This window comes from Ictidomys tridecemlineatus, chromosome 4 (genome assembly GCF_052094955.1).
Source record: "Ictidomys tridecemlineatus isolate mIctTri1 chromosome 4, mIctTri1.hap1, whole genome shotgun sequence".
NCBI lineage: Eukaryota > Metazoa > Chordata > Mammalia > Rodentia > Sciuridae > Ictidomys > Ictidomys tridecemlineatus.
Genome location: NC_135480.1, coordinates 4,128,206 through 4,194,141, shown reverse-complemented (window position 1 = coordinate 4,194,141; position 65,936 = coordinate 4,128,206). Strand labels below are relative to the sequence as shown.

General features: G+C 56.0%; 2 protein-coding genes across 5 annotated transcripts in view; one reads left to right on the top strand and one right to left on the bottom strand.

The window, feature by feature from the left end:
• The first annotated feature begins 9,823 nt into the window (after nt 1-9,823).
• Cttn (cortactin) lies at nt 9,824-35,537 on the top strand. Of its 4 annotated transcripts, none has more exons than XM_078045422.1 (17): nt 9,824-9,978; nt 12,942-13,020; nt 15,056-15,142; nt 15,234-15,307; nt 16,426-16,555; nt 19,507-19,617; nt 20,274-20,328; nt 20,876-20,986; nt 23,046-23,156; nt 23,559-23,669; nt 25,598-25,653; nt 28,057-28,126; nt 29,642-29,790; nt 31,705-31,794; nt 32,380-32,557; nt 33,330-33,401; nt 34,324-35,537. In XM_078045422.1, the coding sequence occupies exons 3-17, from the start codon at nt 15,056-15,058 to the stop codon at nt 34,458-34,460; spliced, it is 1,542 nt and encodes a 513-aa protein (XP_077901548.1). In that variant the 5' UTR covers nt 9,824-9,978; nt 12,942-13,020; the 3' UTR covers nt 34,461-35,537. The 4 variants fall into 4 exon arrangements, with proteins under 4 accessions (XP_077901548.1, XP_077901550.1, XP_077901549.1 ...); XM_078045423.1 differs by lacking the exon at nt 9,824-9,978 and adding an exon at nt 10,015-10,039; XM_021731695.3 differs by lacking the exon at nt 9,824-9,978 and adding an exon at nt 10,914-11,133.
• Nucleotides 35,538-53,072: 17,535 nt separating this feature from the next.
• The window catches only part of Shank2 (SH3 and multiple ankyrin repeat domains 2), a 380,130-nt gene continuing 367,266 nt past the window's right edge, over nt 53,073-65,936 (bottom strand). The window contains 1 exon segment of the mRNA XM_078045409.1: nt 53,073-58,340. Coding sequence (XP_077901535.1) covers nt 57,770-58,340 — 571 coding nt within the window. The 3' untranslated portion in view covers nt 53,073-57,769.

Sequence of the window (65,936 nt, the reverse complement as noted above, 5' to 3'; positions counted from 1 at the left end):
TGTACAGAATCAAAACTTGGGCTTGCTAAGTTCAAATGAAGCACACACAAGTCGGACACGTCCTGCTCGTTTCCGCCCTGACCATGGGGACTGTAACCTGCCGATGTGCTAGGTGCGGCCTCCCAACTCCTCCAGGAGGCCCTGACTTTGGCCTCTCTTTGTGGTTGATGAAACTTCCCTGTCCGTTTCCCAGCAGAAGTAAAGGTGGTGAGATCGCATGTGTACTACCAGGGATTGAACTCAGGGGGGCTCTACTACTGAGCTACGCCCCCAGCCCTTTTAATTTTATTTTGTGTCAGGGTCTCCCTGAGTCACCCAGGCTGGCCTCCAGCTTGTGGTCCTCCTGCCTCAGCCTACCAGACTGCTGGGATTACAGGCATGCACCACCACATGGTCCACTATTTCCATTCTTAAAACTAAATATCAGCTGGGCATGGTAGCACATACCGGTAATCCCAGTGGCTCCGGAGGCTGAGGCAGGAGGATCATAAATTCAAGGCCAGCCTCAGCAACTTAGCAAGACCCTGTCTCAAAAAAAAAAAAAAGAAAAAAAAAAAGGCTGGTGATGAGGTGATATGGCCTGGTGACTAACTGTCCTGGGTTCAATCTCTGGTAATAAAAAAAAAAAAAAGAAAGAAAGAAAGAAAAAGAAAACTCAATACTTATTGCTGAGCCATGTGAGGTGCTCTGGCAGGAGCAAAAAGGGGCTGGGTAGCCCATCATTGCATAGAGATAACATGGTGCCTGAGGTCAGCCGGGGACAGCTCAGGATGGGGATTGGACAACACTGACCACATGTGGATAATTTTGGAGGCTGGTCATGGGTTCATGGGTTTATGCCAACCCCCAGGCATGGTGGCCCTCGCTTATAACCCCAGCACCTGGGAGGCTGAGGCAGAAGGATAGCAAGTTCAAGGCCATCTGGGCAACTTAGACACCGTCTCAAAAAATAAAAAGGGCTGGAGGTGTACTGCCGCAGTCTGGCTGGGCACAAATCACGAGCCACTCAAGCAGGAACAAACTTAATTTCGGAACTCCCACAGCACTCCACGCACACTCCCCGGGAACTCTCCCGAAGGCCACCCACGCGGCTCCTCCAGGAACACACCACACAGCAACTGGAACTCCCCCCCCCCCCCCCCCCCCCCGCGCTCTCCCGGAACCCCTGGAGAGCTCAAGGGGAACTCCAAAGTAGGCAGACAGTAAAGGTCTAACATACCATTGAATACACAGCCTGTTTCAATCCAGCACCATCCAGTCACAGCACTTATAGACAGCTTAACTTAACATCCTCACCTTAATGGCTCCCCTCTCAACCATTACTTCTGGCAAAATGCCAGGGGCCACTCTGACTCGGCTGTGGCTCTCAGCATTTCCCCCCTTCTGTTTAATTAAACACCAAGCATGTGGCTTAGGGACCGTGCCTGCCTTAGGTTGTCCAATACTACATATGGTCCCTACCCATCATTGGATGAGCTGACCTCTAGGCATCAGCCTCCTGTCTTAGGTTGGTACCACTGCAATTGGATCTTACCCGTCACTGACTACCGGTACAGCATTCAGCCATACTTGTGGATAGGCCTTTGCACCAATGTGGGGGGTGGTGAGGTTCTTTGCCTCACCTCTGTTGGCCCCCAAATTTGGCCTTGGTGCCAGTAGGGGGTGAGGTTCTTGGCCTCACCTCTGTTGGCCCCCAAATTTTAGACTATCACTAGCAGAAGGGAGGAAGATGCAAAATGCCACGACACCAAGCCAAATGACGGCTCTTTTTGGAAAAATTGTACCACCCATGGCACCATCAGCAAAGATACCCCGGCACTACCACAATTCACTGCACCAACAGATAGTTTACAATGCATACAAGTGATACATAGTCCAGGAAAGTTCTGCAAGCAGTTCAAAGCGGAGGAATCCATTAATATGTCCATTTCCTCCCAAAGTAAATCAACTCCTTGATTGAGCATCACTTGTTGAGTTATTATTCACTGATGCATCAGTTATACAGTTTACTGTGATAGCTATCAAAGAAACTGTAGTTTGGTTTTATCTTTGTCTTCACCGGCTACTGGGATGAAGATAGGAATTCTGGCAAAGATGGCTTAAAAAAAAAATTATGTAACATTCCAGCAGAAAACAATTTTCTGAACAATTTACATTATCCTGAACAGAATTATTAAATATAATGAGAAGGAAAGGTGAAAGTAATCAAACAGATCTGTTAACCTCCTTATTTGTTCACATATTAAAACAATCCTCAACAGCTGTTTACCCAGTTTAAATTAAACCATTTAAATCACGTGAATAAAAAAAAATATTTGGATCCATTTTTTCATGAGGACTCCTCATATATGATATATGGACATACGTACATACAAACATACAACACAAAACACAAGTGTGCACACATAATATAATACATACAACACATAACATAATAGTAAAGGCCTTGTAGTGTTTCACAGGTGAAATCTCCATTGCAATGTTTAAAAACTCCACAGTCAAAAAATAGAACTGATCAGAAAAACATTAACCTAGGTCTGTATGAGCTCAAAAAATAAAATACATGGGCTGGGGATGTGGCTCAAGAGGTAGCATGCTCACCTGGCATGCGTGCGGCCCGGGTTCGATCCTCAGCACCAATACAAACAAAGTTGTTGTGTCTGCCGAAAACTAAAAAATAAATATTAAAAAATTATCTAAAAAAATAAAATAAAATAGAACTTCATGATGTGGGAAAAGGCAACAATAAAATAGATATTGGAAAAGGCATCCTGGTTACCACCTGGGTTTGACTCTTCTTTGGATATCCCATCCTTCTTCCTGTAACTTGCATATGAGTCTGAAGGTATTCCCACAAGCAAGCCCCAAGGTTTTTTACATTTGAAATAGGCCTTAATGGTGTTCATTATTTATAGCCTCCCCAGCTGTGGGAGAACCACTGTCGCAGATGTAAGGATAGCCAAACTGGAGCTCTGGATATCAGCTGTTATGAATTTGAGCCAAGTCATCTTCTTTTTGGTCTGTAGAAATCACTTTAGTTAGTCTCTCTGGAATCTAAATCGGCTGCTGTTCTCCCTGTGGAAACACACAAACAGACCCCCGACTCCAGACAATCACTGGGTCAGAGCCTTTCCATTGTCCTGTTAGAATATCCTTCCAAAGTACCTTGGGCTTATGTACATTTTTGGACACATATGCCTTTCCGAAGCACTAAGCCCTGATGAATCCAAATTTAAAAAGTTTAGAGTAAAAAGGGTTATTTTAAGTTTATCTTTGGGGGATATATACCCCTTCCCAATTCAATCTTTTTGCTTTAATAAGTACATTTTAATAGTTTGATGAGCTCTTTCAACTATGCCTTGTCCCTGTGGATTGTATGGGATTCCTGTTATATGAGTAATGCCAAATGATGAGCAAAATTGTTTAAAAGAGTTAGAAGTATAGCCAGGACCATTATCTGTTTTTAACTGTTTTGGAACGCCCACAGTGGCAAAATTTTGTAAGCAATGAGCTATAATATCTCTAGTTTTTTCTCTGGCATGAAGGGAGCCCATCAAAAATCCGGAAGAAGTATCAACTGTAACATGCAAATATTTTAATTTTCCAAATTCTGGCAAGTGTGTGACGTCCATCTGCCAAATATGGTTAGGTATCAGTCCTCTAGGATTGACTCCAAGATTAACTTGTGGTAAAAAGGTCACACAATTTTGACATTGTTTTATTATTTGTCTAGCTTGTTCCTTAGTTATTTTAAAACGCTTTTGTAAAGTATTAGCATTGACATGGAACCTTTTATGAAAATTTGTAGCTTCTTCTAGTGTAGAGAAAATAAGTTATGTCATGTGTAGATTTATCTGGTAAATCATTGCCCAAACTAAGAGCTCCAGGCAATCCTGTATGTGGCCTGATATGTCCTATAAAGAATGGATCTTTTTGGTCCCAGATTAGACTTTGTAGAGTGGAAATCAAAGAGAAAACAGTAGAGGAAGGGGAAATCCTACCAGCATCTTCAAGGGATACCATAGCATTAAGTATATACTGACTATCAGAAAGTAAATTAAATACAGAATCTTTAAACATTACAAAAGCTTGTAATACTGCATTAAGCTCTACCTTTTGAGCTGATTGTTTGGGTACTAAAAATGTAAAAGTTTGATCAGGGGTAACTACTGCTGCTGTACCATTATTTGACCCATCAGTGAATATATTTGGAGCATTCATGATAGGTGTTTTTCTTGTCATTTTTGGAAAAACTACAGGATGAGAAGACCAAAAAGACAACAAAGGATTAGATGGTAAGTGGTTATCAAATGAAACATTAGATTTACACGTGATTATTGCCCAAGTATTTAACTCATTAGCTAACTCATCAATTTGATCCATAGTATATGGAGTAATAATTTTATTGGGAGAAATCCCAAACACTCCCTTTGCTGCTTTTATTCCTTTGAGTATTAAGTGTCCTACAGCCTCAGGATACCGAGTAAGAATAGTGTTAGGAGGATAAGATAAATGTATCCATAATAATGGACCTTCTTGCCAAAATACTCCTGTAGGAATATTTCTTGTTGGTAGTACAATAAATAATAAAGGCAAACTTATATTAATTCTATCCAAATGCATATTTTCCATATATGTTTCAATGATTTTTAATGCCTTTCTAGCTTTAGGAGTTAACATTCGGGGTGAATTTGGATCTGATGACCTTTTAGGATATCAAATAAAGGTCCCAACTCTCCTGTTGGTTTGCTTCAATAAAGCCTTATCCAATTTATGTCTCCCAATAACTTTGGAAAGTCTTTAAGTGATTTGAGTTGATCTACTTGTATTTGAATTTTTGGTGGACAGACCATGGTTGAGGATAATAGAACTCCTAAATAATTAATTGGAAAATTTAATTGTACTTTATTTATTGCTATCTCTAGATTATAATTTTTTAATAAATTTGTAAGTGTGGCATAACATTCTAGCAATGTGTTTTTATCTTTGTGTGCTAACAATACATCATCCATATAGTGAAATATTTGTAGTTCAGGATTTTGAATTTCTAAGTGGCTGGATTGCTTTGTTAACATAAATTTGACACATAGTTGGGCTGTTAGCCATCCCTTGAGGGAGTACTTTCCATTCATAGCTCTGATCAGGATCTTCATGATTCAGTGCAGGGATAGTAAATGCAAAATGTGGACTATCCTCAGGATGAATTGGAATTGAAAAGAAACAATCCTTAATATCTATAGCTAAAACATACCAGGTTTTTGGCAAAGCAGACAATTAGGGAATCCCCGATTGAGCAGGTCCCATAATAACCATCTCATTATTAATGGCTCTTAAATCTTGCAATAATCTCCATTTACCAGATTTCTTTTTGATGACAAAAATGAGAGTATTATGGGGAGATATGGAAGGTTGTATATGTCCCTCCGCTAATTGTTGTTTGACCAGGTCATGGGCTGCTTGTATCTTTACTTTAGTCAGGGGCTACTGAGGAACCCATACTGGTCTTTCTGATGTCTAAGTAATTTTTACTGTCTCAGTGACCCCTCCTGAAAACCCAATCCATGTCTCTCTATTCCTTGATCTATTTGAATTGGCGCTGCTATACCTTGTTCTTGTTCTCCTAATCTTTTTCCTTTCCTAAAACCTTGTCTAGCCCTAATAGTGGGTGCATTTGAATTGATGTTGTTTGTTAATATCAGACCTAATTGATCTAGGACATCTCATCCTCATAAATTTATAGGAAGATGATCCAATACATATGGCTGTATAGTTCCTTTACAGCCTTCAGGATCCTTTCAATCTAATACCATTGCACTTCTATGGGGATTAGTCACCACTCCTAGGCCTCAAAGTGTTTGAGTGGCTTGTTGTAATGGCCAATGTTTTGGCCATTCTTGTCAAGATATGATACTAAGGTCAGCACCTGTGTCCAGTAGCTCATTAAATTCATGTCCTTGAATATTTAGTTTAGCATGGGGCAAGAATCTAAATTTAAAGACAGCATAGCCCAATCTACACCTGTGGAGCCTAATCCCCTGGAACCTCTTTCTATGGTACTACTGGAAAATTTATCATGCAGGCTGGGTATTATTAATAAATGTGATATTCTATCTCCTGGTGAAATTACTGATATACCCTTTGGAGAACTAGCTATAATTTTTATTTCACCTTCATAATCGGGATCAATTACCCCAGGACTTATCATAAGTCTTTTAGAGTAGAAGAACTGCGTCCCAATAATAAGCCTACTGTTCCTTTGGGAAGAGGTCCTTTTATCCTTGTGGGAATGATTTGAACTCCCATCTCTGATGTTAATACTGCTCTGGCTGAGGCGCAGATGTCCAACCCTGTGCTCCCTCTGGTTTGTCTAGAGAGGGATCTAATGGATAATGTGTCCTGGGCACTACCTCACGGTGTTGCTGGGTTCCTCCATTGTCCCATATATTTATGTTCGTGGGTCCCGGAGCACTGGGCCCCCCCTGTCCGTTTTTGGACAATGGAACTCAATGCCTTTCTCCATGATATCATGGTACACACCTGGTCCTTGTCCGTTTTTTGATAATGGAGTACCCTCTATGGTGGTTTGAGAACGGCATTCATTAGCCCAATGTCTCCCTCTATGGCATCGTGGGCAAATACCCGGTATTCTACTTCTCTGATACCTAGTTTTGTTAAACCCTCCTCCTATGGGGCAATTCCTTTTAAAATGTCCTGTTTCTTCACAATTGTAGCATGTTTTTGGCCTGGCATCTAAAGCCTGTTGTACTTCAGTGGTAGAGCACTCTGGGTTCAATCCTGTACCAAGACAAAAAGACTCTTGTGGAATTTCCTTCAACCATTGTGTCAGGGAGATGCTCCTGGGCTAGGTCGTCTCTGCCTGAAGCCCCTGGAAGCCCAGCCTCTGGAGCCTCACTCTGAGGAGCCACTGAGCTCAGTTGCAGCCCGCGGGGGGCCGTTGCCCGCTGTCCAGTCCCACCAGGGCCACTCCTGTACCTCTTGGCACCTAAGGTCCTCATTGCCCCTCACAAGCAGTGGCATCCTAGACGGAAACACAGAGCCCAGGAAGGCGCGCCCACTGGAGACGGCTGCACGTCTCTGGCTCCACTCCCCCTTAAACTTGAACTGGCCTTGGTGACTGTCTTGGCCAGAAGAATATAGCCGGCACGGTGTACAGGGACTTTGGAAGCTCAGTTCTAAGATGCACTGCGACACCCTCCCGAGTTACGGGGTGCTCGCTCTGAAAGGATCAGCCCCCAAGTGAGAATTCCACTTCAGCGGGGCGCGGGGCACACCTGGAACCATGCGGCTGAGGCAGGAGGGTGGCAAGCTCCAGGCCAGCACCTGAGTGAGACCCTGCCTCAAGACAGGAAGCAGAAAGGGGGGGTGCAGCTCAGTGTCAGAGCACCCCCCCCCAGAATCCCCAGCACCAAAATGAAAAGGAGGAGGCAGGAGGATGAGAGGTGGGAGGAGCAGGAGGAGGCAGAAGGTGTCCACTCCTGGGCCACTGTGATGGGAGGAGGCGGAGCCAGCCTCCTTGAGACCTTGGGCAGGTGAAATGCCTGGTGGCTTCCCAGCTGCTCCTGCCATCAGACTCTAGGCGCCAGATGAGTGAGTGGAACAGCCAACTTGGCCCTGCAGCCCCCAGAGGTACGACAAGAAGGCAGGAGGAGAAAGTCGCCCTTGGTCAGAGCCAAAGCCCCAAACAGGAGGCCCCGGACACTTCACCCCCAGCCTCCGTCCCATCAGGCCAGCCTCCCCATCTGCTGGAGCCCCCAGTAGACACGGACAAATCTCCCCTGTGCCCTGTGCACGTCTGGCCCCAGCTTTGGTGGTTCCTCGCAGGGCAGCAGGCGCGTGTAGAGTGGACCGTCTTCTGCCGATTCCGTTCCTGATGTCACCATCCCCTGAAAGACCGCCGACTGCTGAGGTCACTTAAGGGCTGCTACGTGAAAATCCACCCTGGAACTTCATGGAAAACCAGGAATTCATTGTTCCTTCTGGTTCAGTGGGTTTGCAACCTGGTGGCCCCTAGTGGTCTTTCCTGAAATCACTTATGTGACAGTAGTCACCTGGCAGCCAACGGGGGCCAGAGGGTCCAACGCAGCCTCAGTCACGAGTCCGGCACCTGCGCTGGCAGTGCCTGGGAGCTTCATTCTCTCTCTGTGGCACAGACTGGGCTTCTCCATAGCACCATGGTCTCAGGTTCCGAGAGTGGAGGGTGGGCTGCAGGGCCTGTCGGGGTCTCCTCCCAGAAGTCACACAGTGTCCTTTCTGCAGCAGGGCCAGCCCCAAGGCCTGCCTCCCTGGTTGGGAGGAGGAGCTCTGTCACAAGCAGGCCTCCAGGGAGGATGCCACTATGGGCGTGACCGTCAGTCATGCTCCTGGCCAGACCACCCTGGCCGCCAACCCTGCAGAAGACAAAGGCCTCAGTCAGCTGGACGCTGTAGCTGAGGCCCACGCCTGGACTGATTCTTCTTGCTCTGGTGCGACAGTGGAATTGGTCCCAGGGCTCTGTAGCACTGACCGCGCTCCCAGCCCTTATCATATTTTATTTGGAGGTAGGGGGTCTCGCTAATTTATTCACGGTGGCCGGGGGATTGCCTCCTCCTGCTTCGTCCTCCCACATGGTGGGGAGTAGAGGTGTGTGCCACCAAGACCCAATTTAGAGGTGGAGATTATTTTTGTAAGAATAGCTTTGAGGGCTGGGGATGTGGCTCAAGCGGTAGCGCGCTCGCCTGGCATGCGTGCGGTCCGGGTTCGATCCTCAGCACCACATACAAACAAAGATGTTGTGTCCACCGAGAACTAAAAAATAAATATTAAAATTTCTCTCTCTCTCTCTCTCTCTCTCTCTCTCTCTCTCCTCTATCTTTAAAAAAAAATGTCAAGAATAGCTTTGAGATAAAAGTCACATAAAATGCAGTTCACTCTGTAAAATGTGCAAGTCAGGGTTTTCTTCCCCCTACGTTCACAGGGGAGTGCAGCCGTGGCCACATGTAATTCTAGTTATTTTGGAGACAAGTCTTGCCCAGGCTGCTCTCCGCCTCCTGCCTCAGTCTCCCCAGTAGCTGAGACTACAGGAGGGCTGCTTCACCCTGCTGATGGACTTTCTGAATGCCATCCTACCTGCTGCCACATTTGCCTGCATGTGTGCATCAGGTCTCTTCCCATCCCTTCTCCACACTGAGGCACCTTGTTATAATGCGAACTTCCGAGGCCCGGGTTACAGGTGTGCACCACTGCACCTGGCCAGGCCTAAATTCTGAAGCAGCACTAGAGTCTTACAGTCTAGGTGATTAATGGCCACATACATTCCTAGGCCCAGAGCAGCTTTCTCTGATCCCCAAGAAGATTTGGGGTGTGCCTTCTCCCCAATATGAGGGTATAACCTTTACTCCTTTCATAGTGTTTTCCTAATTTTATGTCTACATTAGCATGCCTGAGTCTCCTTCTGGGCAGGAAGGTCCCTGAGGACAAGGACCAAGTCTGTTCCAAGAATCCTGTGACCCCTGACAGATCTGAGCTTCGCCGGATGGCTGGACGGAAAACGGACTGGTGGGTGGAGATGGCTGGGTGGACAGACGGAGGGGGACTGTCGGAAGGGCGGGTGCGGATGACTGACTGGATGGGGCTGGTGGCCGGACAGATGGCGACCTGGGAGAGGGCGCGGGAGACGCGGAGTGGAAACGGTGGGGAGGTCGACGGCGACGCGGGGGGATGGAGGGGGTGGGTGAATGGCGGGTGCCGAGAAGGACGGACGCAGGATGGACGCTGGGGTGGGCCGTGTGGAGGCTGCGGCCACCCGGAGCCCGGGCCCAGCGCGGCCGGCGGCGGACGGACGGCCCGCAGCCCGGGGCGGGGCCTCGCGCGGACCCGGATGTGCGCCGCCTCCCGCCCGCCGCCGCGGAACCGGAAGGAGCGGTGCGGGGCGCGGCGGGCGCGGGAGCCAGGCCAGCGGTGGAGGCCCCGGCGGCGGCGGTGAGCGCGGCCCTGCGGCCCGGGCGGGCGCCGGCGGCCGGTGGCTGCGCTTCCGCCCGCGGTATCGGGCGCTGGGCGAGGCCGTCCCGGCCTGCGGCAGGGGGATGCCCGGGCAGGAGCGGGCGGGGCGCAGGGCCGCGGGAGGGCGGGGGTCGGCCGGGCTCGGGGCAGTGAGGGGCGGGCGGGGGGCGGCGGAGGGCAGGGCGGGGCGGCCGGGGCTCGGGGCGGTGAGGGTCGGGACAGTGGGCAGCCGGGCAGTGGGCGGCCCCGGCTCAGGACAGTGGGGGACGGGCAGTGGGCAGTGGGGGGCAGGGCGGTGGGCCGCCGGCGTTTAGGGCAGTGCAGGGCAGGGCCGGGGTCCCGCGGCTCAGGGCGGTCGGGGCGCGGGGCAGGGCGGGTTGAGGGTTTAGGGCCTCGTGGGGGGCACAGGGGAAGCGGGTTGGGTCAGTGCCCCCGAGGTGGCCAGTGCGGTGGAGAGCTCTGTGTGGGCTTGTGGGTCCCTGGGGGTCCAGTGCCTCCGGATCGCCCCTCCTGGGTGTGTGCCAATCACCAGAGGGTGCTTCCCTGTGTTCTGTTCCCATTTGGGTCACCTGGGCTGGCACCGCACTTGTGCCTGCTGCCCAGCTGGTCAGTGTGTCCAGGAGGCCTTGGCCGTCACCTGGGGAGAAATTTAGTTTTCTGCTCAGCAGCTGAGACCTGGCGCTTCGTGTGGCCACCTTTTGAAGTGGCTGGACTGTGCCTTATCAGGGCACCCTGTCCTGCCCTGGCCAAGCAGGGCTGTGGGATGGGAGGGCCCTGAGTGAGTCATGGGCTCCAGGGCCTGAGTCAGTGCCCTGTTCCCTCGTCTGGAGAGATAGTCATCAGAAACTCCAGGGACAGGGAAGCCGCCGGAAGCGGGCTTCTGGCGTCCTGGAATCAGGAGCTGGGTTGCGGGCCCTGTGGTTAGGCCCCGCCAGCTCACCTCTGCAGGGCGACTGGGTTGGTTGGAGCCTAGTGGAGCTCGCGAGCACTCACTGGGCACGTGAGCACGGCTGGCAGTCAGCCCTTTGACCTGTGCTGCACAGAAGGTGCTGGAATGCGGGAGCCCCCCGGCAGTGCTCCTCCTGCTGGGGCAGCCGCCCCAGGCCACAGGGGTTTGCTCAGCTGCCTTCCGTGGTGAGCAGGCCCACTGCCTGTGCCCAGGCCCAGCCCCTGGTGGCCTTCAGTGGCTTGCTGGGCTGGATGCACGGAGGGGCCTGGGCCTCTATTTTCCTTTGGCTTGCTGCTGTGCCATAGGGGGAGGGCCAGGAGGCTGAGTGGGTCCCTGCCTGTGCTTCCCCTGAGAGTGTCCTTTGGTGCAGCTGATCCCTCGGAGTCTCTGCAGCATGGGCTGGTGAGGGACGTTGAAGGGAGGTTGATGTCGGTGCTGCTGGATGGAGCTGTCACCTTTTTCTTTGTTTTCCTGACAGCTTTGTGGAGGTCCGTGCCCTCGCCCATTTAAACTGTAGTTCAGTGCGGTTTAGTGCGTTCACTGAGCATGCGACCACCACAGTCGCAGTGGAACAGTTTGCTCACTTCAGAAGGAAACCCTAGAATGTGTGATTGTGGCCCAGCTCCTTGGGAGGCCCTTTGTGGGGGGAGGAAGCTCTCCACCCTGTGTCAGACCCCCTCGGCCTGTAGCCCTGGCCAGCCTGGGCAGCCCGGCCGGCCCTCCCCAGCCTGCTCTCTGGGGTCATGGCCTTGAGCTTGGTATTCTTTACCATGTTATGTTTCAGAGTTCTTTCATATCATAGCTCGTGTTAGTACTTTGTTCCTTTTTATGTATTTCTTTTTTAGTTATAGGTGGACACAATATATTTTATTCTATGTGGTGCTGAGGATCAAACCCAGTGCCTCGCATGCTCTGAGCCACTACCCCAGCCCTACTTTGTTCCTTTTTATAGCTGAATACTATTCCCATGTGGAGTTAGAGTGCACGCCCTGCATCCTTTCGTGGGTTGGTAGACGGATGGATTGCTTCCACTTTGGGTCATCATGGATAATGCTGTTAGGAGTGTTCACAAACACGTGTCCATGGACCTGTGCTAGCTGTGCAACTGCTGGGCGTGTGGCACCAGGGCTCACTTGTTTTTGGTACTGGAGATTGAACCCAGGGGTGCTTAACCACTGAGCCACACCCAGCCCTTTTTATTTTTTGAGACAGGGTCTTGCTAGTTCTTGAGGCTAGCTTTGAACTTGTGATTCTCCTGCCTCAGCCTCCCGAGTTGCTGGGATGATAGGTGTGCGCCACTGCGCCCAGCCCCAAGATTGTTTTTCAGTTATTTTCATGATTTTTTAAAACTTAAAATACTGAGGAAATAACGAGTGCAGACTGGAGCCTTCGCCTGCCGTTCTTGGGTGGCTTTTTCCAGCTGCTTGCTGTCCTCCCTGACAGCAAAAGAAGTTGGGCTTTCCAGTGGGACCACGGGAAGGGAAAGAGCAAGTAGTTGGGTCGGGAACGGGACGGGGAGTGAAAGCTCAGGGCTGGGAGGGCCAGCGCCGCCTGAGCTGCTGCAGCGCCCTGCCTGTGGCCGGCTGGACCCTCTGGCTTCCTTGCCTCTCGAGGGCTGCCAAGTCTGACGTGGCTGGGGATCCGAGTCCAGCCCTGTGCAGGAGCCCAGCCTCCTCCTGCTCCACAGGCGGCCCCGCGCTGGTCTTTCCTCCCAGACCTCAGAGTTGTCCATCGTGTTATCTCTAGGCCCTGGTGGTAGAGTCGCTGTTCCCAGCTGCGCTCTGCAGCAGCGCCAGCCAGGTGGCAGCAGGCGGGCGTGGCCCTCGGGCAGTGTGCGGGGTCCGGGCAGTGTGGCTTGGCCGTGAGTGAGGGGCAGGTCCACCGTCTCCCTTCAGGGTCCGCTGCCAGCTGGCTGTGTTCTGGAAAGGCCTCTCTGTTGGCCCCGGGCAGCTGTTGGCAGCTCTCCTGAGCATCCCCCTTCGTCTCTTCACAGGTAGAACCATTGCCAGATGCCTGGACACTGCTGGCCCTGTCGCTGTGTTTCAGGTGGAGTGCTGTGACCAGGAAGAAAGGTGCGTGCCCAGGGGCATTCTGATGCCCTTGCCCTGGATGGCGGGCACCCTCCAACAGGAGGGTGTTCTCCCAGTGGGCCTGCAGGGAGGACAAGATCGAGACCAGCCTGGGCAGCGTAGAGCAGAGAGCTCCGGGACGGAGGACTCGGAGGCGCTCCTGGGTCAGTGGGGACCAGCCTCTTCCCACTGTGCCCTGCCCACTGGGGAAGCCACTGTAGAAAAGATGAGCAGCAAGCTCTTGAAGAGTCTGAAAAAGTGACAAGCTGGGTGCCGTGGCTGTACCTGTCATCCCAGCAACTCGGGAGGCTGGGGTAGGAGGATCTCAAGATTGAGGCCAGCCTCAGTAACTTAGCGACACCCGTTTTCAAAATAAAAAGTGGCTGAGGATGCCGCTCAGCAGTAGAGTGCCCCTGGGTTCAGTCCCTGGTATGGGGGGGAACAAGCAGGTGCCCCCTTCCCCTTCTCACCTCTAGTGCAGGGGGCAACTCCTGGCCCCATGGGACCCCGTCCCCTGACAGGGAGGCCCTGCCTGGGATGGTGTGGCATGGAGGACAGGTGACAGGCACTGAACAGGCTCTTCCAGTCCTGTTGAGAGCAGGCCTCTCCGACGCCCTTCCCTTTGGGACACCTGGACGAGGTTCGGTGGCCCGCCCCCTGGTGGCAGGTGGGTGCTGGAAGGCCCTGGGCCTTGGGAGCATGCGCCTTGCTGTGCCCTCACTGCTCCTGGGTGCCGGCTGGATTCCAGCCCTGTGGAGCAGAGGGAGGGACCCTGTCCCCAGGCCCCGGCCCAGCGCTGGCTGGTCGTCCATAGCCTAAGGGAACCACTTGGTTTTGAACCGCGGTTGGACTCGGGCTCTTTATCCCTGAGCCACATCCCAGCCCTTTGTTTTTTATTTTGAGACAGGGTCTCACTAGATTACTGAGGCTGGCCTCAAACTTGCCATCCTCCTGCCTCAACCTCCTGAGTCACTGGGGTTATAGGTGTGCACCACCAGCTGAATTTTATTGAAATTTCTGAGGAAAATGGATCAATTATTTTTGTATAAAATTTAAAAAAACTTTTTAATTGTCAATGGACTTTATCTTATTAACTTATATGTGTGCAGTGCCAAGAATCGAACCCAGTGCCTCCCACATGCTAGGCAAGCGCTCTACCAGTGAGCCCCAGCCCACGTACAGATTTTTTTTAGGCTAGATTTTACTTTTAAAGTCACAGAAAGGGTCATCTTATCTGTGTCTCTCGAGGTGCCAGTGTTCCTGTGCTGGACCTCACCGCGGGCTGCCTTGGAGGGGTGTCCCTGCCGCCCGCTGGCACCAGGGCTGGCCTGGTCTGCCGCTCCCTGGTGGGCAGTGGAGCTGGATCTTTCCAGCAGGTGCAGAGAGCTCCGCCGTGACCTTCCACCGTCGTGACCTTGTGCATCCCCTGGTGGAGCTTTTTCTTGGAAAACTGTGCTGTTGCTCACGGGAGCTAGATCAGGGCATGGTCTCAAGGGGACGGAGTAGGTGCATGTCCACCCCACTGTGTGGATTCCTGGAAAATTTTCACATCCCTATAAATAAAATCCCCTATTTCGTATTTTATTTAGAGACGGGGTCTCCCGGAGCTACTTAGTGCCTCGCTTTTGCTGGGGCTGGCTTTGAACTCGTGATCCTCCTGTCTCAGCCTCCCGAGCCTCTAGAATTGCAGGTGTGCACGACCACGCCTGAGAGGACTTTTGTCCAATACTGATGTTGAATGCAGGGCCTCCTGTGTGCTGGACCAGCTGCTCCCGGCTATATCCCAGCCCTTTTATTAGACAAGGTCTTGTTAAGTTGCCCAGGCTGGCCTCAAACCGGGGATACTCTTGTTTTAGCCTCTTGAGCAGCTGAGCTAGTCTGTGCCCTTGTGCTCAGTGAGGACTCACAGTACTGAGTTTCTTTGATCGTTAAGCTTCCCTTTGAGTCCCGTGGGGGGCCAGCCAAGAGGCTGTGGCCCAGGCTGCCCTGTGGGCCTGGGGTGCTGTGTGGCCTTGTGACCTTGGTGCTACTCTTGCAGATGTGGAAGGCCTCTGCAGGCCACACCGTGGCCCTCACGCAGGACACCGGGGCAGCTGACGACTGGGAGACCGACCCTGACTTTGTGGTGGGTTCAGCCTGCCGCGCTGCCCTGTCCCCCGGCTTCTTGGTCTCTTGGGTCAGGCTGCTGGCCTGGGCTCACCCTTGTTTCTCTGCAGAATGACGTCAGTGAGAAGGAGCAGCGATGGGGCGCCAAGACTGTGCAGGGCTCGGGGCACCAGGAGCACATCAAGTAAGTCCTTGTGCGGACAGGCAGGGGCATCGTGTCCCTGCCATCGGGCCTCGTTGGGCCTCGCAGGGCCACCCGCGGGGCTGTATGCCCGTGGTGCACGCCCAGTCTCTCGGCAGGGTGTCCGTGTGTGCAGGACCATCTGGGCTCCCATCCTGGTCGCTGTGGTGGTTTTCTTTGTGGTGACAAAATATCTGAGGAAAGACTTGAAGGAGGCAGACTTCTTCTGGCTTGGGTCTCCAGCAGAGCTGCGCAGCCGCAGCCGGAGGCAGAGCAGAGGGTCGGGGACAACTTGTAGCTCCGGGCTCGTCCCCAGGACCCTCTTCAGCCAGGTTCTTTCCCTCCGTCTCCACGGGCTCCCTCCAGCCGTGGACCCTTGCAGATTGCCGTCCAGAACCCCTCTGAGCACTGCTGCCGCGGGATTCCGCGTCGGCAGGAGCCTTGGGAGCGTGGTGGGTCCCGGCCAGGGCTGTTGCTGAAGGCCTCCTGGGAGCAGGAGGGGCCTGGCCTGCGATGGCCTTGAGCCCACACACACATGCCCTCTGTCCTCTTGTGGGGCTGGAGGTGGCCAGGCACTGCAGAAGGCTAGGGCTGCTGCTGTGGCCACACGTGAGGACCCTGGGCAGGAGGGCCAGAGGGCCGAGGGCCGGGCCAGTGCTGCCTGGCGCTGCCTGGCGGGGAGGTGGAGGTCTGCTCCGAGGGTCTGGGCTGTGCTGGGCCCTGTGCGGCGTCTCCACCCGCGTCTTCAGCTGGGGGTGGGAGGGGGGACGAGGGGGGGTCTCGCTCCCTCTGGATGGTGTTTGCAGAGTTGCCCCGCAGCCTGCTCATCTGCTGAGCACACTGCTTCTCCATGCGAAGTTCAGGTAGCAGAGCTGCCTTGGGGGAGCTGGGGGTCCCCGTGCACCTCCAGGCGGCTGTCCCACCCTGAAGGGCTCCCGCTGGCAGGAGGACTCTGAGGAGACCCTGGGGTGGACACAGTTCTCCGCCCCCGGGTCCTTCGCGGATCTCGCCAGTGGCGTCTCTCCCTCACGTAGGCAGCTGGGCGAGCCCTGCGTGGTGAGACAAGGCGGGCGCAGGCCTGAGTGCTGTCCCTCCCTGTCCCTGCCTGTCCCTCCTTGCAGCATTCACAAGCTGAGAGAGAACGTCTCTCAGGAGCACCAGACTCTGAAGGAGAAGGAGCTGGAAACTGGGCCCAAAGCCTCCCACGGCTACGGGGGGAAATTCGGTGTGGAGCAGGACAGGATGGACAAAGTAAGTGCTGGGGCTGCCCGTGCCAACTCGGTGGCCTGGCTGGCACTCGGCGGTGGGCAGAGTAGCCCCTCAGCCTTTCTGTAGGGGGAGCGTGTCGAGCTGTGTGTCTGCGGAGTGGCCTGTGTGCGTTGGGCTCGCCCAGGGAAGCCCCTGCTTTCCCCCAAGCTCTGCAGTAGCGGGGCCCCGACAGTGGTCAGTTCCCACAGCCAGCTCTGGGAGCAGGGCAGTCTGGGCACCCTGACCATGATCACCCTCATGGCCGGCGGCTGCAGCTCGGGAGGCAGGGCCTGTCTCCTGGAGAGAAGCGGTGGATGGCGTGAGCACCCTGCACACCTCCTTGTGGGGGGCATGTCCAGGCCCCCGACACGGCTCAGCTCTGACTGGACGGGTGCTCCCCCCCCAGGCAGGAGGGCCAGGCAGCGTCTGGTTCTCCCTCTCTCCTCCCACGCATCAGGTGGGCGTGGAAGGCGGTGGCCCTGTCACTCTCCACTGGCCATGTGGACTTGGGGGGCTGGGCAGCACCCAGAACTTGTTTAGCTGGAGTCTGAGGAAGCTAGCTCTGCGGGAGAGAGACCTGGACGCTTGCTGGGCCAGCCATGGACACCCTGCTGCTGAAGGGCTGCCCGGGATTCTGGGAGAAGCCTGTGACACCGTCAGAGTGAGCAGCAGGCCGCGACCCCCGTGCCCAGCCTGTGCTCACTCTCCAGGCTGGGGAGCTTCCGCAAGGAGGGTCTGTGACGGGGCGGGAGCCCGGTCTCCCTGCTGCTCGGGCTGGGCTGCCGTCCCCCTCTGCCTCGAACCGGCAGCCTGGGCCTTCCTGTGCAGGGAGCCTCCTGGAGCCCGTCCTCCCCTCGCCCCGGCTGCCTGCGAGCCCTCTCCCTGCCTCTGCCACGTGGCCTGGTGGGTGTCCGGCTGTGCCTGCAGAGGGCCAGGCTCTTCATCCTTCCTGGTGGCTAGCCTGGTGCTTTGTAGGTGCTCAAGGGACTTTAGACTGTGCAGGGCTGCTCCGTGGTGTGCACCCAGGGTGCCCAGCCACTCTCCTGGAAGGGCACCCCATCTCCAGCTGGGTCAGGATTTTCAAGCAGCAGACCCTGTAGGGGTGCAGCAGCTGCTGAGCCCTGCTGGCCCTGGGGCCCACGTGTTGGGGTGCGGGCAACTCTGGGCTCGTGGGAGCACCGTGGAACCAATCGTTTTTTGGAGGGTGGGGGTATTGGAGATTGAACCTAGGGACACTTAACCACTGAGCCACAACCCCAGCCTATTTTGTTTCTGTAATTTGAGATAGGGTCTCACTAAGTTGCTAGGGGCCTCACTAAGTTGCTGACACTGACTTTGAACTCTCCATCCTCCTGCCTCAGCCTCCTGAGCCTCTGGGATCACAGGCGAGAGCCACCGTATCTGGCTGAAACCAATCTCTTGTTAGATCCCAAACCTGAGTGTGAATGGCCTAGGCTGCTTGGAACTTGCTTTCTCCAGGAACTGGGGGGATAAAAATGGTCCCCATGTTAGAATTGAGGAAAGTGACGCAGAATCCAGCCTACTTGAGCAAGCACGTGTTTGCTAGAGGGGCCAGGACAGGAGCTGTCAGGGTTCTGGTGACCCCCATCTCTGCAGGCTGTGCACTTCTGGGGTCGGGTGTGGTGGTCTCTCCTTCCCATCTCCATTGCACCCTAGAACCCGGACTCTGCTGTGGGGGCTTCAGGTTGGGGCTCTGCCCTGTGTGTCTTGAGAGCAGATGCCGTCTGCCGGCGGAGCGCAGATGTGGTTCTGGGCACCCGGGGTCAGTCGTGAGGGTGTTGCTCTGGCTGTGTTAGACCTGATTCTTGAGATCCTTTGTGTTGGGACCGTGTGGGGTCCCTTGGCATGGCTGCCTCGTGCGTTCCTTCACTGACTCTGGAGGCTGAGGGGGGCCATCGGCCTCCAGCCTCAGCAGGGCCTGGAGGGAGACAAGGCCGTACGGCTCAGCGCGCTCCAGGTGGGAGGGCGTGCGCTGGTGGCCTCTGAGCCTAGCACCCGGCGGGCCCTGCTGAGGCCGGCCACCCCCAGCCTGCCGGCTCCTGGGGGTCTGCACGCCCGTGGCCTGCTCCCTCCGCAGTGATGGCAGTGGTTAGGGTGCGAGACCTGCTGTGGGAGGAGACAGACGTGGGCCTCTTGAGCCCTCCACGCCCATGCGTGCCACTTGTCCTCAGTGCCCATGAAGGTGTCCCTGGTGCTGTCCACTGTGAGCAGCGTCTGTGTTGGGCAGGACAGCTTGGGGGCCCCCTGTCTCTGCCGGGACTGTCATTGGCACTCAGAGGTGCTGCCATCCAGAGAGCTTTGGGACAAAAGGCCTGGGGGTGCTCGTGAGCCCACAGACTGTGGGGAGCTGACCTGAACGGAAGGGCCTGCTCCTGCTCCTTTCTCCACCAGGACGGAGGGTGGGGTGAGCCCACAGTGACTACTCGGTGGCACTAACTCCCTGCCATGTGGCAGGTGCTTGGGGATCCCAGGGTGAAGCCTGCATTCCTAAGTTGTGTGTGTGTGTGTGTGTGTGTGTGTGTCTAAGTGCCCCCATCCTGGGGTCAGTGGTGACGAAGGGAGCTCACTGTGCAAACAGTTGCTGCCTTGCCCAGTCTCCACGCGGGTGTTCTGCACCTGGCTCGGGACCAGGCCTGCGCCTGGCTGGCCAGTGCTCCCTGCTGCCCTCCGGGCCTCAAGTGGGTCTCGGGAGTCACATGTGGCTGCTGGCCCCCCTGCCCTTTCCTCATCCCTGGCCACATCAGCCTCTCCCTGCGCCAGGGCTGTGGTGTGGGCAGCCCTTGTGGAGGTGCAGTACAGCTCTGCACCTGGGTGTGGAGAGCTTGGGCTGTGCCCCTGCGTGGGCAGGTGTGCCTGAGGCCACCTGCGGGCGAAGGGGGTTGTCACGCCTGGTGGGCTCTGGTATGCGAGGCTCTGTCTGGGCTCTGTTGCAGTCAGCCGTCGGCCATGAGTACCAGTCGAAACTCTCCAAGCACTGCTCCCAAGTGGACTCTGTTCGAGGCTTTGGAGGCAAGTTTGGTGTCCAGATGGACAGAGTGGACCAGGTGAGGGATGGCGGCAGGGGTGAGTGATGGCCAGTGGTAGTGTGCCTAGCATGCCCAAGGTCCTGGGGTTGGTCTCCTGTGACCGGCGCCAGAGGTGCACCTGAGAGAAGCCTTGCGGGTGGGGGCCATTCCTGCCCTGGACGTGACCTGCCACTGCTGTGTCTGTCCTCCGGGCCACTCACTGGGGTAGGGTGCAGTGTGCTCTGATGCTGTGGGGCTGCAGGAGGGGCCTCTAGATAGGAGCTGGCAGGACACGTGTCCCTCCAGGGACACGGAGCGTGTGGGCTGACCACTGGGGCCAGGACAGTAGCACATAATAGGCGTTTGCCACATGGCTGTGGGAGCCCCGTGTGGGACACAGCCTTAGATTTGCCCAGGAGTGTGCCAGTAGGGACCACTGCTGCCCCTGCACCCTGCGTGTGTGCCTCTATGCAGGGGACACTCAGAGCCCTTGCTGTGGAGGGGAGGCCAGTGTGGGGGTGCTGGGTGCCAGAGCTCACTGTACCAGGGCCGTGGCGTCCTCTTGACCTGCGTTTGACTTCGGAGGCCAAAGGTCAAAGAACAAGGAGTTGGCGGTTTTAGAAGCTCCGTGTGTGTCATGGATTCAGGGGGTGGTTGTCGGGCTCTCGGAAGTGACTCTCCTCTTTATTCCCTAGTCTGCTGTGGGCTTTGAGTACCAGGGCAAGACGGAGAAGCACGCCTCCCAGAAAGGTACGCTGCAGGAGGCAGGCAGCACCGCGCAGCAGAGGCCGGGTGGCCTGCGGCTGCTGTCTGGTGGGAGGGCTGTGGCCAGGGTGGCCGGATCATCCGGGCCCTGTGCGGTGGGTGCTCTGGTGGAGGGTCTCCTGGGCACTGCCCACCTCTGAGCAGGGCCACTCCTGTAAAGTCAGCTCCTCTGACTTTGGCAAAACCTGGCGACCTCCCTGAGGGTAGGAACCAGAGTGAGTCCCCCTGCTACGCAACTGGGCCCCAAGCCACCCATGAGCACAGAAGCGTCGGTCGCCTCCTGCAGACATCAGCTGCCGCCGGCTCAGTGCTCTGACCTGACCGGCCGTTCAGCTTTGAAGGCAGGCCTGCGGCAGCATTTCTGTCCACGAGAAGGACCTGCCCTCCAGCCTGCGAGAGCGCCCGGACCACCCAGCATCCCTGTGGGGAGCAGTGGTCGCCATGTTTGGGGTCCCCTGTGGTTTTGCTTAGTTTAACAAAGGCGGCCCTGTAGCCTGCCAGGGGTCATGCTGTCTGCCACCCTGCCTTCTAGACTACTCGAGCGGCTTTGGCGGCAAGTACGGCGTGCAGGCTGACCGTGTGGACAAGAGTGCCGTGGGCTTCGACTACCAGGGCAAGACGGAGAAGCACGAGTCCCAGAAAGGTGTGAGCGCTCGGGCGGATTCCTGGCCACGTGGTCCCGCTGGGTACTCCTCGGCCCCAGACACACCCTTCTCAGGGCAGGGTGACTCTCCTGACGGACTGGTTGGCTTTCTAGGTTGAGTGCTGGGGTCGGACCCAGAGGTGCTTACTACTGAGCTGCCTCCCTGCCCTTTTGGCTTTTTTTTGGTTTGTTTTTTGATATCTTTATTTATTTTTATGTGGTGCTAAGGATCAAACCCAGGGCCCCACACGTGCACAGCGGGCACTCTACCACCGAGTCCTAGCCCCCTTTTTGTTTTTTGAGACAGGGTCTCACTAAGTTCCCCAGGTTGACCTTGAACTTGGGGTCCTCCTGCCTCAGCTTCCCGAGTTGCTAGGATTATAGGCATGTGTCTCTGCACCCAGCAACTTTCCTTATTATTATTATTTTTGGTACTGGGCATTGAACCTGGGGCCCTTAACCACTCAGCCACATCCCTAGCCCTTTGATTTTTTTTTTTTTTAAGAGAGAGAGAGAATTTTAATATTTCTTAGTTTTCGACGGACATAGCATCTTTGTTTGTATGTGGTGCTGAGGATCGAACCTGGGCCGCATGCATGCCGGCAAGCACGCTGCCGCTTGAGCCACATTCCCAGCACCCGCCTTTGATTTTTTTTATATTTTATTTTGAGACAAGGGCTCACTAAGTTGCTTAGGGCCTGGTTAATTTGCTGAGGGTGTCTTTGAAAATGTGATCCTCCTGCCTCAGCCTCCTGAGCAACTTTCCTTATTTTCAATGTCTGCTCAGTTCCCCATTCTATGAAGATTCCATTTCTATTTAACCATTTTTTGAGTAAATTTTAAGTTATTGATGATTTCTTGATATTAAAAATCTACAGCAGTTAATATTTTTGGACCTGTTAAAAAAATTGATCCCAGGGCTGGGGATGTGGCTCAAGCGGTAGCGCGCTCGCCTGGCATGCGTGAGGCCCGGGTTCGATTCTCCGCACCACGTACAAACAAAGATGTTGTGTCTGCCGAGAACTAAAAAAAATAAAATAAATATATATTAAAAAAAAAATTGATCCCAGAAACAGAAATGCTAGGCCAAAGGGTGCTACATTGGTGGGTGCTGCCAGATGGTCCTGGAGCTGTGGCCTTTGCCTGGCCCGAGCCCTATAGGTGATCCTGGAGGACCTGCCCAGGTGTCTGCTGAGGTCGCGGCTCATCTGGTGCTCACCCTTGCTGGGAGCCTATGACCCGCGCCTACACCTTGTTCTGCTTGGCCTGCCTCCACGTGGCAGGTGTTTTAAACGAGTGCCACCATTTGAAGGCCGAGTGCTTACGTAGGAAAACCCTCAGATTTCTTAGAGAAGTACAGCAGAAGACCCTCTGGTGGCCGTGGCCACGCTGGCCTGGCAGGTTTGCATGAAGTGCCAGCACCATGGGCACCGCTGCCTTCGCTCCCCTCTGCTGCCAGGAGGGAGTGCCAGTGGGCCTGTGGGCAGCTCTGCCACGGGCCTGCTGCTCTCCTGGGCTCCTGGGCCAGCACAGGCAGTGCTCCTCAAGCCTGGGTCAGTCCTCTGCAGCTCAGGCTCCACTGGAGCACATCAGGGTCCTCTGGGACCTGGGGCCCTTTCTCTCGGGACTGACCCCAGAATTTGCACCATTGACGTCTCTGAGGGTCGTGCTTCAGTGTAAAATTGGTGTCTGGAAGGCCTTTGCTGTGTGGAGCTGAGGTTTCTGGAACGTGGTCCGTGGGCACCCTGTGTCTGGAAGGTGCTGCTTGGGTGGCCTGTGGCTGTTTCCGCTGATGAGGCAGAGACTGTGAAACCCTGGGGCCCTCCCGGATACGGAGCCTTCAGTGACCACTGCTGGCTGCCTTCCAGGATGGATGACCCTGGTCACCGGCCTGCTGTGCCTGTCCCCTGCATGTTCACTTTCCTGGACATGCGTGGCCCCTTTGAGTTGCCCTGTCTCCCTGAGGCTTGTGACCGGTGCAGTCCTTCCCGAAGGTGCCACGACCCGGGGTGCCGTGGTCCTGCTGCAGGTTTCTCGAGAGCACGTTTCTTGGTTCTAGATTACTCCAAAGGCTTTGGTGGCAAATACGGAGTCGACAGGGACAAAGTGGACAAGAGTGCGGTGGGCTTTGAGTACCAAGGCAAGACGGAGAAGCACGAGTCCCAGAAAGGTGGGTGTCCCGCAGCCCTGCCCCACGTCCGCAGGCAGGTGTCCGTCTCACGTCTCTCGGGCCTGTACTTCTGCTGGGCAGCTGAGGTGGGGTGGGACCAGCCCGGGCAGCACAGTGAGCCCTGTAGAAACAGTCCAGACCTGGCTCTTAGGAGGAAACCTCACGTTTACACTTCTGTGGCTTCAGCCAGCCGTGCCACTTGGTCACACCCGTGTCCCGCGTGACTCTGCGTCACGAGGCTGTGCTGCTTCTGAGGGGCCTGTGGGTTGTTTCCTGCCCCTCCACGTGGCTGTGCCCACAAGCCGTGGTCATTCAGTGGTCGTGTCCTGCTCCCCTGCGTTGGAAATGAGCTTGCTGCCTGCGGCTGCTGACGCTGCTCCGTGGCTTCTGTTGTGCACGTAGACTATGCGAAAGGGTTTGGAGGAAAATTTGGTGTGCAGACAGACAGACAAGACAAGTGTGCCCTTGGCTGGGATCACCAGGAGAAACTGCAGCTGCATGAGTCCCAAAAAGGTACTGTCCCCTTGCCTGGCTCAGGTCCCTCCCCGCATGCGTGTGTTTACTCCTCGGCCGTCTGTGTCACGTCTGCCGTGTGTCCACGTGTCGTCTGTCCTCACTGTGGGAATCTGTCCCACGTCTCACACCCCTGAGGCAGAGCAGTGACGAACCCCTCCTCCTGGTGGGTGTCAGAGCTGGGTTGGCCCCCGTGCCACGAGGCGGGTGCCCCAGGTGTCCCCACCCTCGCCATGGCGCGGCAGCACCAGGCTCCCAACCCGCGGTGTTCATCGGTGAGGTGGGCTGTGGCTCGTCTCCTTTCACAGGGTGTGGAGACCCTTCCACGGGCGCTGGCCCTGCATAGCTCCAGTGGGTGGGCAGTCCCTGGCGTTGACATGTCTCTCCTCACGAGACGCGTGCGTCAGCCTGGAGTGGCCCTGCAGAGTCTGTCCTTAGCTTCCCGGGCCCCGCCTGACGTGGCCTGCTATGTGCCTATTCTCGAGCCCTCGGCCACCGTCGGCCCGAGGTTGGCTGGGCTCTTGCTTTCTCGAGACGAGGTGTCTGACCTTGTGCCATGGCGACTCTGACTCACCGGCTTCCTCTCTGGTTCTTCTCCCCACTGTCGCTCTGGACTTGCAGATTATAAGACTGGTTTTGGAGGCAGATGGTGTTCAGTCCGAGAGGCAGGACTCCTCTTCTGTGGGGTCTGGTCACAAGGAGAGTCCAGCCCAGCACGGGTCCCAGCAAGGCACCATTGTCCCCTGTGCGCCCCTGCAGTGCAGCCAGTTCCAGCACAGGCTTCGGGGTTCCCCACGGGTGCTGCTGATTGTCTCTGGGTGGGTGGCTGCTGGCCGCCGTGGGGTCCTCGGCCAACTTCCACTCTGGGAGCAGCTCCCTTCCTTCCCAGTTCTCTCTTTCCCTCCGACATTATACAACCTGCCTTGATAGAGACGTGAGTCTGCAGGGCCCGTCCCTCCAGCTGCACGGTGCGGTCAGGTCCTGGAGGCACCCCAACCTGGAGTGCCGTGCCACGGAACCCAGCCTGTTACCCCTGAGCGAGGGAGAAGTGCTCCACCACCTGGCCTTTCAGCAGAGGCTGGGGCAGCAAAGGCGTGGGACAGACGTGTCACGTGTGGTCTCTGTGTTCTGTTTGTGGTGGTGTTTTCTGGGCAGGGTTGAGGAACCATCCACATGTGGCTTCTGCACAGAGCCATGCCGTGGTGCTCGGAGCTGGAGGAAGACGTTTCTAAACAGACCTCCGCTGTCTGAACAGCCGGCACATTTTCCCTTAGTTATTCCATCCTCTCGGAAGCTGGGCTGTGTCATGGGAAGCTGGACACACAGCCGGAGGAAGAGCGGTGCTGGGGCTGGACAGCTGTGGCTGAGCTCAGGCCTGGGTGGTAGAGGCGCTTTGGGTTGGCCCGGCCGACAGCATGGAGGTGGCCGGCGGTCCTCTGTGGCATGGAGGCCGTGTGACAGTGTGGCTTTTGTGTTGGGCGTGTGTGGCTGCAGCTGGGCCCTTTGGCTGGTAGAAGTTCCACATGGAGTTTTTTTTCTTTTGAAAAGCAAGAGAGCAGACTGCGCCCGAGCCCCTCTAGTGCTCAGAGCAGGCGTGCGGTACGCAGAGCGCAAGGCCCCTGCGGGTCGGAAGACTGCTGTCGACCTGGCGCTGCAAGGCCTGTCCTGTGCCCCCTCCTTGGCCTCCTCCCGCCAGCCTGCCGCCTTTCCCCACCCGTGCCCCGGGAGAATGCGGGCAGCATGCCACGCCTCTGCCCCGGCCCTGCCTGTGCACTGGACACCGTGGTGGACGCAGAGCTGGCCTTGCCAGGAGAGCCCGCCTCGGGGCTCTGTCTGCTCTGGGCGCGTCCCTGCTGTCCCCGGCCTCTGCATGCCCTGCTGTCCTGCCCCTGCTGAAGTCAGTGAGTCTCCGTTTTGCTGCCTTGCAGACTACTCCAGAGGATTCGGCGGCAAGTACGGGGTGCAGAAGGACCGCATGGACAAGGTACGGCTCCGAGACCAGGGTGTCGCTCTCTCCGCCGGCAGGAGTGTGGGGGCTCCTGGGTGCGCTGTGGAGATCCTTTGGTGGGCACTCGGCTCCTGGTTCTGGAAGTGCACCATCGGGGTCAGGCGTGTGCTGACACACGGTGTCCTGTGCTCCCTGTGCAGAGAGCATGGCCTGGATGCTGTGCCCGTCCCTTTCATGGTCGGGTCTGGGCCAAGGCAGCTCCGTGCTTGGCCGTGGCCTGGTGCAGAGTAGCTGGGCCCTTGCTGGAACTGGGTTGTTTAGGTGAGGGCCTCTAGATGCCTGCCTGCGTGAACTTGGACTGGTGGCCTTCGGTCAGGTCACTGGCCACTTTGAGGAGCTCAGGGCCATGTGAGGTCTCTGGTCAGAACAGATCCTGGCCATGGTTACTGCAGAGGCCTGTGGGACAGTGCAGGTCAGGGGGTCTGTCTCTGTAGCCAGGAGGGACACTGCTGTGGCATGCTGTTGTCCTCGCACCAGGCGTCCCCTCTCTGGTGCTGGGTGTCGGGCCTGGGGAGCTGGTCGGAGCCGTGAAGTGCACCCTTCAGGTCTGCACCCCTCTCAAGGCCGTCAGCCCTGTTCGAGACCCGCGGGCTCCTCGAGAGCCCATGGGTGCCCTTCACGGGGCTGCGGAAGGTGGGGCCATTCCCTGAGGCCGGCGGCCCTGCCCTCCCCTGCCCGCTGGGCTGTGCCCGTTCAGGCTGGGCTGCCGGCCACGACTCCTCCAGCCTCGGCCCTTTCCTTCTTCCTTGCTGCACTTGACCCTGGCCACAGGTGGCACTGCTGGCCTCGGAGCTCTGCCACAGGACGGCCCTGGGAGGGGGACAGTGGCCTGGGGGGAGGGTCCCGAAGACGTGAGAGTCAGAGCCCAATAGACGGGACGGGAGTGGCCCTGGAAGGGCTGAGCTGGAGGGGCGCGAGGGGGTCTCGCCGAGAGGTACCTGCTGGCCGCCTGGTGGAGACTGGGCTGTGAAGAGGCTCCAGCTCCGGGCGAGTGGGGCTTGGTGGGGAGCGGGTGGCCAGGTGTGTGAGGGACGGAGCCGCAGGCTGGGTTGGGAGGAGGGAGGAGTCAGGTGGGGCTGGGTAGCCCTGGAGACCTGCGGCCCTGGGGAGGGCTGGGGAGGGCTGGGCAGTGCTGGCCCGGCTGCCCGTGATGGAGGAGGCCGGGTGATGGAGGAGCTGAGCTGGGCTGCTGACTGGGGCTGAGGCCCCTGGGAAGGAGGGGAGGAGCAGCGGGCGAGTCAGGCTGCGGCTTTGAGGTCGCAGTCGCAGTTCCGTTTTGTGGTGTCTGTGGTTGGTGGGGACGGTGATGAGGAGGCTGCTGGGCTCCGAGCACCAGGAGGACGTGCTTCCGTGGGCCTGGCGCCGCCTCCCCAGCCCTGTGGGCAGGGCCCTGGGTGGAGGAGCCTGGCCGGGCGCCCCGGGCGTGACCGGACCCGGCTGACTGCCCCAGGAGCGAGGTGGGCTGCTGAGGACCATCCCCGGTGGTCCCTGTGGTGGCCGTCAGGGTGGGGTGATGACCTCGTGTTTGCTGAGGTGCCTGCGTTCCTTCCCAGAGAGCAGGGAGGTTCTTCCAAGGTCACCGTGGACAGGCAAGTGACTCAGGGACAAAAGTGGCTGCCCGGTGGACCCTAGAGCCAGCTGGACTGGGGGAGGGAGGAGGAGAGGCTCCAGAGGGCAGTGAGCAGGGAGTTCGGGGCTGAGGCCCAACCTGGGCGGGCCACGCGCTCGCTGGGGAGGAAGGCTGAGCAGGGAGGTGGGCACGGCGGTGGGGATGGCCGACCTGGGGTGATGGCAGAGGTGGCCCAGAGCAGGCCTATAGAAGCTGGGGAGGGCCAGCACGAGGGTCCTGACCTGCCGCCCTGTGCTTGTCCCAGGAGAGGCGTGTATGGGAGAGGGAAGGGGTTGGTGGACTCCTGAGCCTCGTGGTCACAGACGGGCTGAAGTGGGCCCAGGTGGAGACCGGGTGTCCAGCCACAGTGAAACTGGGCACCGGCACTGGCGTCCATCAACACTGCTGGCCTGCGCCAAGGACGGCCATTATATAGCTGGTCTTGTGTGCGGGACGGGGTTGAGGGTCCTGAGGGTGGGGACAGCTGGCCTCCAGGCTTGTGTGTGCCCAGGGCTCTTCCCCTCGGAGGCTTCGGGAGGAAGGGCGAGGCTCAGGAGGAGCCCCGAGGAGGCCTGCCCCGCAGTGTGAGCCGACTGTGCCCAGCAGCTGGCACGTGCACGTGTTTCCCGGCCTCTGAGGCAGAGGGGACAGTTGTGGGCTGCCCAGGGTCTTCTGGAAGACCTGGGGCCCTCGACTTCTGTGGGACAGCAGCTGCTGCTGTGCACCGAGGGGAGGAGGGTACCCTCCTGACATCCTTCCCGGCTCCCTAGAACGCCTCCACCTTTGAGGACGTCGCGCAGGTGTCCCCTGCCTACCAGAAGACTGTGCCTGTCGAAGCCGGTGAGTCCTGCGCAGAGCCGAGCACCGTCAGGGAAATTCACTGGGGGGGAGGTAGTGCCGGAACGGAGCCAGAGACAGAGGACGTGGGTGCCGAGAGTGCACTCACAAGCAGGGTGGGGACCCTCAGGGACACAGTTAAGCCATCTTTGCTTTGGGCAGTGTCTGTCAAAACAGGCCTTACAACATGCTATTTCTGAAGGTGCCCTTTAAAATTGCAGGACAAGGCCAGGTGTGGTGGCACAGCTATGATCCCAGTGACTCAGGAGGCTGAGACAGGAGGATCGCAAGTTAAGGCCAGTTTTAGGAACTTAGTGAGGCCCTGTTAAAAAAATAAGAGGTGCTAGAGATGTGGGCCAGCAGTACAGTGCCCTTGGGTTCAGTCCCACTCTCCACACCTGGAAAAAGAGCAAGCCAAAGGTCACTGTCAGTTCACTGTGATGCCCTGGGTCAGTTCTCGGACTTTGTCAATTTCACTTGACAATTTTGGAAGTCACTGAGGCCCCAGAGAACCCCTGCGATGTTGGTGAGCCGTGCCGATCCCTGCTGTGTCACACATCAGCAGAGGAAGGTCTGAGTTAGTCCGTGTGAAGGTGGCAAGGCCACGCGTGCTTACCTAGTAGCCTTCTTTGTGAAAAGGAGCGGCAGCCTCAGGACAGAAGGCAGCGGAGAGGCAGGGTCCTCGGGTCTCCGGCTCCCAGCTGTCCCGTGCAGTAAGTCAGGCTGTCTGTGAATTCAAGCGGGGCTCCTGACAGGCAGGTGGAAGGGAGGGTCTCGGCGGCCTTGGGGTCATGACCCGTGTCCTGTGACACTCCTGTGAGGCTCACCCCGGGGACACGCCAGCTCTCTGGGTCGTGCTCTGCAGCCCGGGACATCTTTCATCGCACAGGAGAACTGCACCCGGCGCCTCTGTCCCCGCACAGTCTGCGGGACGCTTGTGCTCCCAGGCAGCTGTGGTTCTCTGGACATTGTCCGTTGGCAGCGGACGCTGTGGGGGCTCTTCCTGACAGGGCTGCGCTCTGTACTCTGGAGGAAGTGGCTGCGGGAGACCCCGTGGCTGTAGTTCACCTGCTGCCTGGAGCCTTGGAGACCCTGTGCCCCTTGGCCACTGGCAGCTGCAGCTGTGCGTGGGAGCTGAGGCAGGAGGATCGCAAGTTCAAGGCCAGCCTTAGCAACTTAGCAAGGCCCTAGCAGCTCAGGGAGATGAAAAACAGGGCTCAGTGATGAAGGGCCCTGGGTTCGGCCTGGTGCCAAAACCCAAAGGAACAAAAAGTGTGTCTGAGGTCGAGGTTGATGGAAGTCAGTCCTTCTCCTGCCTTGGGAAGGCCAGGGAGGCCGTCTGTTTTCCACCCCTTGGGCAGTGGGAGGGGTGACTGGTGGAGGGGGCTGGAGTGGGCGGGGCGCTGGGATGCCACTGGGCTCCCCCTGGTGGGACAGACAGCTCTCTGGGTTCCCCGCCCTGGTGCGGCCAGCATGGACGGGGCCCGGAGGCAGACGGGCTCGCCCCTTGCTCTGCAGCGACCAGCAGAACCAGCAACATCAGAGCCAACTTCGAAAACCTGGCCAAGGAGAGAGAGCTGGAGGACAGGCGCAAGGCAGAGGCCGAGCGAGCCCAGCGGGCGGCCAGGGAGAGGCAGGAGCAGGAGGAGGCCAGGAGGACACTGGAGGTGAGTGGAGGAAGGTTGCTGTGCCTGGCCAGGGTGGGGCCCCGCGCTGTGCCAGCCTGCCTAGCTGGGCATTCCAGAAGGTTCTTGTGCAGAGTGTGTCCACACGAGCTGGAGCTTGCCGGCCATGCCCCTGGGTCTGGGGCTGTTGGTGGTCTGCCTCTCAGAGCCCAGCCCCTGACCCACGGGAGGGCTCACGTGAGGAGGGAGGTGTCTTCTGCAGGCCCAGCCTCCGTAGTCCCGCCTGCCGCTTCCCTGTGGTCCTGGAGGTGGACTTCACTGGACGATGTGGGTGTGGGCTGTGCAGGGGGCAGGGGGGTGAGGACCGCCTTTTTCTGAAGCCTGTCCTAGACAGGCGCACGCCTGGGGCTGGGCCTGCTCAGCCCTGCCCCCCGGGCCCCTCCCCCAGCCCTGGCAGCCGAGGGGGCTTAAGTGCAGGATGGAGAAGGCTCTCCTTCCTGCCTCTCTCTAGAGGAGCGTCTCCCCCAGAGAAGTGGTCAGGGCTCTTGGGAGCCTCTGGGCAGAGCCGGGGATGAGGAAGTGTGGGGCAGGAGCTGGCCATCCTGGCACCGGAGGCGCGTAAGCCCGCCCTACCGCCTGGTGCCAGCCGCCCAGTGCAGTGGCAGCCAGCGTGAGCTGGGTGGCCAGAGCTGGAGGCCTCCTCCTCCCCCGTGTCACCGCGGAGCTTGTCTTGGTTGCAGGACACACACATGCTTGCTCGCCACACTCTCTCCCGGACCTTGTCCTTTGGCGCTCGCGCCCTCCACACCTTGGCTCTGGGGTCAGCCCCTGCCGAGGAGGGTCATGCTTGTTGTCCAGGGAGGTGCTTCAGCCTCGGGCTCCTCTGCTGTGGTGCCCTCCTCCTCCCCTCGAGCTCACACCAAGGCCCTGGGCGGAGAGCCCCAGGAGGAGGGTGCTGGGCGCCTCCCTGGCAGGAGGGCCTGCAGAGAAGCTTGGTCTCCCTGCTGTCCAGCCCCGGGCCAGTCCCTACCAGCCTGATTAGGGAGGGTGTGGCCTGCAGGTGTGTTCTGATCATCTGGAACACACAGCTGTGGTCACTTACGGCTGCAGGCCTGGTCTTCTCCCGCCCAGTCTGGTCCTGCCCTCCAGGACTCATGCAGGACCTGAGGCCTCGTGGCGACCTTGTGGCTGGTTCTGTGTGGTCAGTCTTGGTGATGCGGGGCTTGTTGGGCCACGTGAGTGAAGAGAACTGCACTCGGGGTCCCAGGGCCAGGGCAGTTTTCTTGTCAACAGAAGTCAGTGTTACTGTTGTCCCCCCAGACAGAAGGGCAGGGGGGTGGAGTGGACAGATGGGGCTCAGATCCTGCTCTGCCGCTGCCTGCTGGGCTGTGCAGCTGCCGTAGTCTCCTGTGGCTGCTGTGGCACCTGCACTCACGACACTCACATCTTGAGTTCTTGAGGTGAGGGATCCCAGGTGTCAGCGGGGCTGCGCTCCTTTGGGTCCCAGTGGGTCAGGGCCTGTGGCAGTACAGGGCCCACTGATGGCCCAGAGTAGTCCCCCGTCAGACCCTCACCCTGCCATGTCTACAGGGAACCTTGCATGTGGGGTGGCAGTCAGGCAGGGCTGGGGACCGCGCGGTGCTGTGTCAGCAGAGCCCGTCCTCCCGCCGCCAGGCTCACGCCTGCCTCCTCTGGCAGATGTGCTCCCCGCCTGGGGCCCCGGAAGCCCCCGCCTCACGGCATCCCCTCAGCCGGGTCTCGTCCTCAAGAAGAGGAGGGCAGAGGGGCTCCCTGTGTGGCCACCGAGGCCCTTGTGCTGTCGTGGCTGGAGGCGTCTGGCCCTCCTTTCCTGGGTGCTTGAGGTTTCTGCTCCTGTGCCAGGCCAGGGCCTGGGCCCACCTCTCGGGCAGCGTGGGCAGGTGCTCCCACTCAGCCTGGCTGCCGTGTCCACTGCAGGAGCAAGCCAGAGCGCAGAAGCAGACGCCCCCCGCGTCTCCCGCTCCGCAGCCGGCCGAGGAGAGACCGCCCTCCAGCCCTGTGTACGAGGTGGGTGTCCCGTCGGGGTGCGAGTGAGGCTGACTTAACTGTCCCCCTCCCTCCTGCCTCGCCAGCATGAAGGTCCTGCTGCCAGGTGCTTCCTGGCTCTGGGAGCTGTGGGGGCAGTGGCCTGGTGTGCGCACTCGGGACTGAGGGTCCTCTCCCTGGCACCTGCTGCCACGCCACCCGTGTGGGGACTTGATCCTGGAAGCTCCCTGGTGGACACGGCCTTGAGCTGTCCCACCCAGCTGCTGTCTCCCGCTGGACCAGGTCCTGAGTGACTGGTTCTTTAAGGAGGGGCGGCCACATTCTGGGGGAGGAGGAGGTGGGTCGTGTGGTGGGAGGCCCTTGGGGACACAGCCACTCCAACCCAGGACAGAGCAGCCGAGCCTGGGGGGTGCTGCTGGAGCAGCAGGTTCCCACCAGCCGGGGAGGCTCTGGGACGTGGGGTGCTGTGGCCAGGGGCCGCTCCTGGGGGTGTGTCCAGTCCTGCTGTAGCTAGGAGGCCGCCTGTGCTCCTCCCTCACTGTGGCAGTGTGGCTGCTGCTGTCAGACGTGCACGTGGCCCACCAAGTTCCCATTTCCTGCCCCCAGGACGCGGTCTCCTTGAAGGCAGAGCCTGGCCACAGAAGCCCCGTGGGCGAGAGCAGCCCTGAGGCCGTGTACAGCACAGAGGCTGCAGACTACCAGGAGGTCGGCGGCCAGGAGGGCCTGGCCTACGCGCCGGAGGCCACCTATGAAACCACAGAGGCCCCCAGCCACTACCAAGCAGGTGGGGCCCTGTGCCGGCTGGCCCTGGGGGAGGGGCTCCCTGGGGAATCCACCCTGTGCTGTTCCCGCCCACTCTGTTCCTCCTGGGATGGGACTCCTCCACACTGCAGTCCCCGGCAGCTGCCAACCCTGTCCTGCTCCCAGGGGGGTCCAGGTGCACTGGGTGGGGGCGGGGCCAGAGCAGGGTGCCCCTCCTCCTGGGGGAGGCTGGCCTTCTCAGCCCCATGGTGCAAGGGCAGCCTGCCTCTGCCATGCTGAGGTTGGCTTCGCTGGAGGGTGTAGACTTCCTTCAGCTCCAAGGTCTGGCTTGAGCTCCAGGTGGGCAGCTGGGCGCCTGGTCACCTCCTCCCACTCACTTTCGCAGCCCGGAACCTTTCCTCCCACGTTAGCTTTTTTTTTTTTTTTTTTTTAAATATTTATGTATTTTTCAGTTTTTGGTGGACACAACATCTTTATTTTTATGTGGTGCTGATCGAACCCAGCGCCCCGCACATGCCAGGCGAGCGCGCTACCGCGTGTGCCACATCCCCAGCCCCCCACGTTAGCGTTTTAATTGTAGAAGTTAACTCTGAAAGTGGCCGAGGCGCCTGTTACCATGTCCCCGGGTGGGGTCAGGGCTTGGAGCCTGTGGACGTGGCTCTTGGAAGCCGGGTTCTCAGCCTCCTCCTCAGCCTCCTCCTGGAAGGCCTGATCCCTGTGGTGCGGGCGCTCTCCCTGGAGGAGAGCGGGGCCAGACCCGGTGGCCCGTCAGCCTGCTCTTGGTGTGCTTGCAGAAGACGGCACCTACGCCGACTACGAGAACGACCTGGGCCTCACGGCCACTGCCCTCTACGACTACCAGGCTGGTGAGGCCCGCTGCGGGGGTGGGGGGGTTTCCTGTCTCTGGGGACTTGGCTTCTCCGGGAACAGCATTAGCGCTCTGGGGAGGACGCGGGGCAGTGCCCGGAGTCCCCGTGCCTCCTTCAGCAGAGCTCCCAGGGAGCTGCAGGGACCCTGCCACCCCTAGAGACCCTGGTGTGCATTTCCAGAGATCAGGGAGGGGGTCCTACCCCGCCAGCAGGGAGGTGACACCGCAGGACACCCAGTTCACATCTGTCCTCTCAGGGCTGGTTCCTGGACTGTCCCCCTTGCTCCCCGGCCTCCTCAGGTCTGGGCTGAGGCGGTGCTTCCATGGCAGGGAGGGAGGCCAAGGGAACTGGGGGCGCCTCCCATGCCAGGCTGCCTGGCACCCTCAGGGCCCCGAGTCCACAGCACCCTGTGTTCTCGTGGCTGAGCGCACAGCTCCGCTGGGTGGTGCTGTGGTGGGCTCCCCTGGGCTCTCACCTCCTCCGACCCCCAGCCTCCTGAGAGCGTGCCCCTGGCCCCCTTCCTTCTGCACGGGGGGCTGGCCTTGCTCGGGAGACCCTTCCCCCAGCTCTGCTCCTTTCTGTGCCCTGCTCTGCATCTGGCAGGTCTTCAGAAGACTCCCACCCAGCCCATCCGCAGGCTGCCTGGCACTCCCCTCCTACCTTTGGGACCCCTTCCCTGGCTGTCCCCCACCAAGGGCCTACCCCGTGGGCCCCTGACCTTAGGCGGTGGCACCTGGCCAGCTCCTGCGGGGAGGTTAGGAGGAAGGCCACCTGCCAAGGAGCACGGGGCTGGGCGTGGCTTTGCGCCGTAAGGGCCCCGCTGGCTCTTCTGGGGAATGACGCTGTGGCAGATTCTTGGGGATCCTCCCCAGCCCTTCCACCAGCTCCATCTGCGCCCTGGTCTGCGCTCTTTCCCCAGCTGGCGATGACGAGATCTCCTTCGACCCCGACGACATCATCACCAACATCGAGATGATCGACGACGGCTGGTGGCGTGGGGTGTGCAAGGGCAGGTACGGGCTCTTCCCTGCCAACTACGTGGAACTGCGGCCCTAGGCCCCCTGCGACGCTGGCTGGCACCAGGCCCACACTACAAGTCTGCCTTCTCTGGGTTTGGGTTTGGGGTTTGTATCTTGGTTTCTTTTGTTTTTTTTCTCGAGGGTGGGACAGGGTCTACACATTACGTTTATATTTAATACTTTGGCTGATGCTTTGGAAATGTTCATGCCACAAATTTGCTAATATATTGTAATCATGTTGCTTAGGAGGAGGCGGGGCCGTGTCCTCGCCTGCGGAAGGTCTCTGTGCCAAGGCGGCTGTCACGTGCAGCAACCTTGGCCTGTGGTCCTCGGGGCTCAGTAGGCACGTGCCATCGAGACAGGCAGGAGCCTCTGGCCCTGTGTGGCTGCCCTGGTGGAGCAGGAGCAGGAGGGAAGGGCTGCGTGTCGTGGAGGCACAGGGGAGCACGGGGTCCCACCGGGTCCATGCTGCGCTGCCCGACAGCAGAGACCCAGCCTTCTGAGCCACCCCTGGTGTTGTCCCTGCCTGTGCACTCCCTGGCAGCCCAGTCCCCTGGAGGGCTGTGGTGCCTCACCTCCTGCCCCATGTGGTGTGTCCTTTGCTGGTCTCCTGAGAAGGGGCCACCATGAGCCCCAGGGGCAGTGCCGGGCTCAACCTCAGCTGCTACCAGATTGCCTCGCAGCCCTGGGCCCGGGCCTGACCTCGGCCTCTGGCCAGGTGGCCGCAGGAGGCCAGGACAGAGCGAGCTGTCATTACGGGAGCTGAGCTGCTCCTGCCAGAAGGCCACGTTCAGCTCCCGCAGAGCCCAACTGGCTGACCCGGTCAGAGCATGACTGCGGAGGAGCTGCGTTCCCGCCCTGGTACCCGGGCAGCTGTCCATGTGCAGGGCAGCAGGGGATGGGGCCAGCCTGGTGGTGCCACAGTGCAGCGGATGGCGGCAGGAGCGTCTGGGCTCCCGGGCACATCCCAGCCAGGGCGCTGCTCCCGAAGCGTCTGCTTTCCCACGCAGACCGGGTTTTGTGTGCAACTCGTTGTCATATCTGAACCCTGTAGCACCCTCGTAGGTGTGGCTTTTTTAAATCAAATATTGAGAATAAACTTCTTTCTGACCCACCCGCTGTGCAGTCTGCTTGGGCCGGGCGCTCTGTCCTCGGTGGAGGTGGCTGGCTTCCTTGGTGTCTGCGCCATCTGCTGTGGGCTGGCTCACACCCGTCGTCCAGCAGCCCAGGCCAGTGCAGGGCCTTTTTAACAGGGTGTGCTCCTCAAAAGCACTTTTGTCCAGGCGTGGCGGTGCACACCTGTGATCCCAGTGGCTCAGGAGGCTGATGGGTGGTTTCCATGGGGTTCCAGGACCTGGGGATCCTGGTTCCCACTCCGCCCCTGCCTTGGAGCCCAGGCTGAGCTGCTGCTCCCTCCAGCCTGAGCCGCTGTGGCACCCCCACACCCCGAGCACAGTGGCTGCTCCTGAGTGTTCCTGGGCTCCAAACCTGAGGACTGGCCTCCTCCCATGACACTGCTGTGTGGGCCCTCCACCCCAAGGGGAGGGCCACGGGGCCTGTCCACGTGTGGTTCAGTGGGAGAAGAGTGCTGCTGTGGCCACCTGCCTGATGGGGGAGGGTGGGGACCAGGAAGCGGAGCCTGGGTGTGTTGGCCCTGCCTGTGGCCATGGGTGTGGGCAGGTCTCTCTGGACTGCTGATTCCTCGTCCAGGTCCTCGAGTCGGGCACGGGCAGCCCTCCCAGATCACACCTGCTTCCTCTGATGTGCGCTGCTGTTAGAGTCAGAGCCATACCTGGGTCAAGGTCAGCTCCTCCACTGGCCCCTTTGGCCTGAGGGACACACGGGCTGGTTCTGGGCAGTGCGCGCCAAGCTGCCAGGGTGGGGGTAGAAAGTGGCTGGCTTCCTCCACGCGCCTGCACGGAGCAGCCAGTTTCTGCACAAGTGCTGGTCACTGGTTGGCTCTGGATGGAGAGAACCGTGTCCAAAGAGGGGCTGGTGTCACCAGAGTCACCTTGCCTGGCCCTAAGACAGCTAGTGACAGCCATCCAGCCGTCCTGCTCGCTCTGCTGTGGAGTTGGCCACCAGGAAGATGCCCTGAGAGGAGCCTGTGGAGTGCTGCTGGGCTGCCCCCGCCCCTCCTGGGCAGACTGGCACATGGACCGGTGCCCGGCTGCCCCGCAGATGGGGAGCTCCAGTGTCAGCTGAAGGGAGGGTGGCAGCAGCGTCACTGGTCAGGTGTCCACACACACACACCTTGGCAGGAGGTGCTGGCGTGGGCGCCTGCAGCCCCAGTGCTCAAAGGCCAGGAGTTTTGGGCGGCTGGGCCACAGAGGGGCCCGACAACAAGCAGGGCATCTGGAGGGCAAGCGAGTGCGTCTCCAGGTGCCATGTGGGCGTGCCGTGTGCCAGCTTCTGAGATGCGAGGGCCCTTGACCCTGCCCGCATCTGACCAGCTTGTCCCCGGGAAGGACAGGCCCTGCCTTTGCCGAGGTTGTGAAGTGGCACTACCCTGGCTGCTGGTCAGATGGCTTCTCCCAGCCCCGTCCTGCTGTGCGGTCCAACTACGCCCCGTGTGTCCCCTCCCTCCTGCTAGGTCCATGCTGGGCACAGGGGTACTCAGTGAAGGACGTGCTGGCACCTCTGTGAACCCCGCCAGCGTCACTTCTTGGCAGTGCTGGGGAGGAAGCCAGGGCCTCCCACGCTGGGCGGCCTCACCCCAGAGCCACATTCGGCCACCTGGTTCCCTGGTGAATAAGGATCGTGTGTGCGCACAGTGAGCGGGTGATGCTTGGCCGTGTGAGATGGCCGCCGACCTGTTCAGGGCTTGCACTCGTCCTTTTGTGTGTGTGTGAGAACACTTCAGTGAACTCTCGGCACTTTTATATGTTTGTTCTAGTTGTAGATGGACACGAGGCTTTTATTTTACTCTTTCATTTTTACGTGGTGCTGAGGTTCAGACCAGGGCCTCACACATGCAAGGCAAGTGCTCTGCCACTGAGCCACAGCCCCCGCCCCTCTTGGCACTTTAAGAGCTGCACCTTGTCATCAGCTGCAGTCACCACACTGAGGACAGATCTCTAGAACTTTCTCCTCCTGCCTGATGCCCAGTCTTTGCCCAACACCTCCCAATTCCTCCCCCAGCCAGCCTGGGGTCATGTGGCACTCCCCGCTCTGTGCCTGGCTTATTTACAACTCAGTGCCACCTTCCACCCCCCGGACTCGCTCTTCAGTGGTAATGGCATCTGTCACAGAGCCTCAGGCTGCCACACTGGGGAAGGCCCAACCTCCTGTGTCAGACGGGAATCGAGCAAAAAATCCTCATCCAACTGGTGAAGACAAGAAGGGAATTTGTTGGCTCATAAATATATGATCTGGCTTCAGGCAGGGTTGGATCCTGTCTTGTCCTGTGCTTCAGTTGAAGTCAGACTCAAGCAGCCTTGAGTGGACCAGCTCTTTCTCACAGCCCACCGGCAAGGGCGTGTTCTAGTGCAGACATCAGGATCTGGACTCTGCTCTGCTTTCACTTGTGCCAGGAGTGTACCCATTCCCCAACCAATGCCTAGGGCTGGCCAGGCCTGGTGACATGGGCTGCTCCTGCAAGGTGGGACTGGCCCGGGAGGGGCTTCCACCAGAGAAACAAGGTGGCCTTCACAGAGGTGAATCATGTGCCAGGAAGCCAGGCCCTGGGGCACACTCGCTGTGGGACAGCCCTGCTGAATCATCTGGTGCTGGGGGTGGGACCCTGGGTGAGGGTCCCACCAAGGCACACCGCAGCCCGGTCTTCGCAGTGCTCAGGAGTTCCTTGCTTGGGGCAGCTGTGGCAGCCCAGACTTTCCTTTGTGTCCCAGTGATGTAGAAGTGGCCACAGCTTCGCCCTGAGCACCCCCGGCATCCACTGGGCGCCGCCCCAACTGGCCAGCCCGTCCTTTCCCAGGGTACGAGGCACATGTTGTCAAGGGCCGATTTAGGCTGCTGTGTTTTTTGGTGCTGGGACTGGAACCCAGGGCTCGTGTCCTCTGCCTTGAGCTGCGTTCCTGCAGGACATGTCTGGACGTCTTTCTTGTCCAGCAAGGCTTGGCCGAGCTCCTGCGGGAGCTCTCGCCCCATTCCACCTGTGGGGGGCAGCGGCCAGGCCCGTCCTGTGTGTGTCCTACCCCAGGTACGTGCGCGGCGGCTGTCTGAGACGGTCGCAGTACAAGTGTCCATCCCCGGGACCTCTGCACAGGGATGGCTTAGAGCTACTGTTGGCCTCGAGCCACCGCCAGGCTTCCGGTCGACATCCAGGGCATGGGTGACCTCCAGCAGGCACCAGAAGCCCGCGCCCGGGAGTTCACAGCAGCGTGGCTTTTTAAACTAAACTTAAAAGCCTGGAATAGTGTTAGATTTGCAGGTAAGTTGCAAATTTGATATAGAGAATTCTTGTATATTTTCCCCAAACCAGTTTCCCCTTAAGATTGACGTCTCCCCGACTCGGTGGTGTCATACCCAGGCGGCAACGAACATCGGTTACTGCTCAGCCACGGGCAGCGTCTCTGGCTCTCCCAGCATGCCTTGGAATGCCCTTTTTCTGTTCCAGGACCTATCCAGGATCTCACATTACACACAAAAGCATTGGTTTTTTTCCCTTAAAAAAGAAATACATTGAGATAAAATTTGCACACCATATAATTCATGGGTTTTGGGTGTGCGATTAGATGCTTTTAGTGTGTTCACAGAGTTACAGAAATATCCCTGCTTTTCAATTCCAGCACATTTTTGTCATTCCCCAGAGAAACTCTTATCAGCAGTTGGTCCCCTCCCAGCCACCCCAGCCTCTCTCTGGCCACCCCCCCACCCCACCCTACCCCCGAGTGTGGTAAAGTGGAGTCTCACACTGGGCGGCCACTTGGGACTGGCTTCTTGGACTGTCGCTGTGTTGAAAAAGAGTATTTTAAATATTTATTACAGACTTGATTCTGGGGCCCAGTTTTAGGCTCACAACAAAATTGAGAGGAAAATCCAGGAGGTTCCCACACCCTGTCCCTGCACGCGCACAGCTGCCCTGCTCTCGGGAGCTTGCCCTACACCATGGCGTGTGCACCCAGAGGGCTTTGCTCGCCCTGAGGTTCACCCTTGCTGTTGGACAGTCCTTGGATTTGGACAAAGTTTTCCCGATGTGAAGCCCCTGTTAGGGACTGCCCTTAAAATCCTCCCCTCCAAAATGTCTTTAGTAGTGAAAAGTGGGAAACAGGTCAGCATCCATCAGTGGATGGACAGGTGCATACATCTTAATGTATTCGTATAGAGTGATTCTGTCCGGCTGTGAACAGGAACCCTGCGGATGTGTGTCATCCTGGGCTGTCACAGGAGAAGCTGGAGAAGGACTTGTCACCAAGAACTGGATTGCATCCACAGCTGCAGCACTTCCCAAGGACCTTCCTGTGGGGCTGCAAGCCTGTCATTCTCCAGCAGGGAGTAGAGTGTCTATGGAAGGTTCTAGACTATGAGCACTAACCCTACATGTTGCTTATGGACACATGCATGCAATAAGAACATAAAACACGCACAGAAATGCTGACTAAGTGCAGGGCATCCTGGCCTCCTGATGGGGGAAGCAGGTGGCAGTGGAGGGTTCCCATTGGTATTTGCCATGTCCAGCTGGGAGGTGGACATGTGTTGGCACCTCTCCATTGCTTTGGTGTGCGTGGTGGATTTCATAATAAAGTTTTAAAAGAGCAAAGATCAATGCAAGAGTGTGTGTGGAGGGAGCTATATTTGGGGTTTTCAAAGGATTCATTCATCTATATTTGCTCCCAGACGCATGCTCTAGCCCTGGATAAAATCCTAAATAGACCTGAGCTCTCAGGAGGGACCCTGTGGATAGGGAGGGGAAGTTTTTCTCTGATAACTTTTGAATTTTCCATGACATGTATTATTACCTATTTATTAAAAAGTAATCCAACTTATCTTTGGATATTCATTTTTGCTTTTCTGAGCAACTTCCCACCTAGGACCTCATTGCCTTACAAAGGTCCTGGGGTGACAGGGACTGTGGCTTTGTTCAGTGGGAGCCCCACAGAGAGGCATCCCTTAGCTGGTGGCTAGTTCCTGGGGGAGGCTCCACCCTGAGCAGTGGTGTCAGTGGGCCACCTCCCCGTCTGGTGAACCACCACTCCTTGGCAGTGAGGATGAGGGCTTGCAGGCCCAAGGTACCCTCCTGAGCTTCAGCGTGACCACATGGGGTGCCACAGCTGTCGTGTCCACGTGTGGAACTTGGGCAACTGTGAGGTGGCCTCAGTTTCCTCCTGTCTCCCAGCGTCACGCAGCTGGAGTCCGGAGCCGTCTCCACTTCTGCCAGCATGGTCATTCCCTGGGGGCTGTTAGCACCGGGCCCAGCCTGGCACTTCTGATGAGCTGGCAGCAGGAGGGGTAACAAGTTCCACATCTGTCCCATTCCCAGGGAGGCTGCGGTAGCTGCCAGTCCAGGGGCCATGGTCTGAGGGCCACTGCCTGTGCTTCCTTTGTGAGCCCTCAGGGATGCGCAGACAGCAGGCCTAGCAGCTGCTCCTGCCACCAAAGTCACCCACATACTGGGGCTGCACTCTGGGGGATCTGAATAATTAACTGCCCTGCAACTGTGGGCAGCTGTGCTGGGTTGTGGGAAGTGTCGTTTGCCCTACACCCTTCCCCAGCGTCTGGGCTGCACTACATGTGGGAGATGGAGCCCTCATCAGACTCAGACCAACCTCCCAGAGGTGCTGCTGACAGACCAGGACTCCCCAGAAGTGTCTCAGGTGGGGTCCTCATGCACTGTGCTGGGCTGTGAAACCATGGGCAGTTCCTCACCAAGCTCAACACCAGATGCCCAGGACCCCAGTGGGTCTGGTTCACCCCCAAAGAGCTGAACAAAGGTGTTCAGACAAAACACGCGAATGCTCCAGGCAGCACTTTCCACACTAGCCTGTTGAGAGCCACGGCCAGGTCAAGATGGTGCCTGGAATTTTGCCAGAAGGGGCGGCTCCTGCTGCCTCGGGTGCCCGCTACTTTTGAGTTCTTGCGGCGTTCCGGTTGAGTTCCCGTGGAGTTTGCGTGGGTTCTGGAATAAAGTTCGTTCCTGCTTGAATCTTCAAGTGGCTCGTGACCTCCCGGATATTTGTGCCCAGCCAGACTGCGGCATTTGGTGGCCCGTAAGGGGAACGTCTGAAGCTTGGGGGTAAGTGAAACTGCTCGCCCCTGAGGGCAGGGCGAGAGAATGGGTGACCATTTCAGAAAACAATGTGTTCTTGTTTTGATTTGTTTTGTTTTTGTTTCAAGCTGCCTGCCCCTAGAAATAAATAGGATGCTAGAAAAGTTATCCGGCCCTGAGGAAGAGATAGAGATAGACCACAGATACACATGTCAAGAAAATAGAAAAACTGATAACAACGAATTTTTGTTCCGTTTTTGTTTCGTTTTGTTTCAGTTTTGTTTTGTGTTATCTTGTTGGGTCGCATTATCTTTATAGAAGAAATATGGAATTAAAAATTAGTAAAAACCAAATCAAAAGGATGTTAAGTAAATTACTGGAGAAGGAGGCATCTCAGTAAAATCAAGAACAGTAAGGGCATATGTTAAGATGATACAAAGGTGTAGCCCATGGTTCATTAAAGAGGGATTGTTAAATATATCACAATGGGACCATCATGGTGAAGATTTAAAAAGGATAGAAAAGGAAAGCCCAGGAAGTCTGCCAGTTGGCACATTACCATTATGGATGTTGGTACAATCTTGTTTGCTTAGTCAGGGAGAAGACATTTTTGATCAAGTGAAAGATTAAGTCTCTCCAGTTAGTCAGACAGGGGAAGAGAGTTTAGAGAAGGAAAGGCTATCAGGGGACAAGTCACAACAAGAGGCTGCTACTAACTCCCTTCTATCACCAGAGGGCGCCACTTATAGAGACAACATATGCTGAGTGGCCCTCAACCCCCGTAGTTGATAGATGGGATCCTGAGACAAAGATTAGCATGCCCTGTACTTGAGCAGGCAGGAGGGCACCAAATTCACCGTGCTTTAGATTTCAAAACAGTGAGGCAATTAAAGGAGGCTGTAACAACCTATGGTCCTCAAGCACCCTTCACTGTAAGCTTGGTTGAATCCATTACCAACTTGGACATGACGCCAGCAGATTGGGCTAGTATGTGTAAAGCTGTGCTAAATGGAGGACAATACCTGTTATGGAAGGTTGCCAATGAGGAATTTTGCAAGGAGACGGCTAGGCAAAATGCAGCAGCTGGTTATCCTCAGAGAAATCTAGATATGTTGTTAGGAGAGGGACCTTATGAGGGCCAGCTGCAACAAATTAGATATGATCCTGGCGTACACGCACAAATTGCTGCAGATGCAGTGAGGGCATGGAAGACTTTACAAGGACATGGAGATTTACAAGGTCAATTATCTAAGATAATACAAGGAGCTAATGAACCTTACACTGAATTTGTAGATAGGCTTATACAAACAGCTACTAGAATCTTGGGGATGTAAATCAAGCAATGCCATTAATAAAACAATTAGCCTATGAACAAGCAAATAGATGGTGCAGGGAGGCCATTAGACCATGGAAACATGGAGATTTAAACACATATATTAAATTATGTAGAGACATTAATGAACAAGGGCAAGCCTTGGCAGCTGTAGTACAACAGGCTTTAGATGCCAGGCCAAAAACATGCTACAATTGTGAACAAACAGGACATTTTAAAAGGAGTTGCCCCATAGGAGGAGGGTTTAACAAAACTAGGTATCAGAGAAGTAGAATACCGGGTATTTGCCCACGATGCCATAGAGGGAGACATTGGGCTAATGAATGCCGTTCTCAAACTCTATAGAGGGTACTCTATTATCAAAAAACAAACAAGGACCAGGCGTTTATCCATGATATCGTGGAGGAAAAAATTGGACTTCATTGCCAAAAAACGGACTGGGGGGCCCAATGCTCCAATGCCCATGACCACAAATATACGGAGCACTGGAGGAACCCAGCAACACCATCAGGGTAGTGCCCAGGACACATTATCCATCAGATCTCTCATCAGACAAACCAGAAGGAGCGCAGGGTTGGACATCTGCGCCTCAGCCAGAGCACTACAACTCCAGAGATGGGAGGTCAAATCATTCCCACAGGATAAAAAGGACCTCTTCCCCAAGGAACAGTAGGCTTATTATTGGGACGCAGCTCTTCTACTCTAAAAGGACTTATGATAAGTCCTGGGGTAATTGATCCCGATTATGAAGATGAAGTAAAAATTATAGCCAGTTCTCCAAAGAGTATATCAGTAATTTCACCAGGAGATAGAATAGCACAGTTATTAATAACACCCAGCCTACATGATAAATTTCTCAGTCGTACTGTAGAAAGAGGTTCCAAGGGATTAGGCTCCACAGGTGTAGATTGGGCTATGCTGTCTTTAAATTTAGATTCTCGCCCCATGCTAAAACTAAATATTCAAGGACATGAATTTAATGGGCTACTGGATACAGGTGCAGACCTTAGCATCATCTCTCATCAAGAATGGCCAAAACATTGGCCATTACAACAAGGCACTCAAATGCTTCGAGGCCTAGGAGTGGCGACTAATCCCCATAGAAGTGCAATGGTATTAGATTGGAAGGATCCTGAAGGATGTGAAGGAACTATACAGCCGTGTGTATGGGATCATCTTCCTATAAATTTATGAGGATGAGATGTCCTAGATCAATTAGGTCTGACATTAACAAACAACATCAATTCAAATGCACCCACTATAAAGGCTAGATAAGGTTTTAGGAAAGGAAAAGGATTAGGATAAAAAGGACAAAGTATTGTGGCACCAATACAAATAGATCAAGAAATAGATAGACATGGATTGGGTTTTCAGGAGCGGTCACTGAGACAGTAAAAATTACTTGGAAATCAGAAAGACCAGTATGGGTTCCTCAGTGGCCCCTGACTAAAGAAAAAGGTACAAGCAGCCCATGACCTGGTCAAACAACAATTAGTGGAGGGACATATACAACCTTCTGTATCTCCCCATAATACTCTCATTTTTGTCATCAAAAAGAAATCTGGTAAATGGAGATTATTGCAAGATTTAAGAGCCATTAATAATGAGATGGTTACAATGGGACCTGCTCAATCGGGGATTCCCCAATTGTCTGCTTTGCCAAAAACCTGGTATGTTTTAGTTATAGATATTAAAGATTGTTTTTTTTTTCAATTCCAATTCATTCTGAGGATAGTCCACGTTTTGCATTTACTATCCCTGCACTGAATCATGAAGGTCCTGATCAGAGATATGAATGGAAAGTACTCCCTCAAGGGATGGCTAACAGCCCAACTATGTGTCAAATTTATGTTAATAAAGCAATCCAGCCACTTAGAAATCAAAATCCTGAACTACAAATATTCCACTATATAGATGATGTATTGTTAGCACACAAAGATAAAAACACATTGCTAGAATGTTATGCCACACTTACAAACTTATAAAAAGTTATAATCTAGAGATAGCAATAGATAAAGTACAATTAAATTTTCCAATTAATTATTTAGGAGTTCTATTATCCTCAACCATGGTCCGTCCACCAAAAATTCAAATACAAGTAGATCAACTCAAATCACTTAACAACTTTCAAAAGTTATTGGGAGACATAAAATGGATAAGGCCTTATCTAGGCATACCAACAGGAGAGTTGGGACCTTTATTTGATATCCTAAAAGGTCCATCAGATCCAAATTCACCCCGAAGGTTAACGCCTGAAGCAAGAAAGGCATTAAAAATCATTGAAACATATATGGAAAATGTGCATCTAGATAGAATTGATATAAGTTTGCCTTTATTATTTATTGTACTACCAACAAAAAATATTCCTACAGGAGTGTTTTGGCAAGAAGGTCCATTATTGTGGATATATTTATCTTATCCTCCTAACACTATTCTTACTCGGTATCCTGAGGCTATAGGACAATTGATACTCAAAGGAATAAAAGCAGCAAAGGGAGTGTTTGGGATTTCTCCCAATAAAATTATTACTCCATATACTATGGATCAAATTGATGAGTTAGCTAATGAGTTAAATACTTGGAAAATAATCATGTGCAAATCTAATGTTTCATTTGATAACCACTTACCATCTAATCCTTTGTTGTCTTTTTGGTCTTCTCATCCTGTAGTTTTTCCAAAAATGACAAGAAAAACACCTATCATGAATGCTCCAAATGTATTCACCGATGGGTCAAATAATGGTATAGCAGCAGTAGTTACCCCTGATCGAACTTTTACATTTTCAGTACCCAAACAATCAGCTCAAAAGGTAGAGCTTAATGCAGTTTTACAAGCTTTTGTGATGTTTAAAGTTTCTGTATTTAATTTATTTTCTGATAGTCAGTATATAGTTAATGCTATGGTATCCCTTGAAGATGCTGGTAGGATTTCCCCTTCCTCTACTGTTTTCTCTTTTTTTCCACTATACAAAGTTTAATCTGGGACAGAAAAAATCCATTCTTTATAGGACATATCAGAGCACATACAGGATTGCCTGGAGCCCTTAGTTTGGGCAATGATTTAGCAGATAAAACTACACATGACATACATATTTTCTCTACACTAGAAGAAGCTACAAATTTTCATAAAAGGTTCCATGTCAATGCTAATACTTTACAAAAGCATTTTAAAATAACTAAGGAACAAGCTAGACAAATAATAAAACAATGTCAAAATTGTGTGACCTTTTTACCACAAGTTAATCTTGGAGTCAATCCTAGAGGACTGATACCTAACCATATTTGGCAGATGGACGTCACACACTTGCCAGAATTTGGAAAATTAAAATATTTGCATGTTACAGTTGATACTTCTTCCGGATTTTTGATGGGCTCCCTTCATGCTGGAGAAAAAACTAAAGATATTATAGCTCATTGCTTACAAAATTTTGCCACTGTGGGCATTCCAAAACAGTTAAAAACAGATAATGGTCCTGGCTATACTTCTATCTCTTTTAAACAATTTTGCTCATCATTTGGCATTACTCATATAACAGGAATCCCATACAATCCACAGGGACAAGGCATAGTTGAAAGAGCTCATCAAACTATTAAAATGTACTTATTAAAGCAAAAAGAGGGAATTGGGAAGGGGTATATATCCCCCCAAAATAAACTTAAAATAACCCTTTTTACTCTAAACTTTTAAAGTTTGGACTCATCAGGGCTTAGTGCTGGGGAAAGGCATATATGTCCAAAAATGTACATAAGCCCAAGGTACTTTGGAAAGATATTGTAACAGGACAATGGAAAGGTTCTGACCCAGTGATTGTCTAGAGTCGGGGGTCTGTTGGTGTGTTTCCACAGGGAGAACATCAGTCGATTTGGATTCCAGAGAGACTAACTAAAGCGATTTCTACAGACCAAAAAGAAGATGATTGGCTCAAATCCATAACAGCTGATATCCAGAGCTCCAGTTTGGCTATCCTTACATCTGCGACAGTGGTTCTCCCACAGCTGGGGAGGCTATAAATAGTGAACACCATTAAGGCCTATTTCAAATGTAAGAAACCTTGGGGCTTGCTTGTGGGAATACCTTCAAACCCATATGCAAGTTACAGGAAGAAAGATGGGATATCCAAAGAAGAGTCAAACCCAGGAGGTAACCAGGATGCCTTTTCCAATATCTATTTTATTATTGCCCTCTCCCACATCATGAAGTTCTATTTTATTTTTTGAGCTCATACAGACCTAGGTTAATGTTTTTCTGATCAGTTCTATTTTTTGACTGTGGAGTTTTTGGGCATTGCAATGGGGATTTCACTGTGAAAAACTACAAGGCCTTTACTATTATGTTATGTATTGTATGTATTGTGTTATGTGTGAACACTTGTGTTTTGTGTTGTATGTCTGTATGTGCATATGTCCATTTATTATATATGAGGAGCGCTTATGAAAAAATGGATCCAAATATTTTTTTTTTATTCACGTGATTTAAACGGTTCAATTTAAATTAGGTAAATAGCTGTTGAGGATTGTTTTAAAATGTGGTTAACAGATCTGTTTGTTTACTTTCACCTTTCCTTTTCATTATATCTAATTCTATTCAGGATACTAAATTGTTTAGAAAATTGCTTTTTTTAGTGCCTGCTGGAATGTTACATAATTTTTTCTTAGCCATCATTTCCAGAATTCGTATCTTTATCCCAGTGCTGGTGAAGACAAAGATAGAGGATGACTTAAAACCAAACTACAGCTTCTGCGATAGCCATCACAACAAACTGTATAAACTGATGCATCAATGAATAATAACTCAACAAGTGATGCTCAATCAAGGAGTCGATTTACTTTGGGAGGAAATGGACATATTAATGGATTCCTTTGTTTTGAACTGCTTGCAGAACTTGCCTAGACTCTGTATCACTTGTATGCATTGTGAACTATCTGTTGGTGCAGTGAATTGTGGTAGTGCCAGGGTATCTTTGCTGATGATATCGGTGGTATAATTCTTCCAAAAGGGGCCATCAATTGGCTTGGTGTCGTGGCATTTTGTATCCTCCCCTTTCTTCTTGTAGCAGGTTTTTTATGGTGTTTGTGTAAAAACCACTATCCACAAGTATGGCTAAATAATGCTAGGCCGGTAGTCAATGACAGGTAAGATCCAATTACAATGGTACCAACCTAAGACAGGAGGCTGATGCCTTGAGGTCATCTCATCCAATGACGAGTAAGGACCATATGTAGTATTGGACAACCTAAGACAGGCACGGTCCCTAAGCCACATGCTTGGTGTTTAATTAAACAGAAGGGGGGAGACGCTGAGATCCACGGCCAGGACAAGATGGTGCCTGGGATTTTGCCAGAAGGGGCAGCTCCTGCTGCCTCGGGTGCCTGCTACTTTTAAGTTCTCGTGGAGTTTCCGTTGAGTTCCCGTTGAGTTCTTGCGGAGTTCCCGTGGAGTTGGGGTAGGCTCTGGAATAAAGTTTGTTCCTGCTTGAATCTTCAAGTGGCTTGTGACCTCCCGGTTATTTGTGCCCAGCCAGACTGCGGCTCTAGCCAAAGGTGGAAACAACCCAAGTGTCTTCCCACAGATGAATGGATAACAAAATGTGGTCTACCGACACAATGAGATGGTATTCAGTTGTGATAAAAAATGAAGCTCTGGCACCTGCTTTACCATGGGTGAACCTGGAAACATCTTGGTAAGTGAGAGAAGCCAGTCACAAAAGCACAGCTATCACCTGATCTCATTCATATGAAATTCCCAGAATCAGTGAATCCAGAGATATTCGGCAGACTTGTGGTGCCAGGGGCCAGGGGTCGCTGGGGGTAGATTGGAGGAGGGGTGCCTCTGCTTACTGGTCTGGGCTTTGTGTCTGAGGTAGCAGAGATGGTTGCACAACACTGTGAATGTACAGTGCTCAGTAAGGACTCTGCACCCATGCATTATTTGGTCAGTGGCTGTAGCTTGCCCACCTGTTGTCCATTTCTAGCCTGCCTTGTTAACACAGCCCCCATTCTGTTCCTGGAAGCACTGATTCAAGATAATGCTCAGTTTTCCAGCCCACTTTGCTTCTAGGGATGAGGGGTGACCATAAGAAACCTGGCATATGGATAGATGTTTTTGGTAAAGCATTGCCTTTTGGTTGAAGTGGACAGATATGGCTCTCATGGTCTTGCCCCATCTTCCTGCATAAGAAGGGCCAGGGTTGTGGCTCAGTTGGTAGAGTGCTTGCCTAGCATGTGTGAGGCGTTGGGTCCGATCCTTGGCACCACGTTATAAAAACAAAATAAAGGTGTTGTGTCCATCTACTATAAAAAATTACGAGGAGGAGGAGAAGGAGGAGGAGGAGGAGGAGATGGAGACTAATGTAATGTGTGGAGGAAGAGCAGTCTTTGGTTGCTATGAGGTGATAAATTTGAGGGAATGGCTGCTGAGAGGATCTCCTTGGGGACCCTAGTGGGCCAGGGACCACCCACTTCTCCCAGACGCACTTCTGAGAACAGTTAGCTCTGGGTGCTAGGGCAGTGAGCCAGACAGAGCTAGGCCTTCCTGGAGCCGAGGGGAATAAAATACTGTTCGTTTAAGCTCCCCCACTACTGTATCTTTGGGAGCCAGGATGGAGCCAGGGCCTGGTGCACTTTGGGCCAGCGCTTGACCACTGAGCCACACCGCACCCGAGTCTAGCAGGGCACCAACTCCTATCTACTGCTTAAACTGTCTGAGGGCCTCCAGCCTCAGAGCGGAGACACTCCCGCTGCGTCAGGCTGTCCTGGCCACACTGCTCAGGAGCTCCTGAACCTGGACATGGGCAAGGACTTACAGCTTGGAGCGCGGCCGGGTCCTGAGCCTCCAGCTCCCTAGGTAGAGGCGGCCTCCTCTGCGGCCCACCTCCAAGCCTTGCTGATTCGCTGGAGGGAGCCCCGCCCACTCCAGCCTGCCAATCGTAGGCTCAAGCTGTTGATTGATTGGCGCGGCACGTGGCCGGCGGGCCCAGCATGCTCTGCGCGCCTCCTGGGAGCGCCAGGCGCAGAGGGTTCTGGGTGGACGGGCCGTGGAGCTGCGCCCGGCTGCCTGGGCCCAGGCAGGGTGGGCGACTGGCCAGGGACACGCCGGGTGGCGCTGTGAGAAGGCCAGGCCATGGCTGCTCCTGCAGGCGTGGCCCAGCGTGGTCGTGTGGGCCGCGGAGTGGGAGAAGCCGGCGTGGCTGCAGCCGCGGGGCCGAGGCGAGGCCGGCGGAGAGGAGCCTGTCCCCGTGCAGTGCTGAGGGGTGAGGTGCCCTCACGGCCGCCCTGCAGACACCTGGGAGGCTCTTGGGTGTCACCGGGGGCGGAGCAGGCGAACATGTGGCCGTCTCTGTCACTGCCAAGGGCGCACCGCGGTTGCGCTTCATGCTGAGTGCTCCCTTCTCTCTGCGTCCTCCTACCTGGCCACCGTGCTCCCTTCTCTCTGCGTCCTCCTACCTGGCCACCGTGCTCCCTTCTCTCTGCGTCCTCCTACCTGGCCACGAGCTCCCTTCTCTCTGCGTCCTCCTACCTGGCCACCGTGCTCCCTTCTCTCTGCGTCCTCCTACCTGGCCACCGTGCTCCCTTCTCTCTGCGTCCTCCTACCTGGCCACCGTGCTCCCTTCTCTCTGCGTCCTCCTACCTGGCCACCGTGCTCCCTTCTCTCTGCGTCCTCCTACCTGGCCACCGTGCTCCCTTCTCTCTGCGTCCTCCTACCTGGCTACCGTGCTCCCTTCTCTCTGTGTCCTCCTACCTGGCCACCGCAGCAGCCACCCCTTGTTCCTCCAAGCCCTCTCGAGAAAGGTGGCCCTGCTGCCTGCCCCTGAGCGGGCAGCTGCCTGCAGGGTACCACTTGTTTCAGGTTGTGTGCTTTCCGCCAGGTCCCAATGTCTCTTTCAGGGCCTTCGTGGTCACATTTTATAAACTCTTGCTTGGAAATGGGGCATTTATTTTTAGCTCGCCCAGATGGCAGCCCCAAGGCCAGCAAGGAAGGTTGTGTTCGCTTCATGCCTCTGGCTTTATGTCAAGCTTCAAAGCCAGGGTGGCGTGTGATCCTGCAACTCCTGTGTCCCCGTCATTTGCTGGGCCTTTTTCTGACATTGGAGGTGACAGGGAAGAGGAGGAAGGGACTGCCCCCGTCCTCACTGGCAGAGGGAGGTGTGGAGGAGAACATGCTGTGGTGGGTCAGGAGCACCAGAGCTGGTTCTGGCTGCCATTCCCAGGGCACCTGTGGGTTCTCACTGCAGATGTGGCAGAAGGTTTCTGGGTGATGCACAGCCTTGAGCAGCAGAGCTTAGCAGAAGGGCTTGGGGAGGAAGGCCCCAGGCCGCTCTGCACTCGTAGTGAGGGCTCGTCTTCAGGGAGCTTTGGAGTGGTGCTGGGTCTCCAGACCTCATCTGTAGTCTGGAGTAGTGGACGAGGTGGATGAGGCCGTGGAGCTGCACCCTGCTGCCTAGCCCCAGGCAGGGTGGGTAACTGGCCAGGGACATGCCGGGTGGCGCTGTGAGAAGGGGGATCATCAACTGTATGGTGATATTGGTGATATTACCTCTTGGGATCCCTGTGAAAATTAAGGCAGAGGCCACATGTCGGTGGCCATGTCTTCACCCAAGGTCCTCTGTGCCTGAGGGCCAGGGTTCCCTGGTTGAGGGAGTTAGGAAAGCAGATCACCTCTGAGTTGCCTCTCTTTCCCACAGTCCTGAGCTGACTCAGGGGGTGGGTTCCTGCTTTACTTGTCTCCTGAACCTGGCCCTGCAGAAATGACTTCAGAAGGAGGGCGGGAGAGGGAGTGTTTTTGTCACTGTCAGTTTGTGACTTAGTACCAATTCCAAGGGCACCTGTGGGTTCTCACTGCAGACGGACTTAGCCCGGGAGGCTACACTACACACCCTGGTCTCTATTAGCTGTGGACCTTGGCATGGCTTGTTTTTTTCTTAGTTTCTACCCCATAACACTGTTGGACACTCTGGGTGCAGCATTCTGCCTGGTGCTCAGCACCAACAGCACTGGGTAGGTGCACTGTGATGTCCAGCTGGACCACCTCTGGGGCTACGTGCTGGCCGATTCTGGTGTCTGCCTTATGCTGTGTGTTCTTCCTGCTGTCTGGGCTTTGGGGTTGGGAGAGTGTGGATTTGGTCAGCCAAGCAGGCAGGACTACAGCTGGGCAGTGGAAGGGTGGCTTACCTCCTAGGAGTGCCAGGACAAGGGTACAGATGGCTGCTGAGGGCCCTCCAAGCTCTGCGACCTCGCCATGTCCATGCTGTCCCCTTCACATAGGCCTGAGGGCTTGGCTACCTGGCTGTCTCTGCTGGTGGCCATCCTGCCCAGTGGCTACAGGTCATGCTCTGCCCCACTCTGACTCAGCCCCTTGGCACATGCTTCCCCAGAGGAAGCCATGGCTGTGGAAAGTGGAATGGAGCCCTGAGAAGCTGCAGCCCCTTTCTGACCACTGCCTTCAGTTTCCCAGATTGCTGGCTCCATGTGTCCCTGAAACTACAAAATCTGGGTACACAGCTGATTCTGTCTGGGGAGCAGTAGTACTGACAGTCCAGCGAGGTTAATGGTGCAGGGGAAGATTCCAGATCTGAGGAACCCCTGCTTCCTGAGCTCTGTGTGTGTGGCTGGACAGCTTAGGGACACACAAAGGACACAGCACAAGGCACCTGCCCTCTGGAGTGTCAGCAGCTGCTGCAGGGGCCCCAGGAATATGGTGCCACTGCTCCCTCCTGGCAGAGGAATCCCACAGGCAGAGTGCTAGCTCCTGGCAGATGCCCAGACTTATCTGAGATGCCACTGCTCAGGGAAGCATCCATTGAGCAGATGGAGCCGGTGGTGAGGAGGCCAGAGCTGGGCTGACGGGGTGCTTACATCATGCTCCTTTCAGGAGACAGGTGTGACTAGTCCCTTAAACTTATGAAAAATGGGCATAGTGGGATGAATGGCCTAAAACCACTCCATGACAGGATCTTTGGGAAAATGATCAATAGCTGACCTGGATAAGCATTGCTGGCCAGCACCACTGGGGGGCGACACAACTCAAGGGAGGAAGGCCGCAGACCCCTGCTGTCAAAACTCTGGCTCAGGAATCTCATGCATGTGGGTATTTTAATTAAATGAAAGTCCCGAAAGTGATAGCATTTTAGTGGAAAAGTAATTGATGACACAGTCTTGTTTCAATGTTCTTTTATTTTTTAGCTTAAGCGTCTGTGGGCATCCCACAGTCTTAGGCTGAGACAGGATCCAAACCACGGCTAGGTCTTCTCGACATTTCACTGCTCGACTCGCCTTTGCTTTACCTTGTGCATTGATATGGGCTTCTCAGTTCAGAAAACAAGGCACTAGGACTATTTATCAGCTACATTGATACATTGAAGGTATGTTTATCCTTTCATTAAATATACAGCATTTGAGTACAATATGTTTTTATGCAGATTAGGTTCAAAACACCCAAGGCACACAACTTTGTTGGTTTTTTTTCTTTTTTTTCTTTTCTGTATTTATTTGAAGGCTCATATTAAAGTTTCAGAATTGCTATGAACAGAGAATTCCAGAGTAGAAGCAATGAACGGTGACTGTTGTAGTTTTAAACATCAAACAGTGAGGACTGGGAGATGTAGAACCATGTTAAGGGACCACACAGGAGCAAGGTCACGGACACAGCGGCTTGAGAGCTGACTTGATCAGATCTGCTGAAGTCCCCACCGAGCCTAGGCAGCCCCTGCACATGTGTTGAGAGGCCTTTTCCCCACTAGCAGATGTCCATGATGGCTTCAGACATGAGCACATCCAGCTCACTGGCTGCTAAAATGCCTCAAATCAAGTTCAAGTAAAAGAAAAAGTCTTCCAGTGATTTCCCACCCCCCAACAATACAGACTAACACTCATCCAGGACAGAGGCCTGGGAGAGACCTTGGGATGGTGCCCTTGTGGGGTACAGGCTGGGGAGGACTTCCAGGAGAGGAGGGAGGGACCAGGCACCTACAGAGGCTGTAGGTGGGCTTGGCGGACCGAAGCGCAGCAGTGCTGGGAAGAGCAAGTGAGCCAGCACAGAGCCTTCTAGGAACCAGGGCCCGTTTCCCCTGGAGAGCCTCAGTGGCTCAGTGCTCAGTTTAAACGCACTTTCCTAAAGCATGAGGGACAGCCCGGGATTCCTGGCTTAGGCTTATTCACCAAAAACAAAATTCCTTCCTGCTCTAGAACTTGGTATGTTGCTTGCTCAAGGTAACCAGAGAGGGTGTCCAGGCCTGCAGCTCCAGGGCCTATGGCTAGAAGAAGAGCCCGTGGGTGTGGGCCTCTGTCTTGCCTGGCTCGGCCTCGAGGGTGCTGCTCCCACCCACGCACAAGCAGCACTCAGACCTCAGTGCCAGGCTCACAGACATGTCACGGAGCCAGCCAGATGTGGCTCAGCTCTGAAATGACACATATTTCTATCAGGACACTGAGAATAAGGAAATGGAACCAAGCCAAGTGAGCTCAGTGAAAGGAGCATTTGTCCTCTCTGGTGACAGACATTACCTGGTCCATTTTAGGGAGGTAAAGCCGGCTATGGTGTCTCCAGTAACTTAATTAGATCGCAAGTTTGGCAACTTTTTGTTTAGTTCATTCAGTTTTCACTGTTCACAATCAGAACCACAACCTTAGTGCAATAGTATATTTATTTTTTTACAGTAATTTTGGTTGCCGTACAAGAGATTGAAGGATTGGGAGAAAGTGCAAATTACAGGAGCTTTTTTTGTTTTGTTTTGTTTTGTTTTTTAATAAAATCTAAAAAGAATTAAAGCACAAAAGTAAGAGCAACATGGAGGTGTGAATGTGTGTGGTTACACAGACTGTAGTGGGAGACATGGTATTTAAAAAACAAAAACAAACTGCCAATGGGAAGATCAGTACTGGTGACCTACACACGGAGAAGTCATTGCCAGATCAACTGGGTAATGCTTGCTTGTTCAATAACTCAGGAAAAAAACCACCATTTTATTAACTAAAGTACCACAAATAATTCACTTTGTGATGTGTAAATTCAGCAAATCAACAGTCACATCGAGTTATTTTTATATTATATGGATTAACTTAAAATGTGCACAGACGTCCTGGAGAAGGTATCTTGGCAGGTATACATAATTTACATCTGGAGAGATTTTGGTTTGTATACACAATATTACAGAAACTAGGCATGTAAATGCAGTTGGTTTAAATTACAGTATATAACAAAAGTTGATCTGAAAACCTGGAGTACTATTAACATGATCATTATATGAGCAGTTTAAGTTTGTTCCCGGGGTAGGGCCTGGTCCTGACGTGTCCCAAAGGGGGAGAACGGTGGGCGGCAATTTGGAGGAGGGACTATTGCTTTCTATAGCAAAGTCATCCAAGAGAGCTAGAGGCCGATTCGCGTGGCAGCAGGTGTGTTTGGTGGGTCGGGCCGGTCTGAGAGGGGCTCCTATTCCTAGGATGAGACGGCGCGAAGGTGGGACTGATCTCGGCCCCGAGGCTGTCGGGAGCTTGCTTCTGACCAGCCGCCGTGGCTGGAAGCCTCTGAGGGAGCAGAGCTCTTGTTCTGTCTTGCTGCCCAGCGACCGCAGGCCCAGAGCCACAGGCCTCGTGCCTTGTTCTGCCTGGCATTGAGCACAGGGGCAGCCCCCGCAGGCCAGGAGCGGCCCCTGACATGCTAAAATCACAAACGGGAGACACATCTGAAAGGCCTTGGCAGGCGCTGTGGGTCTGGGCTGGGTTTCTCTAGAGCACTGTGGGTCACCTTGAGATGGAAACCAAAGCTGTGGGATAGAGAGCCGCAGCAGCCAGGCACGCCCAGGGGTCAGGTTATAAAGATGGACCTGTGAGGGTCTGCAGCGCAGGAGGCCCAGCCTGGGTTTCCAGATCAAGGGCGTGTGTGTGCGCCCGTGTGTGTGTGTGTGTGTGGGTGTGTTTTGCCTTTGTTTTTGGAGGAAACTGTTTAGTGTGAATTGTAACCACTTTTGAAGAAATAATCATCCTTCAATGATGAAGTTCTAGCAAATATAGAAAATATAACACAGCTCTGCTGGTTCAGATGCATCCAGATAAGTTTGATTTAAAAAGGTCATACTTGTATAATTATTCCACAGAAATAGTATCATTAAATCACAAAAGTGTTTTTTTCTTTAACTTTCTAGCACTGAAGTGCACAAAGGCTGCCTAGTAGACCAGCCACTTTTTTTCTTAAAATATTGTGCTTATAAACTATCTGTACACCTATTTAAACTTGCAGTAAAGAAAGATTTTTAAATTACTAAAGTTTACGTGTTCATTCTAGAGTTCCAGACCTCATCAGACACGTGGTCGTGAGCATAAAGAAAAAAGGAAAAACCATGTTTTATAATTAGAGATGGGCTGGGCTAGTTCTGAAATCATAATAAAACCAAACCTGACATTCATGTCTCCTCCAAAGATGGGAGAATGTGCGGGAAGCCTGGTGATGTCTTGTGGCCCATGTTCAATGGGTGACCTCCCTTAGATGCTAGAGTTATGGTTTCAGGACGAGGGCTCGGGCAGGAAGCGGGCAGGCTCCGACCACAGGCCAGAGTGCTCCCTCCCCCGACTGCCTGCAAGCAGCCATGTTCTGCCCACACCCAGCAGCCCACCTTCTGTCCACCCTGGTCCTGGCCACAGTCCCTGCCCACGGGGTCCCAAGACCGCATTGTACTGTTAAGACAAGCTGGTGGGATTCCTGGACTCCTGGAGAGGAGGTGGACAGCCCCTGAGTGCCACTTTCCCCAGCCTCCAAGAGCAAAAGGGCTGGCTTAGCCCAGACACTTGCCCTTGGCCAGGCTTAGTGAGGCCGTAGTGCCCTGCCAGCTCCCAGAGAGGACATGGCTCCCCCAAGGGGCACATGCCCACACAAACCACGTGTCTTCTTGTCCTTCCCGTTGAAGTGGGTGCTCAGCTGCTCTGGCCTTTGCAGAGCTCAGCAGGCCTTCAGTGAAAAGGCTTCCAAGAGGCAGAGCCCCTCTCCGCCCACGCAGACGCTCTTTGGCAGGCAGCCGCTCGCGTCCCGGAGGAGGCTGGGGTCCCAGGCAGCTGCACGCCGGCTGGTTCCCGTGGCCAGGCCTCCCTTCCTCCTTGGGATCGTGACTTTGTGCTTTGACTAACTCCATGTGACATCTGTTTGGCCACCTTGGAATTATGCTAATAGATTTGCAGAAATAAAGAAAGAAAGCTAAGCAAAGCCGGGCACGATCCCACTCAAATGCCCACCACTGCCGAGAACCTCGTGGCCAAAGAGCCATGGAGGCACATCACAGGAGGAGATGGGTACAGGATCTGGACAGGGAAAAGCGTTTCTCTACCTTTCAGGCCCAGGAAGGGCACCCACAAGCCTCTGGGAGCATCTCACTGCACACAAGTTCGGGGAAGAGGCGGGAGCCAGTGAGCTCGGAGTATCCTCCGAGAAGCCACAGGACTGAGGACAGGCCTTGTGCCGGGGCCTGGGGTGATGAGAGCTGCCCAGGAAGCAGAGGAGGGAGGCTCAGGAGGTATCTGGAGTACGCTGTCTGCCTACGAGAGCAGGGGTCCCGCGCCAAACCGACGGAGCCTCGTGGACCCAGCAAAGCGAGGCTGCCTGTGTGCTGGGAGGTAGGCTGGGAATCTTCCCGTGTTAGAACTCCCTCCCCTGTCCCCTTGAGACAGAAGCCACCCAGGAACCCCACGTGGACAGCCAGGCCTCCAGGCCTCGGCTCAGACACACCACGGACGCCCACAGCATTTCTTTGGGTACCAGGAGACAAACCCATGGAGCGGGGTTGATGCTCAGACTCCGCTTGGCCTTCAGATCCCAGCGTGAGCCCATCTCTACTTATAACAGGGAGTCCGGGTGGGAGCAGCCGGCCTTATCTGTCCAGCAGCTGCTTGAGAGCACGCTCTAGGTTCATCCTGTGCCCGACCCGCGTCACCCCGAGGTCTATCAGGTCCTCCTTCTGGAGGTTTGGTAGGTGGCTGCCGTCAATCTCGTTGTCCATGAAGGTCTCTTTGTGCTCACCCAAGTTCAGGCTCTCCAGCCAGTCGGCCACATCGGGCTTAGTCCACAGGTGCACAGGTTTAGTCGTGAAAGGCTTATTGGAAATTGGCTGCTGCAGTATGGAGGGAGATGGCGACCTGCTGCGACCTGCTGGGTTCAAGCCAAACAGGTCCCCGGCAGGGGGCTGGCTTGGAAGGCTGAAGACATCCGAGAGGGTGGGAGAAGGAGATGCGGCAGCTGCCGACAGCGGGGCGGGCAGGATCTCCTTGTTCATCTCGGTTGGCGAGACCACGGGGCTGGGGGCACGCCTCGCTCCTGAGGTCCTGCTCTCGTAGTCGGGGGGCCGGCTTTGCAGGGTGATGGGCTGCGAGGTGCCAGGTCGGACGGTGAAGGTCACTGTCGTGCTCCGAGTCCCTGAGACGGTGCTCATGACCTCTGGGCTTCTGAAACAGCAACAGAGAAATCCGTCACCAGCCAGGCCACTGAGAGGCCGGGGAGGCACCACACCACACCACACCAGAGTGCCCCTGGCAGACGCACTGGCAATGAGCAGGCAGTTTGCCATGCCCTGGGCAGGAGGACAGGAAGCAGGGGCCTCGGGGACACCACAGCACACAAGCCTCCCACGCGGGTGCACCTCTCGAGGGCGCGGCCCGCCTCTGCTGGGGCCAGTCAGGGGTTGCACTGGCGAGGACCCTCCCTCTGCTGCCTGGCGGTCCTTGGTCTCAGGACCAGCGGGGGTGGGCCTGCTTCAGCGCAGAGGGCCCTGGCTGCAGGCCACGTGGGCTTGGAGGAAGCCCTCCCCTGACCCAGAGGACGAGGAGAGGCTGGTCAGTGTGTTGCGCCACCACAAGAGGTCAGCTTCACCAGAGACCAGTGACAGTGGCCCTGCCCGATGCGGCCTGGACTCTTGATGTGGCATGGGTTGTTAGTCACTGAGGGATCCCCTGCAGTGGGCTTGCTAGGAGGTGGGTGGGCCTCACTGGAGCAGACATCTGAAGGAACTTTGTTCCCCTGTGGGGGCCATGGGAGTCCTCGGAGTGGGCAGGAAAGCCCTCAGAGCTGGAGGGACAGGCTCAACTCTCCTCCCTTCCACCCCGACTGGCCCAGCGGGCACGGCTGGCTGCCGGGAGCGCTGGGGAGGACCCGTCCCTCCTCGCCCGGATGGGGCTCATGGCCGAGGAAGTGTCCCGTGCTGGCTTTCGAGGCCTTGGCAGCAGTTCTCTAGCCACCCTAGGAAGGACATGCACGCCGAGTGGGCCCTGGTCCCCGCTCTGCAGCCTGGGTGCCCTGCCTCCCTGTGCTCACAGTGCTGCAGAGGTGCGAGCTGCTCTTTCTTGCCTCCTGGGCTCTCATGTGACTGGACAACCTGCTTTCCCCTCTGGACAGACCCTGCCCCAGGGCCCTCAGGAGGAGCCCTCGGAGGTGCCTGCTGCGCCTCACTCTGTGCACCCCTTGAGCTGAGCCCCACATGTTCCCCATCGCCTCCCGGGAGACCAGTGGGAAATGCAGGCTCCTGACCCCTCAGACCTCCTGAGGTGGACTGATGACCCTGGGCCTTGGGAGCCTTGCTTGGGCCCTGCAGGCCGCAGGGGGCTGTGGGTGCTCTCCAGCCAGCCAGCCACTGGCCCTCCCCGAGGTCATTATCACCATTAAGTCCGGGTCGCCCCGGGTGTGGAAGGTCTGTGCTGTGGACTGCTGCAGCAGCCCTTTGGTGAGAAGGGTTGCAGGGGCTGGAGGGCGTGCCCTGAGGACCGCAGTGCCCAGACACCCAGGTGCTCACAGGTGCTTTCCTGGAGGGTGGGTGTCCCTGGTGGGCAGCCCCATCTAGGATCTGCCTGGGGCGGGTGGCCATCAGAGGTACTGGTGTGTTGGTTGTACCCGAAGGTCTGAGGCAGCCCCAGTGAGACACCGAGACTCAGTCAAAGGAAGACCCTGGAGCCCGGCAGGCCCTGCAGGCCGGGGAGGAGTGGGCGTCCTAAGGATCTGGCCTAGGGTCGGCAGGGGAGGTGGGCTGGGAACACACAGCCCCACCCTGCTCAGGTCCGGTTGCCCCGCTCCAGGTCCAGCCAGAACAGGCTGCAGCCCACAGGTGAGCAGACTGTCTGCCCCTCCACAGCTGCAGGGTGGCATTGGGGAGCAGTTGTTTCTACTTTGCAAGAACAACTGGGCTAAGGAAGTTAAAATATTCTCTTGCAAGTAGGTGTGCAGCCTGGCAGGAGTGGCTGCTGGGGTCTGTCCCAGCCTGGGCTTTTGGGAAGGGGGAGGGGTCTGAGGTGAGGACTGCCAGAGACACTTCCCTGCATTTCCTGCAGGGGGCGGGGCAGGAAGCTCGTTCCAGAGCCACTGGCTGAAGCCTGTGTGTGGTTCTGTTGGGAGACACCTGGCTGCTGCTCATCAGGCTCCTGTGGGGACAGTGGCTGGTTGCCCCGTGGCCCCTGGGGGCAGAGCTGGACTTTTGGTGAAGAAGGCTCTGCAGGCAGCTGCACCATCAGGAGCAGGGATGAGGCTCCCGACCCCTGGGTGGGCAGAGGAGGGGACAGCACACAGCAGACCACGCCCAGCTTGGCAGATGGCACTTACTTCTGCTCAGCACGACCCTCTTCTGCAAGCACCGGCATGGGAGCGGGAGGGAATGACACATGGAGCGACTGAGACAGCACTGCAAAACCAATCAAAGGGCACAGAACAGAGCTGCCGCAGGGCGGGATGAGCTGACTGTGGACCTCGGCCACGCAGTGCCTGCCTGGGGTTGGACCCTGGCCACTGCAGCGCCTGGCGGTGTGGACCCCGGCCACTGCAGCGCCTGGCGGTGTGGACCCTGGCCACTGCAGCGCCTGCCTGGGGTTGGACACCGGCCACTGCAGCGCCTGCCTGGGGTTGGACCCCGGCCACTGCAGCGTCTGGCAGTGTGGACCCTGGCCACTGCAGTGCCTGCCTGGGGTTGGACCCTGGCCACTGCAGCGCCTGCCTGGGGTTGGACCCCGGCCACTGCAGCGTCTGGCGGTGTGGACCCTGGCCACTGCAGCGCCTGCCTGGGGTTGGACCCCCGGCCACTGCAGCGCCTGGCGGTGTGGACCCTGGCCACTGCAGTGCCTGCCTGGCGGTGTGGACCCCGGCCACTGCAGTGCCTGGCGGTGTGGACCCGGCCACTTCAGCGCCTGGCGGTGTGGACCCCGGCCACTGCAGTGCCTGCCTGGCGGTGTGGACCCCGGCCACTGCAGTGCCTGCCTGGCGGTGTGGACCCGGCCACTTCAGCGCCTGGCGGTGTGGACCCCGGCCACTGCAGCGCCTGCCTGGCGGTGTGGACCCTGGCCACTGCAGTGCCTGCCTGGCTGGCCGCCCAGCGCAGGCCTGCCTTCCACGGCCTCCTCGACTCAGGAGAACACAGGCTGGAGGGTGGCACCAAAGGGTGCCTTCCTCTGCCTGGTGCCTTCTAGGGATGAGCCTGCTGCCGGTTCTCCAGCTCTGGTTCCAGCCCTGGCTCCCGGTTGGTGTTTTCCCTTCCACAGCTCAGGACGCATCGTCCAGGTGCGTGGCGGGGAATGCCACCCCACCAGGACCAGGGCTTTGCCGTCTTACCACGGGATGTCAGCCAGCCAGGCTAACCAGGCCAGTGCCCCTGCCCAGCATGGCTAACAGCAGAGGGCCCGGCTGGCCCACCCCCACCTCCTCAGCAGCGATTCCCTGGGTTCACCACCCGGCATGATTCCCTGGATCCTCCTGCGGCGGGATCATTATGTTGCTAAGCAACCGCTGGGTTGCGGCGGAACACACAGGAATCTGTTGCCCTGATTTAGAATGACACTCACACACCCCCTCTCTTGGATGATCACTCTCTAGTCTGCCTTTTAAATCAAATCCATATGGAAACATGAGACTTAAAAAAAAAAAGAAAACAGCCCAGGAGTTAAGTGGGACGTTCCACGGGCAAGACATGATTATGGAGGTGCTCACGAGGTGAGCCTGCAGGCGCCTTCTCACCATGTTTGCAGACTCAGCCCTGGCGGCCAGAGGCTGCGCATTGACGGCGGCTCCCCAGGCCCATCTGCCCTTCACGGGCCAGGCAGGTGCCAGAGCCCCAAATCCTTCATGAGCCCCCAGCACCATGTGACTGGGAAGCCATGTGAGCAAGTGGGCACTGTAGGTGGTCTGGTGAGGGCACCGGAGAGGTCCTGAATGTGTAGGCAAGGGGAAGGCTCTGGTGCCCAGGGGCACCTACCCCTGATCGTCATGAGCAGGTGCCCCTGAGTCTCCTTCTGTCCTGGCCACAGGCCCTGGGGGACTGAACCATCAGCAGTTCCCCACTCCAGATGCCACCATCACCCAGGGCACTGCCAGGACCTGCTCTATCTTCAGTCCCCAGGGCCTGGCCCAGGACAGAAGGAGACTCAGCCTGGCACCTGACCACCTGACGAGCAGGGGTCAGGTGCCCCTGGGACAGAGCTTCCCCTTGCTACACATTCCAGGACCTCTCCGGTGCCACTCACCAGACCACCTACAGTGCCACTTGCTGACATGGCCTTCCCAGTCACTTGGTGCTGGGGGTCATGAAGGCCCCCGTAGTGGAACTGAGGTTGTAGCCCCTATTAGCGGCTTCCATGTGGCTTCCAGGGAGGGGGCTCTGCCTCCAGCCAGGCACAGAGAGTTTTTAACAGCCATCTCGACTCAGGTTAAAATCCAGTCAGGGTAACACGGAGCTGTGACTGCTGAGGAACAGGCAAGGGGGCAGATGCTGTACTGTGGGGACCTTCGGAAGGACAGTGGGGCTGGAGGTGGCTTTTCCAAGAGCTGGCCCAAACTCGTTCCCTGGGCAGCTGGAACCTGCCCAGGGGTCTTGGGGACCTCACTCCCATGGGATGACTCTCCCTGAGCCCATCCCTACCGCAGTAGGTGACAGCCAACCTAGACATCCCTCTGCACACACCACGAAGGGCTGGTTGTCCAGAGGGCACCCAGCTTGAGCCCCGCCCTCTGGTGGAATCACAGGGACCCCGAGGCCCCTCGTCGCCTCTCCTGACCTTTCCTGATGTGCCAACGGAGGGCAGGCTTATCTGGCCGTGAGGACCCTGGGGTCACTGGTAAGGCTGACGCCTGGGCAGGCTGTGCTGGCTCTCCAGGTTCCTGGCATACCTCTCAAATCACCCTGTGGTCCTGCTTCAGGCCTGGACCCCCACAGCAGCCTCCAGCCCTGTGTCGCTGTGCAGGCCCCTGCCCCTGGCCATGCAGCAGCCTCTGTGTCTTTAGGAAGCAAAAGTGGAGTCACACCTGTGTTGCTGAGCCCTGGGGTGGCTGCCAGCCCATGGGCCACCTGCCCTCCCTCCTGGCCTGGTCTCCTGACATGGAGAACACTTTCGCTGGCCTGGGTGCTGTGCTCGCCCCGCGCCTTGCCATCCCCACCTGAGCTCTGCTTCGGTTTCTGACTGTGGCTCCTCTGTGTCTTTCCAGTGTCACTCCCTGAGTGGTGGCTCCTCTGTCCAGGCCGCTCAGCCAGCAAACCATGGCTCCTTGCTGCGTCTGTCCACTTGGTCTCTTGTTCAGCATGTATTGGTGGTTTCCTCTGGGAATTCGAGCTCCTCCAAGAAAGAGAGGCCTCGCGTGCTTTCCTGACCAGTGACAAGCCCAGGCTCAGCATGGTGCCCGGCACACGTGGGCACCAGTTGCAGTTGCTGCTGCTGCTGGCCAGGTCTGCTGTCCGTTTGAAGAGCCCCAGCCCCCCTGGTGCGCTCCTCGTCTCTCTCCACCCCAGGCCTGGTGTCTCTTGGGCTCAGCAACATGGCTGATCCATGGGCTCAGGACACTGTGGGCCATCCTGTGGTTCTGAGCCTCAAACTGGGTCCAGCCCATCTTCCAGGTCTGCTTTTGGGTAGCTTATCTGTCCCCAGCATGTGACTTTAACCAAGACCCTGAGCCCTCTCCTCCTGGGTCTGCAAGGTGACAAGAACACCACTCAGGTCACACTTTCAGTGTAGTGGAAATCAGGTGCACTGAGATGTCACCCAGGGTCACAAACGGTGAAAAGCAGGGTGCAGGCCAGCACCTACACACCTTCTGGGTCCTCAGGCCCCATGCCAGTAGTCCTGGGGAGCCATGGCAGTGGCTTCTGGGGGAGCCCCCCACTCCTGTGCCTTCTCCGCTTGGACCTACTGTGCCCAGAGATGAGATTTCTTCCCTGGCACAATCAGGCTGGTGGTTGGGAACTGCCCGGTGGCTCCTGTCTTGGAAGGCATCTCTGGCCAGGGTTTTCTCACCCAATGCTGTCCTAAAGGACACTTCCCGATGGCTTCCTTTTGGCAGCAACACACTCGTAGTCCAGGTGTCTCCAGATTCCACATCACTCTGGCCTCAGGGAACAGCAGAGGCTCAGTCTTGGCTCAGGTTAGGTCAGACGTACCCGGGAAAGAGGCGGGCATTTCACCACACCCACCATCCCTGGACCCTGTGCTGGGGTCTAGCAAGATGCGCAAGGGGTGGTCTCACCGCAGAGCTCTCAGGCAAGATTCCAGGAGCAGTGGACAGATCAGGGCAGCTTCTGCCCACAGTGTGCGGGCAGTGGCCCTCTCTGCTGGCGCCCTCTCCTGGCTGTGCCCGTGCTGCCTGCCATTTCAGAAGCCCGCTCTGTTTTCCAGAAACACTCGCCCGTGTTCCTCTGGAGGCGCTTCTCCACCCAATTCCGAGCCTCATTTTGCTCAGGGCCATTCATAGCTCTTGATTTCTGGATGCATTTGAGGATGGTGGCCTGTGTGCCACCCCATGGGTAAAGCCCAGGCCTGTTAGCCAGCTGGCAGAGGCGGGCACCCAGGGCCAGGGGCAGCGAGGCCCCGGCCACCCCAAGACCTACTGGTGGTGACGGGGACTGCTGTCCCGACCTCGTCCCTTGGAGAGCTTGTGCTGGCACTCCTGAGAGCTGGTCGGAGTGCTGCAGCGAGCGCCTGAGCGTGGCCTCCCCCACCTCATCAGCGCCTAGGGCGGCCCTCGGCTGGGAGTGGGAAGGACTGCACACGCCCTGGGCCGCCTGGTGACCGCCTGCCTGGAGAGTCCAAGCTGGGCACAGCCTGTGGCCTAGATAGCCTCGGCCCGCATTTGCCCACTAGCCCTCTGGCCCTCTGCTTGGTGAAGCCCCTGGCTCCTGCAGGAGGTCAGGGGTCAGACTGGGCAGCCCACTGGGAGGGGGACCGAGCTCCACGGCCCTGGCTGTTTCCTTGGCTGTGAAGCAGGAGTGACCACAGGCCTGCAGGTGGGACTGCACCCGGCGTCAGGCAGCTGCTTCACAGAGCAGGCCGAGGTCTCGTCAGCAAGGCCCCTCCTTGCCCAGTGTCCACCTGGGCAAAGACAGGAAGGCCCTAGAGTCAAAGCAGGGTGGAGTCCCACTTGGCTGGGAGCAAGCCATTCTTGTCCCTCCTACAGGGACTGGAGCAGGCGGGCAGCAGGTGCTTGGCGGCCTCTGGGGCTGTAGTCCCTGGGCTCCCCTGGTGGACATACCGGAGACCGTGGCTCAGGGGAGCTGCTTCCCTCTTGGCACCCTCCTGTCTGCGTCCTGCTCTGGCTCCTGCAGGCCCAGCACTGGCAAGCCACTCAGCCCTCGGGAGAGCCGGCTGCACCTGGGCTCCTGCCCTCGGCTGTCCTCCACACCGTCCACCCGAGAGCTTCTCAAGGACGCGGAGCACTGAGATGTGGTCTTCTGGTGGCTCTGTCACAGGATGCAGTGACAGAAAATAAAGAGCCTACTGTGGCTGGAGAGGGAGCTCTTGGAGGGCCACCTGGTATAGGTGACCCCTGCGTTTGACCTCCGGTGTCAGAAGGAAAAAGCAGAGAGCACCTGGGTGTCACCTCCCGGGAAGGATGGGCTGGCGCTGTTCCACTATCCCAAGGCTCCGCCTGTGTGCGCGCGCACCTTGTCCAAGAGCAGCGGAGCCCGGAGGTGCAGCCGCGAGGATCCCTCCACCTGGAGGTGCTCACTGATGTCGCTGGCGGCGGAGGCCCAGGAGCAGTGGCCACAAATGCGCCCACCCTGGGGTTGGCCGACCCTCCCGAGAGCA

Bases quoted from the DNA above. Each gene is read 5' to 3' on its own strand.
- Cttn (XM_078045422.1), top strand. From the start codon at position 15,056: ATGTGGAAGGCCTCTGCAGGCCACACCGTGGCCCTCACGCAGGACACC. The intron at 25,654-28,056 runs GTACGGCTCCGA...CCGGCTCCCTAG, and splicing joins AGAAGGACCGCATGGACAAG to AACGCCTCCACCTTTGAGGA. The intron at 28,127-29,641 runs GTGAGTCCTGCG...CTTGCTCTGCAG, and splicing joins GACTGTGCCTGTCGAAGCCG to CGACCAGCAGAACCAGCAAC.